Source organism: Carassius auratus, unplaced genomic scaffold (genome assembly GCF_003368295.1).
Source record: "Carassius auratus strain Wakin unplaced genomic scaffold, ASM336829v1 scaf_tig00216729, whole genome shotgun sequence".
In the NCBI taxonomy this organism is placed as follows: Eukaryota; Metazoa; Chordata; class Actinopteri; order Cypriniformes; family Cyprinidae; genus Carassius; species Carassius auratus.
Window position 1 is genome coordinate 136,227 of NW_020528711.1, and position 63,767 is coordinate 199,993.

Genomic DNA, 63,767 nt, shown 5'->3' on the forward strand with positions numbered 1-63,767 from the left:
TTATTCATTCATTTAACAGATGCTTTTATCCAAAGCGACTTACAGATGAAGACAGTGGACGCAATCAAAAACAACAAAAAGAGCAATGATATATAAGTGCTATAACAAGTCTCAGTTAGGTTAACACAGTACACATAGCATGGGATTTTAAATAATATAATAAATACAAAGAAAACAGATAGAATAAAAAAAAAGAATAGAGCAAGCTAGTTAGAGTTCTTTACACATACACATATATATATATATAATTGCATAATAAATGAAAAGAAAAATAGAATACAAAAATATTAGAAAGGTAGTTAGATTTTTTAAGAATAGAATTAGAATATTGAGTCATAAAGTTAGAGGGTCAAATAAAGATGGAAGAGTGTTTCCGATTCTATGAGAAAACATTATTTTTTTACTTTTATTTATGAGAAACTTTCTTGTAATAATGATTTAATCCACAAAAAAAAAAAAAAAAGACTTGGCACATGGACAACACAAGAGTTATGGCACGCTAGCGAAATCTGTTAGTCAAAGCCATGCAAGAACACCCACAAACATTGCTTTTACTGTAATTTAAAAAGAGAAATGGAATTCTCTGAATGAGCCTCATCTTTTATTTTTCCAGGGGCATCCACTTCACCTTGGTTCGCCTCTGGGGCATGGGAGAGGACGAGCAAGGGGAAAGAGCACCAATTAAGCAAGAGAGAGACACATGTAGTGATATATAACCGTAGTCCTCTATGAGATCACCATATGAGTACCTGCATGTATAATTTAGTTTAGACAGTTATCAAGAATGTTTAGTGTCTGTGGTATGAAAATAATAATGTGAGACACTGGTGGAGTAACGAGTCTTTAGGGCCCGAGCAGTGCCCTCAAGAGTGAGAAGTTGCAATTTAGGGTCAGTGATATCTTTATCTTATTTGCTAAATATTTGTTTATTTGTTTAAATAGCAATATCTGGCAACACAGCATCGCCGGCACTTAAACTCACAGTCAGTGTTAATTTCGTTGACGAAGACTATGACGAAAAATATTCGTCAACTAACCTTTTTCACGGACGAAAACTAAATAAAAACTAAATAAAAAGTCAGATATGATGACGAAAAACGTGACGAAATATAACTGACACTTTAGTCAACTAATAAAAATGAGACGAAAATATATGGGAGGGACGAATGGAGAAGAGATCCAATCAGAGCGAATCTTTGAGGGTAGGTTGATCTATGCAGAAGCAGCCGAGCCATTTTAAAAAGCCGCGGCAAATGCAAGCGCAACAGCTAAACAAAGCAGCAGTTACACAGAAAAGAGAACAAAGATGAGTTTGCAGAAATTCGCACAGTTTCGAGGACGTTTTCATAACAGTTAAGTTGTTTACACAGGGAACTACACTGCAACCTTTTGAAATGCCATTGCGACCCAAATTTTTATGGGGCCGTAAATGTATCACTGATTATTTTTGTACCTACTTATGTGTAATGCTATGTTTTAATATGAGCATTTATTAAAACAGAAATGTGTATTTTAAGAATACGTTTTATAACGTGCTCCAAGCATTCAACACATCAAGTTGGCTTCAGCCCCGCGATGCGGGAAAGTTGAACTGAGCAGAGCAGCTGGTTACTCGCGTAACACTGAACCGAGCTCTCTTTCAGGACGTTTGCGTCCTCCTGCACCCTGAACGAACAAATACAAGTCGAATTTTAAATAAACATAAGAAAAAGAGCGAAAAGTGAAAGAGCTCAATTCAGCAGCGTGGTGTTCTGGTGTTCAGGGAGCAAGCAGAGACGCGTCTCAAAGTCTTCTTGCTTTTGTACCGACAACAAATACATACTAAATATGTCGAAATACCCGTCTTGGAAAGTGTGTTCGACAAAGTCGGTAGTTATGTCTTCAGTGAAAGTAAAGCGTTGGAAAGAAATCGCATGCGTATCTTTATAATGGATGCATTTGTCTCTTAAAGTGACCGCGCCTAATTTACTAGCTCTGCTGTCAGTGTCTTTAATGTATGAAAATGAAAGTAAATCACTCACTGCTCTTGATTGAATTACTTTGTAGTTTTAACAAGAATTTATCCAAAGTCAATCCGAAAATCAGATAGAATAGATTATATTGTTTTACTAGTGACAAAAAAAAAAAAAAAAAAAATTATTAGGGACCTGAGCATGTTTTGCTTAAGTGTTAATTTCTTTATTTTCTAATGCAACCTTTTCACACCACAGACTGAACCAAATTTAGCATTGCATCAGACATTATCAAGATGAATTTGTTGTTCTGACACAGTTTAACCCTGAGTTATTGTCATATTTTATTACCAATTTCTAAACTACAGCAAATAAACTGTGATATTGTAAGAAACGTTGAAGGTGTCTGAATACATTTTGGTTTGATTGTGTATTTTATTTTACAGTGAAGACTATGCAGTGCTATTTTAAATGAACAAAAACAAACTTAAAAAAATGTAAACTTTGTGTAAATAGCACAAATAAAGAAATAGAATGAACATACAATACAAATATAATATAGGTGGTTGTCTATTTCAATAATACTGTACTTCATCTTGAAAGAATGTCATATGCATTGCATATCATTCAGGACGAATGCATATCTTTTTCAGAGAGCATGTATATTTTTCATTGAGAGCAGGCCTTATGTTTATTTTATAAATACCATTTCATAACAGACTGATGGAAACATTTAGTCAAGTCAACGAAGTTGACTTTGTTCTACTAAAAAAAAACTAGACTAAGACTAAAAGACTTCATTGCGACCCAAATGAACACCATATTCAGAAATGAGCTCTTTCTGATACACACGTGTTGCAAACCTCACGTTGGTAATACAAACACAATGATGGTCGGGACTGTGTCCTGGCTGCTACATGATTATATATGGCATTTTGTGTACAACTGTACTAAGCAAATCTAGGGGCAAAAAAAAAAAAAAGCCTTTGTAAATAACATTAATTTTTTACTCTTTCTAGGTTTGCATTTGCAAGGATTTTAAAGGTCGTTTTAGTTTAGGATGTAATGCGTTTATCATAATCGCTGCAATGACTCATCTTTAGATAGAAAACTGCAGGTGTATTTGTATTTATTTAAACAACATTGTTACTACGACTAGTTACCTTCCAGTTAACTATAGTCATGACCAAAAAAAATTAAAAAGATTTAAAGTTTACAACAAATGTATAGAAATAAAACCTTTATTTTACATTATTCTGTTTTCACATACTGTAGTAGGGCTTTTGAGTGCATTGGTCGCCTGTAGTTTACAGTTATAATGTAAAACACAACGTAGAATCATCAAGCATAAAGGTTAAGAATCAGGTGAAGGCAGGTGACTTAAAAGGTTGGGTTCTTCAGCCAGAAGAATGGAGATGAATTTTTTTTTTACAGTGTCACTACCTTTACGCACTACGCTACAGATCTTCCTCATGCTGGCTTCACTGGTTGATGTCGGAAGTGTGATTTCAGTATATAATTCTTCATGAATTATTTGTTTCTGACGCAGTTTGTCTGCAATTGCATTCACATTCTTAATGTTTTTAATAAAGTCACACCAATTTTCATTAAAAAACTGGACTTTATCAAAGTTGACAGCTACTTGTGGTGACTTATGCTTTTGTCCAGTTTGAAACAAAGCTTTGCAAATTTTTGCAGTCCAGACTGATTTCTGATCATCCACTCGGCTAAGAGTCATATTGATGTCATCGGCCACAGAAAGTATGACCTCAAAAAAGTTTGGCTTGATGTCTCCTTTTATCTTGATCTCTTTGGGCTGGACAAAAGCACCAGGAACCTCAAGACTGTGTTGTTTATTCATCTGTAATGGGGTTTCAGGTCTTGAAAGACTGATTTGATTACTCGTTTTTTTCTCTCTTTTAATTTTTTTTTCAAAAACTGAATCTATTGGGAAAAAATACAGATGAAGGATGATGGGGTCTTTGTTTGTCATGAATATCAGTAGATCACAGTGCACTTTCACTGCTATCCCTAGTTTCATTAACACTGTTTTGGGAGAAAAATATGGTTGGAGTATTTTAGCATGGAAACGAGTCAACTCCACTGATTCTAAGGATATTCCATCTTCTTCAACACTGAGGACCTTTATATCATCTTTAAGAGAGGGATCTGACTCTGCTAAACAGATGTAATGAGGCAGATGGGCCTCCTCCAGTTTCCCTGAGATCACGGTCACATCAATCACAGGTCCAATTCTCTCACACTGAAGCCTCTCCAGCTCTGCACTGAGGAAATGTCCATCCACTGCATGGTACCGGAGAGTGACATCACCAGCACAGACCCATCGCATTCTGGTTCTCCTGCACTCAAATCGGCCCGCTGGAGTGCTGATCCAGAACTTTGAGCCTCCTTCATCTGTACAGACTGATGGCTCCACCTGAACCCACTGATCAGAATCACCAATGTGAACACAAGACTGACAGACTGGGAGTGGGTGAAGATTCAGTTCAGACGGTTCAGAGATGTCCAGCCTAGAGAACAGAGATGATAAATGAATAAAAGATAAACATACACAGCGATAAGATGATCTCACTTTTTCAGCTACACATTAAACTTTATATTTTATATACTTGCATCTGTAAATTTCAATAACAATAACCAAAGATTAGGTTTAGATTAAGGATTGTTTTGTTATATTTTGTTCTTTTCTTTGGCGCCACTTTTGTTTTTTTTTGTGTTTTTTTTTCCCCATTTATTGTTTGTTTGTTTATAATATCACATTGTACCAAGCGCACATTATTGTTGTTTAGTCTGGGTCCAGTGGCATTTTGGCTTGTTGTGAATAAAGGCCAGTTTATTTTTCCCTTTGAAAGAGTCTGTCATGTGCTCTTCAACCAAATCCCCACCTTCAGCAGTACCTTAACATATAAATTTTGCGGTACATGCCGTAGACCCTTTTAAGTTCGTAACATCAAATGGGGGCTCGTCCGGGATATTTAAATTCTATATATATATTTTCCTGAGATATTAATTACTGCTGGTGTGGATGGTGGAATATCCATGTTCAGTTTTTCATTTGAAGAGTTAGTGTTGTGCGAGGCAGTAACTAGTGTGTGGGGTCTAAAACGTTAGCTTCAGGAGTAAGTATTGCTGATTTTGATTTAGACACCTTTGTCAGTGCACCTATGGTTGAGCAGTTAAATAAATGTAGAAAAGATGAGTTGCTGCGTATCGCTGCTCATTATTAGATTGCTGTTTCAAGGCAGCGGCTAAAAAGAGAGATTAAGTCTACTGTGTCCCAAAGGTTGGTGGAAATAGGCCTGTGGAACTGAGTCTAGAGGAGGTGTTGTGCGGCTTAAAGTCTGCTTAGAGCGAGTCCAAATGGAGACGCGTGAACTGGAAGAAGACCGTCGGGCTGATATGGAGTTTCGACTTGAAGTCCGCTGACTCGAAATCGAGGTGGAGAAGCAGGTTAAACTGCGTGAACTTGAATTGAGTGCAACTAAGGTGACACCTGTTCCAATTGTGCAATCTTTACAGCCTGCTGTTGCTTCGGCGGGGGCTGGCTCGGTGGGGACCAACTTTGAGGTCAGTAGACATTTTCTCTTGGGCCGCAGTTTCGGGAAACAGAAGTTGACTCCTATTTTAGTGTGTTTGTACGGATTGCATCCACACTTCATTGGCCTAAAGTGGTTTGGTCTTTGCTGCTAAAGTGCAAGTTAACCGGTCAGGCTCAAGATGTTTGCGGTACGTTGTCCATAGAGGATAACGTGAAATTATGAGGTAGTGAAAGCTGCAATTTTGCGTGCATATGAATTGGTGCCAGAAGCATATAGGCAACGGTTTAGAAGCCATAAGAAAAATTCCAGACAGACATTTGTTGAATTTGCGCGGGAGAAAGGCATTTTATTTGACAAGTGGTGTACTTCGAGTAAGGCAGATGATTTAAGAACCATGCGAGAATTAATTATTTTAGAAGAATTTAAAAACTGTATACCTGAGTGGGTTGTCGTTTATTTAAATGAGCAGAAAGTAAATTCTTTGTCTCAAGCTTCTGTCCTGGCAGATGAATTCACATTGACACATAAAAATGGTTCATTCCTGCACGTTCTGAGAAAGCTGTGTCTCTTCAAGTGAATTTGAGTAGTTTGTCATGACTGAAATCAGTTAACTTAAAGTCAAAGGAAGATCGAGAATGTTTTTATTGCAACAAACCTGGGGCATTTAATTGCTGATTGTTTTCTGTTGAAATGAAAACAGCTGAGTTATGTACCTACCACAGAAGTGCTGGATTTGTGAAACTGGTGGATTCTGTTAAAGTCAAACATAGTGATAAGCCTGATTCTAGCTATGCACCTCTTCTGATGGAAGGGTTAATTTTAGTTACTGGGAATTCTTCGGAACAGATAAGAGTTAAAATGCTGCGTGATACTGGGGCAAAGCAGCCTTTTATTAGTGCAGAAGTACTGCCATTTTCTAAACATACTTTCTGTGACAGTAATGTACTAGTACAGGGCATAGAGATGGGTCTCATTAAAGTTCCGTTTCATCAGATTCACCTAGAATCAGAGCTGTGTACAGGCTTTGTGAAAGTAGCCGTTCGTGAACGATTGCCTGTGAATGGGGTAGAATTCATCCTTGGCAATGATTTAGCCGGTGGGAAAACATGCCTTTGTTGGAAGTTTTTGATAATCTAGTTGCATCAAATCAGCCTGATGAACTGTTGAGGTTTTATCCTGAGACTTTTCCAGTTTGTGTGGTTACGCGGGCTCAGGCTTCTAAGAAAAATACCGTGGATGATTTGGCTACATCCTTTATGGCACCTGTTTTTATCAGTGAACAGCTGATGAGAGTAAAACTGTAGAAAAATCACTTGTTCAGAGTTCCTTGATTATAAATCTGTGTTTGACGTGCAAGATAATTATTTCTTCCCAAAAGGAGGATAAAAGCCTTCAAAAGTGTTTTGTTGCTGCTGTTTCTTCAAAGACTGCTCAAGAGATAAAAGCTATATATTATGTGGAGAACGACTTAAATGGTGCCGTGATATTGCAGATTATTTTGAATGGGGTAGTGTGTATCAGATTTTGATTCCTTCCTGTTACCAACAGCAAGTTCTATCTTTAGCTCATGATCACAATTTGGCGGGGGTATCTAGGAATTAAGAAAACTTATCAGCGAATTTTGAGACATTTCTTTTGGAGATTAAAAACTGATGTCACACAATTTTGTCGCACTTGCCGCACCTGTCAGATCACGGGCAAACCGAATCAAAACCGGCCCTTTGCCTAAGTCTAAGACCGGTAACCAGTTTTTATTGACTGTAATGTGTACTGTGACCAGATTCCCGGAGGTAATTCCATTGAGGAAGATTACAGCGCCTGTTGTAACTAGAGCACTGGTGAAGTTTTTTTCTAGGTTTGGTTTATCAAAAATTGTGCAGACAGATCAAGGCACTAGTTTTCCTTCAAAGATCTTTTCTCAAGTGTTGTCCAGTTAAAATATTTCCCACACGGTCGCAAGTGCCTATCATGCTGATAGCCAGGGGGCGCTTGAGCGTTCCACCAAATGCTGAAGGCAATGCTCAGAAAGTACTTTATGGATACGGGTAAGGAATGGGACTAGGGTGTAGCATTAATTTTGTTTGCGATTAGAGAAGCAGTTCAGGAAAGACTTGTATTCAGTCCTGCTGAATTAGTATTCCGACACACTGTCAGAGGACCCTTGAAAATGCTCAAGGAGAATCCTTTGTCTGTTTTTGAGCGTCTTGAGAAAGCGTTGCTTAACTTAAATCTAGCTAAATGTGAATTTGGGCAGGCCACTATCACATATCTTGGGAGGGAAGTCGTTCAAGTTCAAGTGCGCCAATTAGAAGCCAAAGTTACCGCTATAGTAGAGTTCCCTGCTCCCACCACCCGATGTGAACTACGTCGATTTTTAGGGATGGCTGGCTATTATCGTGGTTTCTGTAAAAACTTTTAGACGATTGCGCACCAGCTGACTTCACTTCTTAGTCCATCATGAACGTTTTTATGGTCTGATGAATGTCGGCATGCTTTCAACTCGATCAAAGGTCTTCTGTGTAATGCACCTGTTTTAGCCACACCAGACTGTGATTCTGCTTTTAGACTCGATTTGGACGCGAGTGCCATTGGTGCTGGAGCGGTGTTAATTCAGGAAGGTAAAGATGGTATTGTTCATCATATCTGTTATTTCTCACGGAAGTTCAACAGACATCAGTGAATTTTTCGACGATTGAGAAGGAGGCACTTGCACTTTTAATGGCCCTCCAATATGTATAATCTGAATCAACGATTGATGCGCTGGTCCCTGATTGTACAGGGTTATAATCTGGTAATCAAACATAAGAAAGGCATCGAAAATGTGAAAGATGATGCACTATTAAGAGTTGCTTATTGCGGGATTTGATAACTGTTTGAACAACTATATGTTTGATCTATTCCATATAGTTGGTTCTTAAGGGGGGATTTATTACGCTCCATGTGTATTTTGTTTTCATTGATCTGTGCACGTTGGTGTATTGAGCACGTGTCGTTTGTTGTGCTTCATTATATCGAGCATCACGTTAGTTCAGTCAGGTCATGTTAGTCATGCTTGCATCAGCTGACAGTTAGCTGTTCCTGACGTGTACCAATCCAGTCTCGACACCTATCACCTGCGGTCTATTTAAATTCCCATTATTCAGTGTCTCTCCATCGCATTGCTGCTTGCAATTACCTCCCTCCTTCAACCCCAACTCCCCCAGCTGAACCTGTAATCTGATCTAACTTGTTCTTTCTTTACAGTGTCTTCATTGGAAGCATTCTCGATCACTTTTTTTTACAACTCATGTAATTGTGAATTGTAATTATGTATGCTTATAATGGTTCTGACTCACTTTCCTCAGAGAACAACTCACTTTCCTCAATCAGCGAACGACTCACATTCCTCAGCGAACGATTCACTTTCCTCACGCAGCGAACGACTCGCTTTCCTTAGCGAACGACTCACGCAGCCGGCGACTCACTTTGCGCAGCCGGACACACACTTTGCGCAGCAGGAGACTCACTTTCCGCAGCCGGAGACTCAATTTCCTCTCGCAGCGAACGACTCACTTTCCTCACGCAGCGAACGACTCACTTTCCTCACGAGTCACGCAGCGAGCGACTCACTTTCCTCAGCGAACGATTCACTTTCCTCACCCAGCGAAGTTGAGCGAATGATTCCCTTTCCTCACGCAGCCGGCGACTCACTTTGCGCAGCTGAAGAGTCACTTTCCTCTCTCAGTGGACCACTGACTCTCTCTTCATGTAGGGACCGAATATTATAATTAAAGTGACTTCTATATTGCATCCAAAATAATATTTAGATATATTTAAAATATTCAAAAAGGTGTAAAAAAATTTTTTTTACTTTCATTAAAATATTTCAATAAAATGAAATAATTGCCTATTGCAAATTTATGAATCCATGGTTAACTTTTTTTCTGCAGTCACAGTCTGGGCTATATGTATTGAGACATTTTTACATTTATATTTTGTAAAAAAAATAATAAAAAATAAACCTGAATTGTAATCTAAACATCTGTATTTCCAGACAATTTCATAAATAAGTAGGCTATAATATGTCACACCACAGGCATACTCATGTGATTGGCTTATAAGTAAACAACCACGTGGAGTGCGTTCTTGTGATTGGCTAAAAGAAGGGAGACATCTGATTGGTTGCAGATCATTCCCTGTTTAAAAAAAGGCATTTGTGTGTAGAGCCAAGTCAGAGGAGTCTCAAAATTCACACACAAATGCAGTGAAGTTCACAGACCGCAAGCAGTTTGTAAATCAAGACGTATGTGTGTGTGCATCAGAAATACATTTCTGAATCTTGTTCTGTGCATTTGTAAATGTTGTTTGCATTTCTGAATTGTGTGTGTATTTCTGAATTTTGTGTGCATTTCTGAATTTTGTATGCATCTGTGAATCTTCTGAGAGTTTTTGTCTATATTTTTGTCTATTTTTGTCAGAGTTTTTGTCTATATTTCTGCCTGCAAATTGATTTGTGTGCTATGTGCTTTGTTTCTTTGTACTTCTAAATATTTGTTGCGCTCTAACATGGGCAAGATTAGTTTGATGTGACATGAAAACAAAAATAAAAATGTTAAAAACACATTCTTTAAATGTATTAAAAAAAAGTTGATGTAGGATATTAGTTTAGATACATAATGAAACAAAAGCCACAAGTCTACAAATACTTCATTTTGAAATTTCAGCATATAATCTCACAAACTGTGAATTTTAACATTTTCTAAGACCATGTCTTGTGTGTTTTTACAGAAGGCTCATACAAGGCTAATAAAATTGATTTATGACCTCTGTAAGCTCTTCTTTGTGCTATTATCCCCTAACCCTAACCTGCATTAGAGCTAGGGTTAGCATCAAGCTACATAAGGCTATTTCTGACATTTTTTGTACACTTTTACTCAAAACTCAATTTAAACCCTGATCGAGTGTCTGTAATTACGTACTTTAGTGATCAGATGTGGAATAGTGTTGTTTACTGGTGTAAAAAAGTGGGGGAAGTCTTGGCCTAATGGTTAGAATGTTGGACTCCCAATCGAAGGGTTGTGGGTTCTAGTCTCGGGCCGGATGGAATTGTGGGTGGGGGGAGTGGATGTACAGTTCTCTCTCCAACTTCAATACCACGACTTAGGTGCCCTTGAGCAAGGCATCGAACCCCCAACTGCTCCCCGGGCGCCGCAGCATAAATGGCTGCCCACTGCTCCGGGTGTGTGCTCACAGTGTGTGTTCACTGCTCTGTGTGTGTGCATTTCGGATGGGTTAAATGCAGAGCACAAATTCTGAGTATGGGTCACCATACTTGGCTGAATGTCACTTCACTAAAAATATGCAATTTTTATGGCCGCACAAGTTTGCATTTCAGATGTACATTTTCAATATTGTTATACACATGCCCCAAATCACAAGAAAATCCCATACCAACCATTTACTAATGTAATCGTGTGTTTATTATTTGGATAATTCGTGGATGCAGAGGTTTCTCTGTGTTGTTGTTGTCAGATATCAACAAAGAAGTGTACAGGAAATGCATCACGGGTAGGACGGGGTGGGATATGATGCACAGTTATGATGGACAAGACATGGACGAATCAGGTCTCTGTCAGTGGCAGACGCACACGCGGTTCACTAAACACACAGAGACAGGACTGGGAGCGGATCATTATCATCACATCGCGTAATTCAGTGTAAAAATGAATAGAAATTATAATTCTGTCTGAATAAATATGAAGTAAACATCAGTAAACATATCCATATATCTCCGTGTATATGCAACTTTTGACTATAAACCTGTGTTGATATCTGACCTATTTGACGCTGTTTGTAAGATCAGTTCTGCTTAAAAAGATGCAATCTAACCCTGTTCACATTAAATAAGCCGCTCCCGAGCAGGTTTGAGCTCATGGACCTCTGATTTCAACTGTGGGGAACATTAGGTTAATTTTTTAACTTTTTTGAAAAGGTTCTAATTGAAGCCTTCACATAAAGGTGCAATAATGATCCTCATCAGTTCCTCTTTGAACCTTTTTCTAGATAGCAGTAACATTATTATTGTTGTAGTTGTTATTTTTATTATTTTTATTATTATTATTATACATTACTAATATAATTTCATGATATAGACAGCATGATATAGACAGAACACCATTATTGTCCATAAGCTGTTTAATACCTAAATATGTATTACTGTACAAACAAACTAGCACAAATAAATTCCTTTATTATTATTATTATTAATATTAATATTAATATTAATATTAATATTAATATTAATAATAATAATAATAATAATAATAATAATAATAATAACTGGCCATTGTGGGTGGCATATTGGTTTTTGGTACATTAAAAATTTTTCAATGTATGTTAGATTGTCTCTCAACTTTGAAGCATATTCAAAGTGTAGAGCTGTGTTCACATCATCTTAATAATAATAATTATTATTATTATTAAGAATTGATAATAATAGTGCTCTGTTGTCATCCAGGTTCAGTTCTTCAGGAATGCAATAACGTGAATGGCATATGACCAAGCAATCAATGAAGCTTGCAGCGCCCTCTGTTGGGGCAAATATTCAAAACACGAGTGCTCTTGAAACCAGCAGACTAAACTTCATAAAAAAATATCTTAAAATAAAACATCGTGAGGTGTAGTAACCATGGTATACGCGGAACTCTGGACCAGTAAACAGACTTAATATTGTGGCCACATTCATATTGTGTGTGCTTAAATTTTTTACTATTCTGTGGCCCGTCATTCATTATGTAACTGTGACGAGTGGGGCGGGGCCGAGAGATATGAGAACAGGAGCGAGGCCGGTGTGACTGGAAATGAGCGACACCTGCTCGACCCACTGGTCTTAAGTCCCACGGAAGAGATGGAGTGATATAAAACTGGAGTGACGACAGTTCCTTCATAATATAAAAATGTGCCCAGCCGGTCTAAAAGGTGTTTTGACAACCAGATTCATTATAAAATAATTAGCTTTTGTCAGTTGTCATGTCCTGAGCTGAAATATTATAATAGATGTGAAAGCTGAATGTGGTATGGGGAAAATTTAAAGGATGTACAGCTGTAATATGAAGATAGCCTAGTGAACAAAGTCTATTTGTAGGGGTAATAATTTAAACCCTCTCAGTTTAACAAAGAATAACTTAAACTAAACTATACTAGCTAAAACCTATCTTAGATTTTTGTGATGTTTAATTTGTGTTCTAAAAATTGACAATAATATAGTGTCCTTAAAGGTGAGGTGGTCATGAGTACAGATGAAACACATTGTATCAACTCAAGGCCAACATTTTCAGTTATTTTGGTTAAACTGATGGAGGCCACAACTACACCTGACATCACAATTAGTAACTGAATAAGAGTAAATACATTAATGTGGAGTATGTGAATGAATAATTTACCAATGTAACAAGCAAATATTGTTCTAACTGTGCTCAGTTTAGCCGTTACAGTACATCTTAGAAAAGGTTAATGAAAGTAATGAAAGAAAGAAATAAATATGCTAGGTTCTAATATAAACATTTGACCACAACAAAGGTTCTAAGAAGAACTGCCAAATAACCAGTGGATCATTATAGAACCTTTAAATTCAACTTGATAGCTAAAAGTTCGTATTTGCACTTTAAAGTTATTTTTTAACTCTAAAGGTTTAATGTCATCTAAGAGTGTAGCTTTTCTGTTTTGTCTGATATGCCATTATAATTTGTTGTTTTGTTTTTGTATTTGTAATTTTTTATTTTCATTTATTTTGCACTTCACATACAGTATACTTTACAGTGTCTCATATATCTTACCTCTGTTTCTCCAGTTTACAGTGTGGATTATGTAGAACATCAGAGAGTAGATTCACTGATGCTCCTAGTTTATTTCTAGTCAGATACAGTTGTCTCAGGTGTGAGGGGTTTGATCTCAGAGCTGAAGCCAGCGCAGCATAACCTTCATCTTTGACTTCACAATCACTCAACCTGTAGAGAACAATGACACTCTTCAGTCACTCAGCTTAGGAAACACTGATAAAAAAAAAATGATATATGATATATATGAATACCTCCTTTTACTGCTTTGGAAAGAATGTACATGCTAAAGTGCTAAATGTGATCATATTTTATCAGTGTAGTGACTGTTGTCAGAGTAACTTACTGAACTGATCTGGATTCTTTAATCACAGGCAGCAGCTTCTGAAGTACTTCGTCTGCTGGATTTTGGGCTCCAATAAACTGTTTCAGATTAAACGTATCCATCTTCTGCTCTGATTTCAGCAGTACATAAACCAGAGCTGACCACTGTGAAGAGGAGAGTTTGGTTTCTTCTATTTTTTCAGATCTTAGATAACCCTGGATCTCCTGCATCAGTGAATCATCTCCCAGTTCAATCAGACAGTGGAACAGATTTATGGATCTCTCTGAAGAGTGATTCGCCCTGATCTTCTGTTTGATGAACTCAACTGTTTCCTCTTTGCTGAAGGAAAAGCTTCCTGTCTGTTTCAGTAGTACTGGTAAGAGAGTCTGATTGGACTCCAATGAAAGACCCAGAAGAAAATGCAGGAAAAGGTCCAGATGTCCATTTTTACTCAGTAAAGCTTCATCCACAGCTCTCTGATGCAAATGAGATATGGAATTATATTTCTTCGTATTTAAAACTTTGGTGAAGAGGCTTTGTTCAGTTTGGTCAAACACATTTATGTAGTTTTTTGTAAAGGAGACATGTGCATATAGAGCAGCTAGATGTTCCTGGATGCTAAGATGAACAAAACAGAAGACTTTCCCATGATACAAGCCTGACTCTTCTCTGAAGATCTGAGTGCACAATCCTGAGTACACTGCTGCTTCTGTCTCATCAATGCCACACTCTCTAAGGTCCTCCTCATAGAAGATTATGTTACCTTTCACAAGGTGTTTAAAAGCCAGTTTTCCCAGTTTGACAATCATATCTTCATATTTGACTGTCTTGTCATAGTCCTTCTGATGTTTGAAGTTGGTCTGAAGGATCAGGAAGTGTGTGTACATTTGAGTGAGAGTTTTGGGAATCTCTCCACTCTCTGCTTGACTCAAAATCTTCTCCAGAACAGCGGCTGAGATCCAGCAGAACACTGGGATGTTGCACATGATGTAGAGGCTCCTTGATGACTTCAGGTGCGAGATGATTGTATTGGCCAGACTCTGATCACAGATTCTCTTTCTGAAGTATTTCTCCTTCTCTGGATCATTGAAGCCTCGTACTTCTGTCACTCGATGGACACACTCAGAGGGGATAAGATCAGCTGCAGCTGGTCTGGAGGTGATCCAGATGAGAGCAGAAGGAAGCAGATTCCCCACAATGAGGTTCATCAGCAGCACGTCCACTGAGACTGATTCAGATATATTACACAGTTTCACTTTACTCTTAAAGTCCAAAGTCAGACGGCACTCATCCAGACCATCAAAGATGAACAGCACTTTAGATTCATCACAGGATATTTCAATTTCTTTTGTTTCAGGGAAAAAGACATGAAGCAGATCTGAAAGACTGAGTGTTTTGTCTTTCATTAGGTTGATTTCTCTGAAAGGAAGTGGAAATATGAGCTGGACGTCCTGATTTTCTTTCCCTTCAGCCCAGTCCATGATCAACTTCTGCACAGAGACTGTTTTTCCAATGCCAGCGACTCCTTTTGTCAGCACAGTTCTGATGGCTTTGTCTTGTCCAGGTAAAGGTCTAAAGATGTCATTGCATTTGATGGCTGTGTCCTCTGTTGCTGTTCTCCTGGATTGTGTCTCAATCTGTCTCACCTCATGCTCACTACTGATCTCTCCACTCTCACTCTCTGTGATGTAGAGCTCTGTGTAGATCTCATTCAGGAGAGTTGGGTTTCCCTGTATCGCTGTTTTTTCATACAGACACTGATTCTTCTTCCTCAGTTTTGATTTAAGCATTTTTTGGATCAGTTGAAAGTTATGACTGAAATATTAAAAAACAAAGTACAACATAAATAAAGAGGGAAAATGGTAATAAAATAAATGAACACATGTTTATCAAATAATTAAGCAATATCATCTGACCAAGAGTACTGTTCAAATATCATCATGGCAGTGATTTGTCTGTAGCACAAGGCTGCTGGTGATCAAAGTTGTGCTGATATGCAGATCAACAGCCTGATTGTGAGTCTGATTCAATAGTTCAATAACACATTTTAGAGGCAACATTGCCAATTACTTTCTTTCTTTTTACTTTGCTAATGAAAACAGCATCGGGCCACAACAAAAATTATAATTTGAGCATCTCAGAGCAAAACACAGATGTTTCATTATGGAACAAATTTGCATTTTTTTATATATCGATCTATCTGAACAAAACTGTTGTACCTCAGAGCAGCTGATGTGTGCCCATTTAAATATTCAGACAAATATTCTATAATTTATTTTTATGAGATCTTTAAAATCCTCAAATTTTTATGAACACATTTGAAAAATTTTCATCTTTTCCAATATATATATATATATTAATTAAAAATGTCATAAGTTAAATTATGTAAGACACTTTGGAAAGAAACTAATGAAAACAAAAGCAACATTCCCATAACACCCGATGTACTTGCTACATCATTAGAAGAATGGCATCTACGCTAATATTAGTCTGTTTCTCTCTTATTCCGAGGTCACCATAGCAACCAGATCCAGTCTGTTTCCAGATCAGAGGGTCACTGCAGTCACCCGGATCCCTGTACGTATCTTGACCGGATGGTGGATCAGCACCTAGAAAGGACCTCTACATCCCTGAAAGACAGCGGAGACCAGGACAACTAGAGCCCCAGATACAGATCCCCTGTAAAGACCTTGTCTCAGACCACCACCAAGACAAGCCTGGAATTGAACTGCTGGTTTCGTCTGGTCATAGGAGAACTGGCCCCCCAACTGAGCCTGGTTTCTCCCAAGCTTTTTCTCCATTCTGTCACCGATGTAGTTTTGGTTCCTTGCCGCTGTCGCCTTTCGCTTGCTTAGGTGGGGTCACTTCATTTACAGCGATAAACTTGATTGTAAATGAATGCACAGACACTATTTAAACTGAACAGAGATGACATCACTGAATTCAATGATGAACTGCGTTTAACAGTCATTTTGCATTATTGACACACTGTTTTCCTAATGAATGTTGCTCAGTTGCTTTGACGCAATGTATTTTGTTTAAAGCGCTATATAAATAAAGGTGTGAAGTTGACCCCCACCCAACGCAAAACTTAGGCCAAATAGTCTCCATCATTTGTGCTGTAAAAAAATAGTTTCTGCTGCTTGGGTTTTTAAGATATTAAAATCATTTTTAATGGTAATTTTCTGAGGTCACTCAGGCCCCCCAAGTGGTCCGAATTCACCCCAAATTATGTTTATTAACAAGGTTTGGGAGAAGTGTGTCAGATACTTAACCTAATCTACACCGGTGGAGCACATTCAAGTTATTAATCAGCAGGGGCAGACTGGCCATCTGGACGTTCTGGAGAAGGAGAAACCGAAACTGCCATATACAGCCCACATTGTCTTTTAATATGGCCTGCTGGATCATTTTAGACTCGGATGATCAATTTAAAAATATGTGAAATGTAAGTTAAAGATTGCTTTCAGTTTATAATGTTAATACTATCTCCAACCAGGAGAGGTCGCTATAGTTCCCAGCCGCTCCCCATATTAATTTCAACGCAGTAAACATTTGCTAACATTAGCAAATAACTGGAAAAACTGAAGCTGAAAAACTGAAAAAAAAAAGGAAACCATGAAAACAGCATTTTCCATTTTTATATATTTTTTTTTACGAGTTCAAGGGTATACTTATATGTTTGAGGTGTTTGGAAATCTGTTATTTAAAGCTGCGGTAGGTAACTTTTGACGCTCTAGCGGTTAATAAACAGAACTGCTTGCGTCTTGCGGAAGAACATTGTAGCCGGAACTACTTCTCTCTGTTTATGTCTATGAGGAATCACAAAGGTACTGGGTTACTCCGCCGCGGTACCCCCGAAGCAATCTGAAATATAAACACTTATTATAGGTGCACCCTAGTGATTCAGGACAAGCCAAAAACACGGTTTGGAAAATGGATTCATAGTGTACTCGCTTATTATATACATTTTTCTACATTTTGAACATAAACAAAGTTACGGACCGCAGCTCTGATTGGTTATTTTTTACCGGGAGCGATGGAGTTTCTGCAAATGGCAATAGGACCACTGGGAGGAGCCAGAGGAGCTTGATTTTTTCACAGATTATCTGCCTCATATTCTACTGTCAGGACATAATGACAGATTTAACAAATATGTAAAAAATATATTTTTACAAAAGTTACCTACTGCAGCTTTAAATCGTCATTACACCATTTCGCACAGACAGAAACGGGGACACCAGAGTTGCACTTGCCTCAAATTTAAAAGTTAAAATGCAATGTCAACAAAAGCTTTTTGCGAAATGCATGACAGAAATTTTTGAACTGAACTATGTTTTTAAGGTTTCCGCGGGTCCTTAAAAATGGTACAGAAAGTTTTAATTTTAAGAGGTCTTAAATTTGGGGACAGAAAGACAACAATTGCAATATGTAGATTAAACTTTAAAAGGCTATGACTTCACTGAATAAACTTGAGAACTGCGTTTCACATGCAGTCAAGCACACTGTTTTGTTCTGTTGTTACCAGGGCAATTGTCTGCTAGATCCAAAAGTGAAACCTTCTGCAGAGAACGAATTTGCTTTTTCAATAAACCTGTCTATATTTTTGCTACATTTAAACATTTTAAAATATAAACCAGTGGATCGACAAAAAGCTTATACATTATAAAGATATAAACAATTAAGACATTAAGATATACAGTATTTATGTAATTTTATATAATAATTGATTAATAATAATTGTTTGAATTAACATAATAATTGATACTTTTGACTCTTCCCTTTTCTTAAAAAATTGCTTAAAGGCTGAAATGTGATGTGCGGTCTTTATAGCTCTCAAATTTAATTAAAAAAATCTGCAGTTACCTGTTTATTTTATGGTACCGTTTGGAATAATTATTTACTTATTTATTTATTTATTTATTTTTAATAAGCCCTTTTTAACTGTCCTCTTATGTTGCTTTGAGAATGTTCTGTAGGCCTCTAATAAAAAATAGGATCTCTGTACATTTGTTTGTTGCAAATTTATAGACAATGCAATTGAGATGTTTATTTGTTGTGGTGATATTGCTGTCAACTGACAACAAAGTTTTAATTCTGAATAAGTTTAACTGCACAAGTTTGATAGTTAATAAAATGTAAAAAAAAAAAAAAAAAAAAAAAAATCTGTTATGCTTAATTTCTGTCAATAAAAAGTAAATTGAGTGAGACGATGTACTGTAAAAGGTGTGTGAACATGGATTAGTAATCTGGCCCCTTGGTATAAAGGGAAAAAATGCTGGACCTCATCTCTATAGCATCCCTGCTATAGAGCACATAGCCTATGAGCACTATATTAAAATCCCACCCCTAGTCCGAAGTTCACTGTTATTTATTACTTTGCATTGTCTGACATGGATAATACAGAGAAAGCAGCGATTCTACAATGGGTTACATTTGAGAGATATTGAGTTAGAAAATAGAGAAAATTAAATTGCCTATAAGGTGATAAGGTCTGATTAACGTGACACACACACACACACACACACACACATAAACAGAGAGAGAGAGATGTGAATACTCAAATTGAAGAATTATTTTGTTTCAGGTTTGTACTGTAGATTCCAGGTTTATACTTATGATTGTCATATTATACATTTTGTGTTCTGCTCATTTTCTATAGGTTAAGTATTTTAGTTCGTACAATAATACATTTATTTCAACCCCCTACTGGAAAAAAAGAGAAACCATCACATAATTTGTAATGGTTTTACTGTTTATAATTGTATTGGTTTTAATGGAAACTGTAATGGTGCCTTTTGGTCTCTACTGTTAATTGGTCGCCTTCTGTTGGTGACTTTTGTTAAAATCACTAAATCCTAATGTAATATGTCCTAAAACACACTACACGATAACATTATTTGGTTAAAAGTTGATGGTTTGTAGTTGTATTTGTTGTGGAAATCATTCAAATTTCTGTGATGGTTTCTATTGTTTTTGTCAGCAGGGTCACCATGGGTTTTGTGATCTTATTTGCCATAAATGTGACAGGAATGCTCTAACATTGTGAGATAGAAGCGACTGTTTGTAGTTGTGGTGGGTTTTTTGGGGGGCCCAGGGCCGTTTTTCACTCCCAGTCCTTCCCTGGACATGACCATTGGACAATGAAATTCTCACTGAGTCAGCGGGGTCAGAAAAAAACAGTTGGAGAAGAAAAGACGCATTAACAGCAAAATAATTAAGAATTAATGTGAAGAATTAGATGTGAAACTATCAGGAAACATTTAGTCTCCAGCGCCCGCATTTTCCAGAACTGCAGCCATCCTGGAGACTTCAGAATTACAAGCTGTCAGGTACTCAGAGACTTTGCTTGAGGCAAAAATACAAAAAAAATGACCCTCACTTAATAAGAATCACATGCTGAAGTGTTTTGAAATACATGAAGACTATTTTTTATAGGCTTTATGGACAGATAAGTTGAGTGTGACTTTGAAGGACCAGCATCACATTCTTTTATACCACTGTTTGAATATGTTTATATATATATATATATATATATATATATATATATATATATATATATATATATATATATATATATATATATATATATATATATATATATGAAACCTAAGAATAAGAAACTAAATTAACCTTTAAATTAAAAGTCAACCATTTTTAATCATCACTACTCACTTAAGCTTCTCCAGTTTACAATGTGGATCCTCCTTCAGATCAGAGAGCAGATTCACATTTGAGTCTCTTAGTTTATTTCCAGACAGATCCAGTTCTCTCAGGTGTGAGGGGTTTGATCTCAGAGCTGAAGTCAGAGCAGAACAACCTTCATCTGTGACTCCACAATCACTCAACCTGTAGAGAACAATGACACTCTTCAGTCTCTCAGTTCAGGATCTACAGCTCAGATCAGCAGCAACTTCACAATCAGAAAGAGAAACTGATTAACAGATCCAGTTCAGACAGAGTTCATTTCAATACCCTAAATAAAGTGTTGTGTTTTTCTTTACATGATAACCCTACAATTTACAACACTTCTGTATGATGTGAAAACATACTGAAACATGGAAACATATTTTCTACAGCTGAGTGTGAGCCTTTATCATTTCTGTTCAGTGTTCAAGTATAGGGCCACAGACGAGCATATCCCTTTTCTTGTGAATATGAGCCTTCTCCTGTCCTCATATAATGTTAGAAAAATGTATTTTTATGTATATTAAAGGAAAAAAGATTAAGGGTGTAACTATTAAGGTTCAATTCACAATTTTTGAAATCACTATTCGACTCTCTCATATTACTACAAATAAGTCATTTCAGATGTTGACAAATTCCACATTTGAAAATAAAAGTATTAAGTACATTAAATTAGTATAATTAAGCTAATGATTATTATTCAATCAGGACCATTTCCATCAAATATATTTATGACAATTATATTGCATAACGTTAGTGTTGGCGGTATGGTTATGTTCTGGGCAACACTCTATATGCCTGTCCGATCGAGGAGAGCAGCAAGAACAGAACTATTATATGCATACATAATTACAATTAACAATTACATGAGTTGTAAATGAAACGTTAAAGAGAATGCTTCCAATTAAGTGACTGTAAAGAAAGAAACAAAAGTTAGATCGGATTACAGGTTCAGTTGGTGAAGTTAGAGTTGGAAGAGGGAGTTAATTGCAAGCAGCGATGCGATGGAAGAGATGCTGAAGAATGGGAACTGGTACACACTGGATTGGTACATGTCAGGCTGTCAGCTGATGCAAGCTTGACTAACGTGGTCTGTCTGAACTAGCGTGATGCTGAATATTAATAATTTAAAACAGTATGTAGCCTTCAAATATTTTTCACTTAAGTAACATTGTTTTAAAAAGATCAAATGAAACCTCATATAGAACAAATTATAAGTCTATTAATCAGCATTTACACTCCAAGATCTATTGACATCAGATTTTATTATTATCATTATCATTATCATTATCATTATTATTATTATTATTATTATTTGTCCCATCCATTGCTATGGTTATCACTGTGGCAATCCAAATTTCTGATTTAGATTTAAAGTATAAATATGATTTAAATATGGTTGTCACTCCAGAAAATTTGCAATGTGTAATAAGTAGCAATAAAAACAATAAGAACCAAAAGGGTAACACTTTATAATAACGTTCAGTTGTCAACTAAGCGTCATTTATAAGTGATTTATAAGTATTTCAACACTGTGAGATAATAGTATAGTGTTGACATTTCAATGATTTATAATTGGTTAATAATATATTAACTAGTAACTTATTAAAAGTGCTGTAGGGAACTTCTGTAAAAAAATATTTTTTACATATTTATTAAACCTGTCATTATGTCCTGACAGTAGAATATGAGACATATAATCTGTAAAAAAAAATCAAGCTCCTCTGGCTCCTCCCAGTGGTCCTATTGCCATTTGCAGAAACTCCATCGTTCCCGGTAAAACATAACCAATCAGAGCTGCGGTCCGTAACTTTGTTTGTGTTCAAAATGTAGAAAAATGTATATGATATGCGAGTACACCATGAATCCATTTTCCAAACCGTGTTTTTGGCTTGTCCTAAATCACTAGGGTGCACTTATAATAAGTGTTTATATTCGGACTATTTTAGATTGCTTCGGGGGTACCACGGCGGAGTAACCCAGTACCTTTGTGATTCTTCATAGACATAAACAGAGAGAAATAGTTCCGGCTACAATGTTCTTCCGCAAGACGTAAGCAGTTCTGTTTATTAACCGCTAGAGCGTCGAAAGTTCCCTACCGCAGCTTTAACCATTTACCAAGTATATGTTTGATTATTTCATAATATGCTATTTTTTAAGATAAGATGACAGATTGGTAAATTGTTAGCACATTACTTAATCATTTGTGAATTTTAGTCATTTTTGTAAATGATTAGTTAATCATCATCTAATCACTTGTAAATTATTTATTACTCAATCTACAAAACAAAGATAAACATTAACAAATCACTTATTAATCATTTATGAACACTTAGTTATGTTTTGTAAATGAGTAGTTCAACATTAACTAATCACTTTTACAGTTGAAACCAGATATTTAGATACACTTACGAAAAAAAACACAACAACTTTTATTTCTTTACTGTCATACATTAAATCAGAGTAAACTTTTTCTGTTTTAGATCAATAAATATTAACATATTTTTTGCATTTGTTAAATGTCAGAATTGAGCGAGGGAGTACTTTTATGTATTTTTTTATCACTTTCATCAAAATCAGAGATCTAAATAGGGGTATTAATCAAGACACGACAGGTGTTACAGATAGGACAATCAAGACACGACTAGGTTAACAAGGGGGGCGGGGCAAGGGAACGAGACAACACAAGCACATGGCCCAAAGACAAGGCCATGCGCTTGTACACAAAACATGGGTCTGTCATGATCCTGCCTCAAGACTAGGAAAATATCAAGGACACGAGGGCAGAATCATGACAGAACCCCTCCCTTAAGGAGCGGCTTCCAGACGCTCCTCAAGGGAACATCAAACACGGGACACGACTGACATGACAGACTGGGACACAGACACAAACCAACAGGACATGACAAATAACAACAAAGGCAAACATGAGTACACAACGGCAGGGTTGGGGTGACAAATCAAAAAAAACAAACAGGGAAGGGGAGGGGGCGGGACCACAAAGTTCATGGGGGACAGACCAGGGCGGGTGGGAGGGGTAGGAATCCTAGGAGGACAGGACGAAGGCTGACGACGGGGGGTACGGGCAGGTCTGGGTGGTGAGGGACGGGGAGGGGTCTCGGGACAACTGACAGGGGACATGACAGGACAAGACAAGGGACGCGGGACAACACTTACGGGACGCGGGGAGACGACATCTACTGGACACGGGGGGACCACAGGACACGGGGCCACATCAACAGGACACGGGGAGACAACGGCTGGACACGGGGAGACAACGGCTGGACACGGGGAGACAACATCTACGGGACACGGGGCAACATCTACTGGACACGGGGCAACATCTACTGGACACGGGGGGACAACATCTACTGGACACGGGGGGACATTAACGGGACACGGGGCCACATCAACAGGACACGGGGCCACATCAACAGGACACGGGGAGACAACGGCTGGACATTTGGGACTTCTGGGGACAGGGTCAGGGGACAAGACAGGACTGACGGGGATTTCTAAAATTTGGACAAGACGGGACAAATAATCAGAAAATGCTTTAGCAGCTAGGACAATTGGCATCTCCTTATGAGATGAAACCGACTGTACAAGAGTCTTTGCTGCAGAGTCGGCCGCGGCTCTCTCCTCCGCTCTCACGACTGCCGACTTGCATACAGCTTTCTTTCCCGGCTCGGGCACGCTAGCGCTCACCGCTGCTGACTCGGACACGCTCACTGCTGCTGGCTTGGGCACGCTCACTGCTGCTGGCTCGGGCACGCTCACTGCTGCTGGCTCGGGCACGCTCACTGCTGCTGGCTCGGGCACGCCAGCGCTCTCCGCTGCTGGCTCGGGCACGCCAGCGCTCTCCGCTGCTGGCTCGGGCACGCCAGCGCTCTCCGCTGCTGGCTCGGGCACGCCAGCGCTCTCCGCTGCTGGCTCGGGCAAGCTCACCGCTGCTGGGTCGGGCACGCCAGCGTTCACCGCTGCTGGCACGGGCACGCCAGTGCTCTCCGCTGCTGGCACGGGCACGCCAGCGCTCTCCGCTGCTGGCACGGGAGGAAACGGGGTCACAGGACCGGCAGGCCCCCTCTTCCTCCTCTTCCTCCTTGGGCGCGGTGCAGAGACCACAGCTGGGTCAGAGGCGGGTTGGGGGAGTTCGGTCTCTGGCAGGGCTGACTCCGACGATTCCGAGGCAGACTCCCACGATAACCGTCTCCCTCGCTTCCCAGGGAGACCGACGGGTGTGGGAGGCACCTCAGGACTCGGTGAGGGATGTGCCTGATCCCCCAGAGTGGCCACGGCCAGGATACGACCCTCTGGAACCGTTGGCAGCTGGGTAGGTGGGGACCTCTGGGGCTCCTCCTCTCGCCCGCTCGCTCCGGAACGACCTCCCCTGGTCCCCCGGAACACCACAAGGCGAGAGCCCTCAAAACAATCTCGCTTGCTGGCTGACAACATCCAGTATTGCCTCCTGTCTGCTGAGTTCCCTTTTGGTCGGTTCATTCTGTCAGGTATTGGTAAGGGAGGAACTCAGGTGCAGGCAGGGATTCTCAAACAAAGGGTTTATTACAAAAAGGGGAAACAAAAACCCACGAGGGGGAAAACCAGGGCTAGGGTAAGGACTAAATAACCAAACAAGACAGGGCTGACCAGATAAAGACACTAAACACTAACTATAAACAAACACTCACGGTATACAGGATACAATCACAGTCACCAGTGTGGAACACATCTGAGAAGCACATAAGTAACACAATGAACCGACGCAAGACAGAGCACACTAGGAGATCTAAATAGGGGTATTAATCAAGACACGACAGGTGTTACAGATAGGACAATCAAGACACGACTAGGTTAACAAGGGGGGCGGGGCAAGGGAACGAGACAACACAAGCACATGGCCCAAAGACAAGGCCATGCGCTTGTACACAAAACATGGGTCTGTCATGATCCTGCCTCAAGACTAGGAAAATATCAAGGACACGAGGGCAGAATCATGACAGTGGGGATGCTTTGCTGCAGAAGGGACTGGTGCACTTCACAAAATAGATGGCATCATGAGAAAATAAATTTTTGTGGATATATCGAAGCAACATCTGAAGACATCAGCCAGGAAGTTAAAGCTTGGGTGCAAATGGGTCTTCCAAATGGACAATGACCCCAAGCATAGCCATCCAAGTGGCTCAAGGACAACAAAGTCAAGGTATTGAAATGGCCATCACAAAGCCCTGATCTCAATCCCATAGAAAATTTGTGGGCGGCACTGAAAAGGCAAGTGCGAGCAAGAAGGCCTACTAACCTGACCCAGTTGCACCAGTTCTGTCAAGAGGAGTGGGCCAAAATTCCAGCAAACTATTGGAAGGAAGCTTGTGGAAGGATACCCAAAACGTTTGGCCCAAGTCAAACAGTTTCAGGGCAATTCTACCAAATACTAAGTAAGTGTATGTATATTTCTGACTTTGATGAAAGTGATAAAAAAAATACATACAAATTATCCCTCGCTCGATTCTGACATTTAACAAATGCAAAAAAATATGTTAATATGTATTGATCAAAAACAGAATAAGTTTACTCTGATTTAATGTATGACAGTAAAGACATAAAAGTTTTTGTGTTTTGTTCTGAAGTGTATGTAAATATCTGGTTTCAACTGTAAATGCCTTATAACTGAATGTTATTATAAAGTGTTACGATCTTTATTATGAACTAATGATAACAAAGCCATAAATGGCTGGCCACTGCTCCGGGTGTGTGTTCACTGCTGTATGTGTGCACTTTGGATGCAGAGCACAAATTCTGGGTATGGGTCACCATACTTGGCTGTATGTCCCGTCAGATTTTTTTTATGATGTTTTCAGGTATTTACTAATCAAAACTTATAAATCAAAACATTAACAAACATATGCTTAAGTTGTATCTCTGTTCACACTTCGTGTTAATTTTCTGACGTGGATAAAACTCTACAGATGATTCTACATAAGAACTACAATGTAAACTATTTGTAAATATGTATTTGTGAGTACCAGAGTGTGTGTGTTTGATCCAGAGAGATAATTTACCAGAGTATCTTCAGTTTACAGCGAGGATCCTTCAGTAGATCAGAGAGCAGGTTCACTCCTGATGCTCCTAGTTTATTTCTAGATAGATCCAGATATCTCAGGTGTGAGGGGTTTGATCTCAGAGCTGAAGCCAAAGCAGCACAACCTTCATCTGTGACTCCACAATCCTTCAACCTGTAGAGAACAATGACACTCTTCAGTCTCTCAGTTCAGAATCTACAGCTCAGATCAGCAGCAACTTCACAATCAGAAAGAGACCACAACATGTTTAACATATCCAGTCTAAAACCTTGTCTTTATATTAACTTTAAATTAAAGGGGTGGTTGAAATAATAATACAAAAATGTATAGGTTAGATTTTGTTTATGTGGTGCAGTCTAACATGTGTTCATGCTTTGTTAAAAAAAATGTACAGATGTAAATTCTTCCTACTACTTGTCCACTTGATCCGATCACCACTCACCTCCTTCAAGCGTTTTCTTCTTAAGTCATACCTTCACTTACTCACATTATCAACTCTTCTCTTCACTCTGGAACATTTGCCTCATCATTTAAGCAGGCTCGGGTAAGCCCACTGCTTAAGAAATTATCTCTAAATCCAGCACTTCTAGAAAACTACAGACTGGTATCCCTTCTTCCAATGATTGCAAAGACACTTGAGCGAGCTGTGTTCAACCAGCTCTCTATGTTTTTTGTACAGAACAACCTCCTGGACAGCAATCTGGCTTCAAAAGAGCCCACTCAACTGAGACTGCCCTGCTCTCAGTTAATTAAGCCCTGGGACTGGCAAAAGCAGCTTCAAAAGCCTCAGTACTCATCTTGCTGGATCTGTCTGCTGCTTTTGACACCATTAATCACAAGATTCTCCTGTCCACCCTCAGAAAGATGGGCATCTCTGGAACTGCTTTCCTGTGGTTTAAGTCCTACCTCTCCGATAAATCCTTCAGGGTGTCTTGGAGGGGTGAAGTTTCTAAGTCACAACAACTTGCTACTGGGGTTCCTCAAGGCTCAGTACCACTTCTCTTTTCCATCTACATGACGTCATTAGGATCTGTCATTCAGAAGCATGGCTTTGCCTATCACTGCTATGCTGATGACACTCAACTCTACTTCTCATTCCAACCAGTTGGCCAGATGGTAGTTGCTCACATTTCAGCCTGTCTGAGTGACATTCCTAGCTGTATGAATGACTATCACCTTCAGCTCAACCTTACTAAGACAGAACTGCTGGTTGTTCCAGCTAACCCATTGTTTCATCAGAACTTCTCTATACAGCTGGGTTCGCCAACCATTACTCCTTTCAGGACAGCCAGAAACCTAGGAGTTGTGATGGATCATAAACTAACAGACCATGCTGCTACAATGACCTGGTCCTGCAGATTTGCCTTATACAACATTATGATATTAGACCCTTCACATCAAATTCAAGGTACTGATGCTTGCCTACAAGACGACCACTGTATAATATCGTAATTGATTTAACGGTTTGCGATTTTATATTATCGATTATACTGTATAGCAAAAAGCAAACACAAAACACACCTACAGAGTGCACGGATACATTGGGTGAAGAAGTCTAGCAGGTTAGACTAGTGCTCTGTTTCGTTCTTGAATTAATCAATCGTTTAAATGATTTGGTTCAGTCGTAATGATTCCTTTAATAGTGACTTTCTGCCAACTGCTGGTGGTTTTAATTTCACAATAAAAAAAAAAGAAACACATGATTTTCAACATACTGTACATTACTGTTTCTCCTCTATTCCCCGCCTTCTGAAACACATTGATTTTCACAAGGCTCATCACTCTGAAAAGCGAGGTGTGCTCTGATGGGCAAGCTATCCTGTGCGTTGTGATTGGCCGAATACCTCAGCCGTGTGAGGGATATGTTATGCCCCTTAAAGGGTTAGTTAATCCAAAAATGAAAATTATGTCATTAATGACATAAGGGTCAGTTAGAATTTGTTGAAGCATCAAAAATACATTTTGGTCCAAAAATGATGACTTTAGCATTGTATTCTCTTCCGGGTCTGTTGTGAGTGCGTCCACAATGCTGCTGATGTATGACGCTGCTGATATGTTTTCTGGTGCGCCCAGTAACAAAGATAACACGTCAGCAGCGTCATACGTCAACAGCGCCACTGCAGTGTTGTGAACGCGCTCACAACAGACATGGAAGAGAAGACAAGTCAAGTTACTTTTATTTATATAGCGCTTTAAACAAAATACATTGCATCGAAGCAACTGAACAACATTCATTAGGAAAAAAGTGTGTCAATAATAGAAAAATGACAGTTAAAGGCAGTTCATCATTGAAGTCAGTGATGTCATCTCAGTTCAGTTTGAATAGTGTCTGTGAAATAATTTGCAATCAAGTCAATGATAACGTGTAAATGAAGTGAACCCAACTAAGCAAGCCAGAGGCGACAGTGGCAAGGAACCAAAATTCCATCTTTGACGGAATGGAGAAAAATGCTGAACAAAGTCGTAATTTTTGGACCAAAATGTATTTTCAGTGCTTTAACCCTTGTGCATTGTTCAAATTCACTACCCTTTCGTTATGTTCGTGGATGAAAACATCCACTCAATCAAACTGCTGTAAAAATTTGTCAGATTCATATATATATATATTTATATATATATATATATGACTCACACAAAATGACTTATTTTCAATATAAAAGTAATTGTGGCTGGAATTTTTTTTTTTTTTTTTTTTTTTTACTTTTTATAACAGTCTTGGGCATGTCAAAGATTAGTAACATAACAAGATTGGCTTTGATGCATTTTTAGTTTTTGTGCACCATTAGGTTTACATTTTTTCTCCCTAATTTGTTGTTGGTGGCTGTTTTTGCCCCATTGACTTCCATTATAACGAAATTTTTTAATTGCAAAGCCATGACACCATGTAATCATGCATTCTTGATTGTTTGTGGTTTTGGAAAGTTTGGGAAGAGGTAAAATTTGTTATTTTTACAGTTGATCACTAGGTGTGGCCATTAACCCTTTAGATAGGCTTGTGCAAAAAAAGCTTACTTTCTGACTTGTATATGAAGCTATATGGAGTATAACAGCATATTATATTGTGTGTGTATGTGTGTGTAAGAAAGAGAGAGAGAGAGAGTGTGTGAGAGAGACCTTTTGTGCACTTACCTTGACGTATTTGAGAAAATCAAAATGTACACCTCAGCTCTCAGAACTACATGGAGTAAACAGAAGTGTATTTATGCACCTGCTGCCTTTTGATGGTGGTGATAAGTATAGACTAAACAAAAGCAAAGTATGTGGATTTAAAAACTTGCATGCCATCGTGCTGGTCATTTAATGGTGAGAAGAGCAGCAAGCAACACGAGAAAGGGCTTGACTTGTACTGAAGTTTTAAAAATGATTATGCAGCTTGACCCCTCCAGGGAGCTGCAGCTTATAAGTTGGTATTGCATTTTGGTTCATAATACAGTATGTTCATAAATTTGATGCAAAGTAAAAAAAATTTACAGGATTTTAAGGTTTTAAACTGGCTTTACCATCAAGAAAAGGCGAGCATTTCACACATAGACCATCCGTACTTTTCACAGTCAAAAGGCAGCAGGTGCATAAACATACTTCATTTTTTATTGTTTACTCTTGAGAGCTGAGGTGCATATTTGGATTTTTTTAAGATACATCAAGGTAAGTGCACAAAGGTCTCTCTCACACCCTCTCTTTCTCTCTCTCTCTCACACACACAAACACTATAATTTGCTGTTATACTCCATATACAAGCCAGAAACTAAGCCTTTTTTTTGCACAGGCCTATCTAAAGGATTAATGGTCTCACCAAGTGATCAACTGTAAAAATAAAATAATAAATTTTACCACTTCCCAAAAGGAAAAAAACCCCATAAACAATCAAGAATGCATGATCATATGGTGTCATGGCTTTGCAAACAAAAAATGTCATTATAATGGAAGTCAATGGGGCAAAAACAGCCAACAACAACACATTAGGGAGAAAAAATTAAAATCTAATGCTGCACAAAAACTAACAATGCATCAAAGCCAATATTGTTACTAATATTTGACATGCCCAAGACTGTAATAAAAGGTAAAAAATATCCAGTCCACAATCACTTTTTAAATTGAAAATATGTAAATTCTTGGATTTTTAAAAAACATTTGGTTGTTTTGATCGGGACTGAGGTTGATTAATAGATTTATGCAAAAAAAAATATATATATATTTATCTGATACATTTTTACTAGGGATGCACTGAATCCAGATTTTTGGGGTTCGGCCGAATACCGAATCCACTGTTTAAGATTCGGCCAAATCCGAAACCGAATACCGAATCCTACTCGCATCCTCATTCCATTAACACAGTAAAACACATTAATGAAGTAAACAATGTCCACAGCAATGTATTTTTCATTTTATTTTATTTTAACTGTAAAAAAAGAAAAAGAATAGGCAAGATTATGCCATGATGACAAGTGAGAAAAATTTTTTGTTTAATAAAAAAAAAAAAAAAAACATGACGCTCTGCATTAACAGGTAACAGCCGGTTGCAAGTGTGGGAATGGATGTCCCCAGCAGTACTGAAAAGTCTTTCACTGGGCACAGAGGCAGATTTTTGCCATTTTTGCCAGCATTGGAAATCATTGCTGGTTTGTCTTCCACCACTGAAGAGTATCCTCTCTAAGATGAATCAAAGGCTCACTGAAAAAAAACGCTTTTCTCCACGTCAGCACCCGATGTGACTGGCTGGTTCTGTATTTCTGTGTCTTCATGGAGAGAGCAGGTCATGGTTGCTTAGCAAAGGCAGACGCCTCAGGGGCGCAACTGCCCGAGCGCTTTGGAAAGGAGGAGAAAGCGGCGCGCCTAACGTTTTCCACGCGTTTTTAGGCGCAATATGTGAACGGCCCCTAAATCGTCCCAGTCGCTTAAGATTCCTGAACAGTTTAGTTTAGAGTGAACTGTTGGGCCTTGTTCCTCCTCATATAAACACCAACACGCAATCAACGGCCGCATGACATCGACCAGCATAGCCCAAGCCTAGGGTTCGGTTCGGTGAAAAAAAAAACCTAAGGTTCGGCCGAAACCGAACCCCGTCAAAAAGCCCAGTATTCGGCCGAATCCGAATCCGAATCCTGGATTCGGTGCATCCCTAATTTTTACAGCAGTTTCATTTAGTGGATGTTTTCATCCACGAACATAACTAAAGGGTAGTGAATTTGCCCAGAGTGTACTGTTGAGTTTTTTTTTTTATTTCAAAGCATTTTCCCAAAATATGGATCAAAATAAGATGTGTCACCAAAAATCATTCCATTAGCTCAAACACAGAGAAAGTTGTGGCCAAAATAAGACTCAACTTTACCCCCTAGTGGATGAAAACGTCCCCAACAACGCATAAGGGTTAACAAATTCTAACTGACCATCTGATGTCACATGGACTAATTTGATAATGTTTTTATTATATTTTTTGGATGAACTAACCCTTTGACAAACTGTGATGTCTTGTCCGGCCAGAGCAACAAAACATAAAACCCATTATAAACATGATATAAGCATGATTTCTAGTAGTGTCCTATTTTGGAAGGCCAGACAAAGTAGTTTTGCTTTGTCAAATAAACAGTCAAACACTGCAGCCTTGAATGGGTGGAGGCCAGAGGCATACAGTGAGCCGTGGCCAGCTTGATTGAGCAGTGGTGGGTGGCTTGAGAACGGGTTGGCCAGCGGATTCTATGAAGTAGTTTGGATTTTGATCCGTGAAAGCCGATCCGGCAATCCACAGTGCAAAGTTTATTTATTTCATCAGCGACCAGCACGGATCAGCTCAAGGCATGATGAAGCGGATATCGTCCTCTTTTTGTAAAAACTTGCACTACTAGACATTGCTCTACCCCGCTCATATGGTATTTAATTTAATTTGTACTTAAAGTCTTAAATCCTGCAGAAACCCTTTTAAATTTACCAATAAATTTGTTTGGCAACAAAACTTTGGTCAAATGTATTTATTTAATGTAATGGAGAAATCTAATAAACTGACAGCTACTCAATGACTGCTCATACAGACACAGGAAAATCTATCAGTTCAAATAATCAACACATATCTGTATGATATAAAGCAGCTGTTTTTAGATCATCAACTCAACTTATAATATAGTAAAATTATTTTAAATTTGTGTCAAAAAATTGGAATGTACTGTAATGAAGATTAAAACAGCATCGTTTTCAATTAACTGACAGGAAACCTTTACGCCACAGTTTAATTTTGTTAATAATCAACAAAGGAGCAAAATTAGGAGGGTGCTGACAGATTTATATAATCTTACCCCAGTGTTTCCAGTGGACAGTGAGGGTCCTTCAGTCCATCAGAGAGCAGTTTCACTCCTGATGCTCCTAGTTTATTTCCAGACAGACTCAGTTCTCTCAGATGTGAGGGGTTTGATCTCAGTCAAAAGGCAGCAGGTGCATAAACATACTTCATTTTTTATTGTTTACTCTTGAGAGCTGAGGTGCATATTTGGATTTTTTTAAGATACATCAAGGTAAGTGCACAAAGGTCTCTCTCACACCCTCTCTTTCTCTCTCTCTCACACACACACAAACACTATAATTTGCTGTTATACTCCATATACAAGCCAGAAACTAAGCCTTTTTTTGCACAGGCCTATCTAAAGGATTAATGGTCTCACCAAGTGATCAACTGTAAAAATAAAATAATAAATTTTACCACTTCCCAAAAGGAAAAAAAACCCATAAACAATCAAGAATGCATGATCATATGGTGTCATGGCTTTGCAAACAAAAAATGTCATTATAATGGAAGTCAATGGGGCAAAAACAGCCAACAACAACACATTAGGGAGAAAAAATTAAAATCTAATGCTGCACAAAAACTAACAATGCATCAAAGCCAATATTGTTACTAATATTTGACATGCCCAAGACTGTAATAAAAGGTAAAAAATATCCAGTCCACAATCACTTTTTAAATTGAAAATATGTAAATTCTTGGATTTTTAAAAAACATTTGGTTGTTTTGATCGGGACTGAGGTTGATTAATAGATTTATGCAAAAAAAAAAAAATATATATTTATCTGATACATTTTTACTAGGGATGCACTGAATCCAGATTTTTGGGGTTCGGCCGAATACCGAATCCACTGTTTAAGATTCGGCCAAATCCGAAACCGAATACCGAATCCTACTCGCATCCTCATTCCATTAACACAGTAAAACACATTAATGAAGTAAACAATGTCCACAGCAATGTATTTTTCATTTTATTTTATTTTAACTGTAAAAAAAGAAAAAGAATAGGCAAGATTATGCCATGATGACAAGTGAGAAAAATTTTTTGTTTAATAAAAAAAAAAAAAAAACATGACGCTCTGCATTAACAGGTAACAGCCGGTTGCAAGTGTGGGAATGGATGTCCCCAGCAGTACTGAAAAGTCTTTCACTGGGCACAGAGGCAGATTTTTGCCATTTTTGCCAGCATTGGAAATCATTGCTGGTTTGTCTTCCACCACTGAAGAGTATCCTCTCTAAGATGAATCAAAGGCTCACTGAAAAAAAACGCTTTTCTCCACGTCAGCACCCGATGTGACTGGCTGGTTCTGTATTTCTGTGTCTTCATGGAGAGAGCAGGTCATGGTTGCTTAGCAAAGGCAGACGCCTCAGGGGCGCAACTGCCCGAGCGCTTTGGAAAGGAGGAGAAAGCGGCGCGCCTAACGTTTTCCACGCGTTTTTAGGCGCAATATGTGAACGGCCCCTAAATCGTCCCAGTCGCTTAAGATTCCTGAACAGTTTAGTTTAGAGTGAACTGTTGGGCCTTGTTCCTCCTCATATAAACACCAACACGCAATCAACGGCCGCATGACATCGACCAGCATAGCCCAAGCCTAGGGTTCGGTTCGGTGAAAAAAAAAACCTAAGGTTCGGCCGAAACCGAACCCCGTCAAAAAGCCCAGTATTCGGCCGAATCCGAATCCGAATCCTGGATTCGGTGCATCCCTAATTTTTACAGCAGTTTCATTTAGTGGATGTTTTCATCCACGAACATAACTAAAGGGTAGTGAATTTGCCCAGAGTGTACTGTTGAGTTTTTTTTTTAATTTCAAAGCATTTTCCCAAAATATGGATCAAAATAAGATGTGTCACCAAAAATCATTCCATTAGCTCAAACACAGAGAAAGTTGTGGCCAAAATAAGACTCAACTTTACCCCCTAGTGGATGAAAACGTCCCCAACAACGCATAAGGGTTAACAAATTCTAACTGACCATCTGATGTCACATGGACTAATTTGATAATGTTTTTATTATATTTTTTGGATGAACTAACCCTTTGACAAACTGTGATGTCTTGTCCGGCCAGAGCAACAAAACATAAAACCCATTATAAACATGATATAAGCATGATTTCTAGTAGTGTCCTATTTTGGAAGGCCAGACAAAGTAGTTTTGCTTTGTCAAATAAACAGTCAAACACTGCAGCCTTGAATGGGTGGAGGCCAGAGGCATACAGTGAGCCGTGGCCAGCTTGATTGAGCAGTGGTGGGTGGCTTGAGAACGGGTTGGCCAGCGGATTCTATGAAGTAGTTTGGATTTTGATCCGTGAAAGCCGATCCGGCAATCCACAGTGCAAAGTTTATTTATTTCATCAGCGACCAGCACGGATCAGCTCAAGGCATGATGAAGCGGATATCGTCCTCTTTTTGTAAAAACTTGCACTACTAGACATTGCTCTACCCCGCTCATATGGTATTTAATTTAATTTGTACTTAAAGTCTTAAATCCTGCAGAAACCCTTTTAAATTTACCAATAAATTTGTTTGGCAACAAAACTTTGGTCAAATGTATTTATTTAATGTAATGGAGAAATCTAATAAACTGACAGCTACTCAATGACTGCTCATACAGACACAGGAAAATCTATCAGTTCAAATAATCAACACATATCTGTATGATATAAAGCAGCTGTTTTTAGATCATCAACTCAACTTATAATATAGTAAAATTATTTTAAATTTGTGTCAAAAAATTGGAATGTACTGTAATGAAGATTAAAACAGCATCGTTTTCAATTAACTGACAGGAAACCTTTACGCCACAGTTTAATTTTGTTAATAATCAACAAAGGAGCAAAATTAGGAGGGTGCTGACAGATTTATATAATCTTACCCCAGTGTTTCCAGTGGACAGTGAGGGTCCTTCAGTCCATCAGAGAGCAGTTTCACTCCTGATGCTCCTAGTTTATTTCCAGACAGACTCAGTTCTCTCAGATGTGAGGGGTTTGATCTCAGTCAAAAGGCAGCAGGTGCATAAACATACTTCATTTTTTATTGTTTACTCTTGAGAGCTGAGGTGCATATTTGGATTTTTTTAAGATACATCAAGGTAAGTGCACAAAGGTCTCTCTCACACCCTCTCTTTCTCTCTCTCTCACACACACACAAACACTATAATTTGCTGTTATACTCCATATACAAGCCAGAAACTAAGCCTTTTTTTTTGCACAGGCCTATCTAAAGGATTAATGGTCTCACCAAGTGATCAACTGTAAAAATAAAATAATAAATTTTACCACTTCCCAAAAGGAAAAAAACCCCATAAACAATCAAGAATGCATGATCATATGGTGTCATGGCTTTGCAAACAAAAAATGTCATTATAATGGAAGTCAATGGGGCAAAAACAGCCAACAACAACACATTAGGGAGAAAAAATTAAAATCTAATGCTGCACAAAAACTAACAATGCATCAAAGCCAATATTGTTACTAATATTTGACATGCCCAAGACTGTAATAAAAGGTAAAAAATATCCAGTCCACAATCACTTTTTAAATTGAAAATATGTAAATTCTTGGATTTTTAAAAAACATTTGGTTGTTTTGATCGGGACTGAGGTTGATTAATAGATTTATGCAAAAAAAAAAATATATATATATTTATCTGATACATTTTTACTAGGGATGCACTGAATCCAGATTTTTGGGGTTCGGCCGAATACCGAATCCACTGTTTAAGATTCGGCCAAATCCGAAACCGAATACCGAATCCTACTCGCATCCTCATTCCATTAACACAGAAAAACACATTAATGAAGTAAACAATGTCCACAGCAATGTATTTTTCATTTTATTTTATTTTAACTGTAAAAAAAGAAAAAGAATAGGCAAGATTATGCCATGATGACAAGTGAGAAAAACTTTTTTGTTTAATAAAAAAAAAAAAAAACAACATGACGCTCTGCATTAACAGGTAACAGCCGGTTGCAAGTGTGGGAATGGATGTCCCCAGCAGTACTGAAAAGTCTTTCACTGGGCACAGAGGCAGATTTTTGCCATTTTTGCCAGCATTGGAAATCATTGCTGGTTTGTCTTCCACCACTGAAGAGTATCCTCTCTAAGATGAATCAAAGGCTCACTGAAAAAAAACGCTTTTCTCCACGTCAGCACCCGATGTGACTGGCTGGTTCTGTATTTCTGTGTCTTCATGGAGAGAGCAGGTCATGGTTGCTTAGCAAAGGCAGACGCCTCAGGGGCGCAACTGCCCGAGCGCTTTGGAAAGGAGGAGAAAGCGGTGCGCCTAGCGTTTTCCACGCGTTTTTAGGCGCAATATGTGAACGGCCCCTAAATCGTCCCAGTCGCTTAAGATTCCTGAACAGTTTAGTTTAGAGTGAACTGTTGGGCCTTGTTCCTCCTCATATAAACACCAACACGCAATCAACGGCCGCATGACATCGACCAGCATAGCCCAAGCCTAGGGTTCGGTTCGGTGAAAAAAAAAACCTAAGGTTCGGCCGAAACCGAACCCCGTCAAAAAGCCCAGTATTCGGCCGAATCCGAATCCTGGATTCGGTGCATCCCTAATTTTTACAGCAGTTTCATTTAGTGGATGTTTTCATCCACGAACATAACTAAAGGGTAGTGAATTTGCCCAGAGTGTACTGTTGAGTTTTTTTTTAATTTCAAAGCATTTTCCCAAAATATGGATCAAAATAAGATGTGTCACCAAAAATCATTCCATTAGCTCAAACACAGAGAAAGTTGTGGCCAAAATAAGACTCAACTTTACCCCCTAGTGGATGAAAACGTCCCCAACAACGCATAAGGGTTAACAAATTCTAACTGACCATCTGATGTCACATGGACTAATTTGATAATGTTTTTATTATATTTTTGGATGAACTAACCCTTTGACAAACTGTGATGTCTTGTCCGGCCAGAGCAACAAAACATAAAACCCATTATAAACATGATATAAGCATGATTTCTAGTAGTGTCCTATTTTGGAAGGCCAGACAAAGTAGTTTTGCTTTGTCAAATAAACAGTCACACACTGCAGCCTTGAATGAGCGGAGGCCAGAGGCATACAGTGAGCCGTGGCCAGCTTGATTGAGCAGTGGTGGGTGGCTTGAGAACGGGTTGGCCAGCGGATTCTATGAAGTAGTTTGGATTTTGATCCGTGAAAGCCGATCCGGCAATCCACAGTGCAAAGTTTATTTATTTCATCAGCGACCAGCACGGATCAGCTCAAGGCATGATGAAGCGGATATCGTCCTCTTTTTGTAAAAACTTGCACTACTAGACATTGCTCTACCCCGCTCATATGGTATTTAATTTAATTTGTACTTAAAGTCTTAAATCCTGCAGAAACCCTTTTAAATTTACCAATAAATTTGTTTGGCAACAAAACTTTGGTCAAATGTATTTATTTAATGTAATGGAGAAATCTAATAAACTGACAGCTACTCAATGACTGCTCATACAAACACAGGAAAATCTATCAGTTCAAATAATCAACACATATCTGTATGATATAAAGCAGCTGTTTTTAGATCATCAACTCAACTTATAATATAGTAAAATTATTTTAAATTTTTGTCAAAAAATTGGAATGTAATGTAATGGAGATTAAAACAGCATCGTTTTCAATTAACTGACAGGAAACCTTTACGCCACAGTTTAATTTTGTTAATAATCAACAAAGGAGCAAAATTAGGAGGGTGCTGACAGATTTATATAATCTTACCCCAGTGTTTCCAGTGGACAGTGAGGGTCCTTCAGTCCATCAGAGAGCAGTTTCACTCCTGATGCTCCTAGTTTATTTCCAGACAGACTCAGTTCTCTCAGATGTGAGGGGTTTGATCTCAGTCAAAAGGCAGCAGGTGCATAAACATACTTCATTTTTTATTGTTTACTCTTGAGAGCTGAGGTGCATATTTGGATTTTTTTAAGATACATCAAGGTAAGTGCACAAAGGTCTCTCTCACACCCTCTCTTTCTCTCTCTCTCACACACACACAAACACTATAATTTGCTGTTATACTCCATATACAAGCCAGAAACTAAGCCTTTTTTTTTGCACAGGCCTATCTAAAGGATTAATGGTCTCACCAAGTGATCAACTGTAAAAATAAAATAATAAATTTTACCACTTCCCAAAAGGAAAAAAAACCCATAAACAATCAAGAATGCATGATCATATGGTGTCATGGCTTTGCAAACAAAAAATGTCATTATAATGGAAGTCAATGGGGCAAAAACAGCCAACAACAACACATTAGGGAGAAAAAATTAAAATCTAATGCTGCACAAAAACTAACAATGCATCAAAGCCAATATTGTTACTAATATTTGACATGCCCAAGACTGTAATAAAAGGTAAAAAATATCCAGTCCACAATCACTTTTTAAATTGAAAATATGTAAATTCTTGGATTTTTAAAAAACATTTGGTTGTTTTGATCGGGACTGAGGTTGATTAATAGATTTATGCAAAAAAAAAAAATATATATTTATCTGATACATTTTTACTAGGGATGCACTGAATCCAGATTTTTGGGGTTCGGCCGAATACCGAATCCACTGTTTAAGATTCGGCCAAATCCGAAACGAATACCGAATCCTACTCGCATCCTCATTCCATTAACACAGTAAAACACATTAATGAAGTAAACAATGTCCACAGCAATGTATTTTTCATTTTATTTTATTTTAACTGTAAAAAAAGAAAAAGAATAGGCAAGATTATGCCATGATGACAAGTGAGAAAAACTTTTTTGTTTAATAAAAAAAAAAAAAAAAACATGACGCTCTGCATTAACAGGTAACAGCCGGTTGCAAGTGTGGGAATGGATGTCCCCAGCAGTACTGAAAAGTCTTTCACTGGGCACAGAGGCAGATTTTTGCCATTTTTGCCAGCATTGGAAATCATTGCTGGTTTGTCTTCCACCACTGAAGAGTATCCTCTCTAAGATGAATCAAAGGCTCACTGAAAAAAAACGCTTTTCTCCACGTCAGCACCCGATGTGACTGGCTGGTTCTGTATTTCTGTGTCTTCATGGAGAGAGCAGGTCATGGTTGCTTAGCAAAGGCAGACGCCTCAGGGGCGCAACTGCCCGAGCGCTTTGGAAAGGAGGAGAAAGCGGCGCGCCTAGCGTTTTCCACGCGTTTTTAGGCGCAATATGTGAACGGCCCCTAAATCGTCCCAGTCGCTTAAGATTCCTGAACAGTTTAGTTTAGAGTGAACTGTTGGGCCTTGTTCCTCCTCATATAAACACCAACACGCAATCAACGGCCGCATGACATCGACCAGCATAGCCCAAGCCTAGGGTTCGGTTCGGTGAAAAAAAAAACCTAAGGTTCGGCCGAAACCGAACCCCGTCAAAAAGCCCAGTATTCGGCCGAATCCGAATCCGAATCCTGGATTCGGTGCATCCCTAATTTTTACAGCAGTTTCATTTAGTGGATGTTTTCATCCACGAACATAACTAAAGGGTAGTGAATTTGCCCAGAGTGTACTGTTGAGTTTTTTTTTAATTTCAAAGCATTTTCCCAAAATATGGATCAAAATAAGATGTGTCACCAAAAATCATTCCATTAGCTCAAACACAGAGAAAGTTGTGGCCAAAATAAGACTCAACTTTACCCCCTAGTGGATGAAAACGTCCCCAACAACGCATAAGGGTTAACAAATTCTAACTGACCATCTGATGTCACATGGACTAATTTGATAATGTTTTTATTATATTTTTTGGATGAACAAACCCTTTGACAAACTGTGATGTCTTGTCCGGCCAGAGCAACAAAACATAAAACCCATTATAAACATGATATAAGCATGATTTCTAGTAGTGTCCTATTTTGGAAGGCCAGACAAAGTAGTTTTGCTTTGTCAAATAAACAGTCACACACTGCAGCCTTGAATGAGCGGAGGCCAGAGGCATACAGTGAGCCGTGGCCAGCTTGATTGAGCAGTGGTGGGTGGCTTGAGAACGGGTTGGCCAGCGGATTCTATGAAGTAGTTTGGATTTTGATCCGTGAAAGCCGATCCGGCAATCCACAGTGCAAAGTTTATTTATTTCATCAGCGACCAGCACGGATCAGCTCAAGGCATGATGAAGCGGATATCGTCCTCTTTTTGTAAAAACTTGCACTACTAGACATTGCTCTACCCCGCTCATATGGTATTTAATTTAATTTGTACTTAAAGTCTTAAATCCTGCAGAAACCCTTTTAAATTTACCAATAAATTTGTTTGGCAACAAAAATTTGGTCAAATGTATTTATTTAATGTAATGGAGAAATCTAATAAACTGACAGCTACTCAATGAATGCTCATACAAACACAGGAAAATCTATCAGTTCAAATAATCAACACATATCTGTATGATATAAAGCAGCTGTTTTTAGATCATCAACTCAACTTATAATATAGTAAAATTATTTTAAATTTGTGTCAAAAAATTGGAATGTAATGTAATGAAGATTAAAACAGCATCGTTTTCAATTAACTGACAGGAAACCTTTACGCCACAGTTTAATTTTGTTAATAATCAACAAAGGAGCAAAATTAGGAGGGTGCTGACAGATTTATATAATCTTACCCCAGTGTTTCCAGTGGACAGTGAGGGTCCTTCAGTCCATCAGAGAGCAGTTTCACTCCTGATGCTCCTAGTTTATTTCCAGACAGACTCAGTTCTCTCAGATGTGAGGGGTTTGATCTCAGAGCTGAAGCCAGAGCAGCACAACCTTCATCTGTGACTCCACAATACCTCAACCTGTAGAGAACAATGACACACATATTATATAAAAAACAAACTATGCATAATATATAGTACTGTTGATCATTTTACTGGGAAAAACCCCATATGCACAAGCAAAATGGTCTCTTTGTAAAGCATAATAAGTGAGTATAAACCAGGATTTAGGTACAATATTATTGTTTTTCAGAAGCACAAAATTTGATTGTGTGCTCGTGTTTACACTTCACATTTAAATGCATTCAAACTTTATTATGTTATCCAAAACACACAGACTATGAATGATATCTTATCCATTCACTTCCTTTCCTGCTCACTCATGAGTAGACTTATTTATTCAATCATATTGGGCATCACACTCGCGCTCCTGCTAGAGTGATGTAGAGAAATGAAATAACAGAACTGGGTCTATATGAAATCAGAACACAAGGGTCACAGAAGATCTGTGTATGTAAAGATGGGAACTAATTGGTCATACAGTGAGAATAATAAAGGAACAGCGTTCCTCAGTAAATCTGGTTTGTCCACATGGATCTCCATTGGAAGGTCTATCTATTGTTTGTAACTCATGAAAACAGCTTTTTTTAGATCATCCACGTAACCAATAACATCACAAGTATTTTAAAATTGTGTCAAAAACTTTGGAAAGAATATAATGATGATTAAAAAAGCATACCTTTCAATTAACTAACAGAACATTTTCTTTATTTCAAAGTTATGGTTTTCATTTTGTCCATAATCAACTGGAGAGAAACATTTAGGAGGATGCTGATAGATTTATATAATCTTACCACAGTGTTTCCAGTTTACAGCGAGGATCCTTCAGTAGATCAGAGAGTAGATTCACTCCTGACGCTCTTAATTTATTTCCAGTCAGATACAGTTCTCTCAGGTGTGAGGGGTTTGATCTCAGAGCTGAAGCCAGAGCACCACAACCTTCATCTGTGACTCCACACTTCATCAACCTGTAGAGAACAATGACACTCTCTCAGTCTCTCAGTTCAGGATCTACAGCTCAGATCAACAGCAACTTCATAATCAAAAAGAGTAACTGATAAACAGATCCAGTCTGAAGCCTTGGCAACTTTAAGGAAGTTGTGGCCTAGTGGTTAGAGAGTATGACTCCTAATCCTAGGATTGTGGGTTCGAATCTTGGGCTGGCAATACCATGACTTAGGTGCCCCTCAGCAAGGCACCGAAGACCCATTTGCTCCCCGGGCACCACAGCATAAATGACTGCCCACTTCTGTGGGGTTGTGTTCACTGCTGTGGTTTGTGTTTGTTCACTGTTGTGTGTGTGCACTTTGGATGTGTTAAATGCAGAGCACGAATTCTGAGTATGGGTCACTATACTTGGAAGACTGTCACTTTCATGTATTTGTTTATATTAAAGACAAAAAATAAATGAAAATAAAGATACTACGTGTAAATGCAAAAATAGTTAATCATATATTATATAAACAACAAACTATAAAACACCATATGCACACTAAAATTTTATCTTTGTAAAGCGTTATAAGTGAGTAGAAACTAGCATTTAGGTGAAAGATGATAGTCTCAGTTATTGTTAATCAGATGCACTGAATTGTGATTGTGTCTCAAATGAAACAACAATCAACTGAAACAACTTTCTCCTGCACAGCACTGTTGTGACATGCTGACTGCATCTAAATAGTCTTACTATTTTACTATCCTCTGAAATGACATTTAGTCATAGTTTGGTGAATCATATAGTCAAAATTGAGGATTTTTAATTAAACAAGGAATTTTAATTAATGATTAAGTAAAAGACGACTCAGTTACAACTCAAGACAATGATTACAGTAAGGAGTATGCAGCTCTTATTACTTGTGTATGACGTACCTGAAAGTTATACTCAAGTAAATTTACAGATATCTTGACAAAATGACGAAAATGACTTTGGTAGACGTTGGAGTCACCGTTTAGAATAATACTTGAGTAAAGGTCTTAAAATATGTGATATTTATTGTACATAAGTACAAAAAGTATTTAATAAATCTTAAAGTACTTAAAGGGTTAGTCTACCCAAAAATGAAAAATTATTCATTGATCACTTACCCCCATGTTGTTCCAAACCTGTAATAGCTTTGTTCATCTTTCAAACACAATTTAAGATATTTTGGATGAAAAAAAGCAAAAATAATGACAACTTTATTCAACAATTCCTCTCATCTGTGTCTCTCGAAATCTGCGTAGTGCCAAAGCGTAAATAGCTGTAAAAAACGTATCCATTTGCTGAAGCTGATACAGAAGAGCATACGCCATCTGCGTACAGCTAAGATTTGGCAAAATGGGGCTATGCTTGTGTTTGTGTTCATACTCAGCAAGTATGAACAAGTAGCAAGATTGTGTTCAGTTTTAACTATTTCTTCAATTTTGTATTATTCGGTAAGATTAAGAAGCACTTTCTTCTTGTACCTAGTGTCTTTCATTCGGACATAAGAAAACATTTCTAGAATCTGCATCTGAAATACCATGTATTTACACAGTTTTTCTATCTCAGAGGGGTCATGTATGCATTTAAACTGCAGATACGTGTATAAATAGGCCTATTTTTTTGTTTTTGTTGTTTTTTTACATAAAACTTTGATTTTTTAAATATTTTAAAACATAAAAAATAGTTGAAATGTTAAATTAAACCGCCCGTAGGTGACCGCAAGTGAATGTTAATGAGTGATTAATTGAGATTCAATCTATTCATTCAAACGGCTGATTTGTTCAGAAACAAAGCATTTGGCTTTGTTAATGAGTGAATCACTGAATCATTTATTCAACTGATTAATTCAAAAAGCTGATTCAATCAGTAAGTGAACACCGTCCATTACTCAGAGATGCAAAACAGTGCTGTGATCTGTTTGGTTGAACTATTTTCATTGGCAAAATTTAGCAAATACAAGCAATATTTTGTCTAAAATGTAAGTAATTTATTGCTTTACTGAACTTGTATAAGTTATTATTTAATGTCACGATCTGTGTATCTGTCACAATACACTCGGGAAGAAGTGAGGACACGCAGGAGAATTCTTCAAGATATAGCATTTAATCATCAATGGGCATACACAGGAACTGAAAGACATCTAAGACATTTAACATGTAAAACATTCAAGACCTTCAACAGCAGACCGAGAACTCAAAACAGGGAACACTATTTAAACACATGACACAATAGGACACATCTAGGAACAAACTAAGTTCAGACAGGAACCACTTTGGCAAGTTCACTTGAGTTTATTGAACACAATTTATCTTTGGCGGTATGGTTCCTTATGGGGGTTCTTGCTCCCAGAATAATTGAACATACAAGAGCTTTAACATTAACCCCCTGGAACCATGAATTTAGAAATACATAACAATTAAGACTTTTAATAAGTCTTTAAAGCAAACAGTGATAATCATGTGGATGTGGCAGTGGTACGTCTATCCTGTAGCCTGTTTATGAAGATTGGTGTCTCTCAGCAGTGAGGTCCGTACCAGCTAAGATTTTGGAAGCCTTAGTGATCAGAAACAAAGACGACGACAGCCAGAAGGTGCGCAGTAATGTGCTCATGCTTATATTGGGGAGGGAGGGAGGGTTGCGAGCCGTTGAGCATTACTTACCGAGCAGTAGTGCCACGCATATATATATATATATATATATATATATATATATATATATATGTCCCGTGTCTAATAGGAGAGTGGTAGTGATTGAAGCGATTTGACAGCTGACCGCATCAGCTGCTCACAGCCTTGCCTCTGTGGCCTGACTGAACTAACGCTGAGCTCGATTAATTAATGATACATACCTGGAACCAAATTCACATACCAAGGACAGGAACAGAGAGAACAAAATAAGGAAAATATGAATAGGAAATAGTAAAATATGAATATAGGAATATAGAAAATAGGAAAATAAAATATGTGACAGATCGCGCCCCTCCTGGATCGTGCATCCTGCACTGTAACAATACCATCTGGGAGGGGGGCGGGACTGGGACAGGGTGGAGACAAGGAGAGCTCCCTGGGCAGATCTCGGACTCGGGAGGCCATGATGGATTATGATATTTGGGTGACTGGAGATCTGGAGCCCCTTGTGTGCTTAACAGGGGATTGGGAGCTCTTCCTGTTAATTAATAAATAATTAAAATGTCTCCCTTTTCACAATTATTCTACTTCTGCACGTGTCTTGGGGCAAACTTAAAGCATGTGCTTGAGCGTGGAAAATATTAAGGCTCATTATGGATTATAAATGTACATTTTATATAAACCTGTGATTAGTTGAATAATGACAAATTAACAACTATTAACCTAACTAGAAAAAATGTATGTGGGGGCAGAACTATTAATTACTCTCTAGACATCTCTGTTAAAAAAAAAAATTATGCATTTTATAGGCGTTTGCTTAAATTCTGCTTTCAGAATGGTCTGTAATGGAGAGATACCTTAACACAGATTTTTCCTCTGAAACACAAAACTAAAATTGAAAAAAAAGAAGATATTTTATGTTTTGAGAATGGCCAACCCTTCAACCCTTGTTGCTTCTGGGTTGTGCATTGTAAATCACAGAAAGTCTACAAAATATATTGTCTCCCAAAACTCTGGTGTTTTTGTTACGTCTGTAACACAGGTGTATTTCCCAAATCTAAAATAGCCTATAAAACATGTTCATAGACAGATAATTTACTGACGTCTGGACTCTGTTTGGGATTTAGAAAAACACAAAGAGATGGTTCAATATATTGGAAATGAATAGGCTACATTCTGTGAGAATTTATATTTCACACTTTATATTTCAAAATATATTGTATGGACGCAACTAAATAAAATTAACGCAACAGTTTTTATCTTTTTTTTTTTTTTTTGAGTTAAGGCAACTTCCTCTGAAATTAGGTTACAATAAATAATAAACTGTATTGCACTATACAGTAGTCAACATTTGAAGTGGATCAAAACCTTTCTTCAAATTGTCCTAAAACCAAAAGGACGAGGCATTTGTCCTATCTAAACCTGCTCTGCAAGTTTGAAACCCTCATAAGACACTGTCCATATAAAAGAGCAAGAAAATTGACACCTATATTTCGACCACCACAAGCTATACAGAACAACCCCCCAAAACCCCAAACCCCTTCAGCTGAACTGAATTCTGTCTGTTTTTTGGCTGTGAGAAATGGTGTTTTGTCGTGCTACTGAGTTGAAATATGCTGTCTGTGCTCTTTTTATTCATTATTTTCTTGCAGCCCATATTATTATTTTCACCAGACCATAATAATAACAAATTCTCAATTTTTGAAAGGAAAAAAATGTAATGTATAAGTTGCATTTTATTACATTAAGAAATAACAATGGCAGGCCTTATAATTTTATAGGCTAATGTACCAAAAGGGTATTTTAGTTCCCTTTTAGTTCCACTTTACAACAAATGATTTACATTTAACAAATTTGTCAGAACAGAACAATAATTAAAAATTTATAATTTTAATTGATAAATATAATTGCAGTATACAATAATATAGGCTTAGCTATAAAAAAAAATACAATAATAATAAAAATAATAATTTAAAGCGAAACATAAGGTAATGTTGGGCTCTCTCATTTGGTAGAAATCCAAACGTTTCCATATTTATGATGTTGCCCATTTGAAGCTTAACTATTATTAATTTGGTAAAATAGGCTTTGTAGTTCACACGTGTTTCAGTATCAACACAAAAAAAAATCATAATGAGCAAAAATATGCCAAAGTGGCCCGGCTGTGCCATTTCTATTGAATATGTGCGCATGAGGCACAGCTAGAGTAAACAGGTTAAACAGAAAATACTAAATTTTTGGTCACACAGTAAAGTCATAATTTGAAAATGCAAACTGTTAGCAGTTATAAAAATCAAGAATAATAACAATAATAAAAATAACAGTTTATAAGAATTATTTGTAAATGCTGGACCATTATCATTTCACTCTGCATATGGAACCTGATGATTTTTTTATTTATTGTTTTACCAAGAATGAACCGAAATATATATATATATATATATATATATATATATATATATATATATATATATATATATATATATATAAAATGTAATGACTGTATATTAACAATAGCATGCATAAGAGCCTTTGTGTAAAGGTCTTTCTTTTCATTTTTGATGCTGTGACGCATGTCCCGAGCTCTCATCAGCGTCACCCTGGAAACAGAGCAGGCACACCTGCACATCGAGCATCGCGTTAGTTCAGTCAGGTCATGTTAGTCATGCCTGCATCAGCTGACAGTCAGCTGTTCCTTACGTGTACCAATCCAGTCTTGACACCTATCACCTGCGGTCTATTTAAATTCCCATTATTCAGTGTCTCTCCATCGCATTGCTGCTTGCAATTAACTGATCGCATAGCTGCTTGCAAATCAAACTGTTGCAGTTCGTTTCAGAACATCTGAAATCTGCATCTAAGATAAGTGAATGCTTTTTAATCCATATGGCTGTGTATGTTGCCTGGTGGTTAACATGGTTTTGCATCGGTTGCAGGAACGAATATTAAGCATATTTGCAGCAGCATTTATACATCTGTGTTCATGGCTGTGGGAAGTAGGGGTGCTGCATGTGCGGCAGCACCCCCGTTGGAAAATGCAGACATTACAGCACCCTCTGACAGATGCAAAAAAATAAATACATAAACGTATTAAAACATTTTTTAAATCCTCCTGTTTTTTATTAACCTAAGAAGTTTATGCACGAGGAGGTTTTGAGCACAACTAAATAATTATTGACCCCTTCGCACGTACGTACGATCACACCGGTGTGATCAGTCTAGGCTGGTCCCAGTGCATGACGTGATCAACTGCTAAGTTCAAATGTGCTTTCACATGTTGGCTGGCGCTGAGCCAGAGAGAGGCGCGTTCAGAGCATAGGTTCAGAGCTGTCATATATCACAACTTTTCAGTGTTTTCAACCACATAATGTTTATTTTAGGTTTCAGACATATAAGTACTAAAAACAACAATACATTTAGAGTTTGTAAAATACACACTGATGTCAAAGGAAGAGGCAATAATAATCCTTCCCATTATAATTAGACACGTTGTTTTATTCATATCAGATACACATTGTGTAAGTAACTTTAAAGTTTACTCTATTCTTCTCCCAGTTCACCAGCCACTTACTTTTATGTATTTCGGGAGAAGTGGATGAATTCACATGTTGTAAATCCAACAGATCTGATTCTCTGAACTGCGTCTGCGGCACAAAATAAGATGCCGTCGCGCATACAGTTCAACTAACGCGATCGTTATAAAGGTGTTTTAAAACACTTCCACTTGCATGTATTTGACAATTGGAATATCAGATATTTCAAATTTGTGAATATTTTGAATAAAAAGGAAAAATGACATAAAAGCAGATCATCATTCATTCAGTTCTGTTGTTGTTGCGGTGTGTCACGTGACAAGCAATGATGCGTCACCATGGAAACCATAAAGTGACATTCTAAATAACGGTCGCCTTAAAAATCATAGTTTTCAGATGAAGCCATAGTGTTGTTTCTAAGCTGAAAAGCAGTTAATTGTGCTTCACTTATTACATCAGCTTTCTGCTCTGGTGATGGGATTCCATTCTATTGTGTGTTATTATATAACTGGAGTTTTATTATCTTTGTCCACGATTTCTCAGTTTCTACTAATCACTGAATGCACAGCGTTGCCGACATCACTTTCCCATTCTGATGACCGACTATTGATGCGATTACATGGGTACAAGTAATCAGTTTAACATGTTTACATGGCAGGATTTAATTTAGTTCGGTTATAGAAGGTTATTCGACCTCTCAACAGATTACCATTTCAGTTTAGGCATTTTTATTCTGACGGAGGTGTTTCTATGGAGCATTTTCTTTCATACTGGACGCCATTCTAAGTTTCCGAAGGGTGCATGCTTCCCCTGCTGGACTACCACCCTCCATATGCAATCTACAGCATTAATGCATATTATGTTTTCCTCATGCCGCAGCAAGGGGTCATATGTATCACACGTTTGCTTAAAGGGGGGCTACAATGCGGTTTCATGGATTCAGAGTTGTACAGTGTTAAAGAGATGGATTTTCATGCTCAACATGGCCAATTCGGATGAGTGGAGAAATTTTATTTCTGGTGGTACAAGTTTCTGTAGTTTTTCGATGATGGATCTGTGATGTAGACGATGGTGGAACTCCTTATGAGCATTTCTCTTAGGAAAGCACGCCCATGCACATCTCGACCAGAGGAGAGCGAGACCTCACCCGTAAACATGCTTCATCAGGAAATCGTTGGCAGCGCTGCATAGGATTGTTTGGAGAATGTCTCCAAATAAGTGTGTTTTGGATGTGAGGGGAAAGTTTACCACGTTCAGCTTCTCAAAAAAACTAGCGTTACATGGACCGTGGATGCAGTTGCTTTTCTTGGGCAGCAATGGAGTGTAGCAAGTGTTTTCGTCATTTCAGTGATGAATGTTTTATAAACAAGACCAGGTTGACGCTGGATTTGCACATCGTTTGCTATTAAAACATGGTGGAAGACCCCAGTCAGGTAAGTACAACTGCATCAGATTCTGTCTTTTGTTGGAAATCAGCACATAAGTGAATATATGTTATGGAAACAACACAAATCAGTATTATAGCTCCGTCCACAACATGCCTACAGGAGCTTGGTTTTTCCAGAGAGAATCGGAAGCTGTATTTTTGTTTTGCAGATATGACCAGGCTGGGGACTTTTGGAGATGGGGATTCATACTTGTGGGATTAAAAATTTATAAAATGTTAAAACTAGGTTCCAATGTAATAGCATATGAACTGAAAACGTTTTGATATACATTTTGAGGTAAATCAGGAAAATCAGGTGTCTGAGATAATGTCCTTTTGTCTTTGTGCTCTTCCTTGCCAGTTGGTTTTTTTAAGCTCAAGACACAGCTGTGCCTTTTGTCTCTGATACTGTCAGGCACCTCTGTATTTAAATGACACTGTTATGCTGATAAGATCAAGGCTGGGAAGTTGCCAGTGTCTGGAATCTTCCTGATTGCATTTGCATGCTTTGTTAAAATGGTCTCCACCTCTACTGTATGGATCCCTCCCACTTGAATGTATAAAATCTACAATGTCTTAAGGACAAGTTAGACCTCTTGATGACTGCAGCGCCACGCAGAGCGTTCTCAATAAAGAATCCTGCTGAAGATTACCCAAGAGTCTCCTGGTCTTCGTTTCTGAGTTCCCAACAGTTTTTGGTGCCGTGACCCAGATAGAGCTTCTCACCTGAATCCAGATTGAAACTGCAACCTCAACAAAGATCAGACTTCATTCCAGACTGAATCTTTCTTTACAACCAATGGTTGGTGAGTGTACCTCTATCCAAAAGAACCTTTTAAGACCAGAACAAATGTGTTAGCCTCTGCGCCGTCAGAGAAGAGTTAACAGACAGCTGTAGGGTTTGGTTAACTAAGTGACCCTCTAAAAAGGATACTTTAGAGATGAAAATAATCCTCTGTTTAGCCAGGGTAGATTAGCATCACATGCTAATATTTTGCTACCCTCTGTGTCTCGACAGGGATGTTTAGCGTAAAGTGCTAGAAGTTTGTGTTAAGTTACCCTCTAAAAAGGATATTTTAGAGATGAAAATAATCCTCTGTTAGGCAGGAAAGTTTAGCATCACATGCTAATATTGTGCTACCCACTGTGTCTGACAGGGAAGTTTAGCATTAAGTGCTAATAGTTTGTGTTAGAAGTGTCCTTTTGTGTCAGAAAGACATTACAAAATGTTGAGAAGAAATCCTAATCTGATTCCAACAACTAAGAAAGGTGGACTAGCTACTCCTTCATGGACAGACAATGAGTTCAAATCATTGTTAGGACAGCACATGGACTCAATAGTGACAGAGTCAGTCAGATTGGAGTTGATAAAGAAATTTGGTATTGATCCAGAAAAAGTATGGTCAATTGAAGAATGTAAAAAGGTACTAGGATCATGTATTCGCAAAAACAATGCGAAAGGCATTATCTGCTGCCACAGAGAATTTGGTTTAGCACTAGCTACGCAACACTCTCAGCGTACCTCAGAACTAGAGGAACAGATCAAAGAGCTCAGAGCCAGAGTATCCTCTTTGACTAAGAAACTGAATCGCAACAAAGCTGCAGCAAAAACTGATGTGGAAGAAGTTAGTCAGACTGATAACAATCATCCTGATTTACAAGCTTTCTTTGAAACAGATGTAGCCATCCAGTCAGTAACTGATGTAACTGTAGATTCAGTAAAGGTATGTGGTGCGAGGAGAAGATCTCAGATGATTGAAGGAACTGAAAGTGTTCCTGCCAACTCTTCTGTTGTCCAAGTACAAACTGTTGCAAAAGGGCTAAGACCTAAAGATATAGAGATACTATCCCAGAGCTTACCCTCTGTACACACAAACTTTACTGAATTCAGAAGAGCATTGATCAGCAAAATGCGTCTCTATGACATGTCGTTAGAAGAAGTCACACAGCTGATGTCACAAATTCTAACTGAATCTGAATTCAACAGCTTTGAGTCTGCTGTTACTTCTGAACTACAACATGCACGTAAAGATGAATTGAGAGAGGGAGTTCTGAGAGAGTTAAAGAATATTGTTGGACCAAAAGTGGATTGGTCAAAGGTCACTAGTTGTGTACAGAAGGAGACTGAAACTGTGAGTGAATACACTGAAAGATTTTGTCAGTCAGCAGTAACTTACAGTGGAATAATTGATGATTCTGAAAGTGTGTTAGAGGACAAGGGACCATTAGTTAGCATCTGGTCAGATGGCCTTGTAGCTGAGTACAGAAAAGCTTTGCCATTCTTAGATCTAACTTGGTCTAACAAAACTCTCCGAAGTAATCTAGACAGTTTAGCTACTTGGGAAAGAAACTCTGATGTCAAAGCCAGAGTAAAGATTGCAGCAGCATCTTTTCAGGTCAAAACAGAGAACCGACCGAAACATAGAAGTCCTAAGAAGGAGGGTAGTTGTCATTTTTGTGGTAAAACTGGACACTGGATGAAAGAGTGTAGAAAAGCAAGAAGACATTAAGAGAAATGAACAGCTTTACTCAGCTCCTACTCAGTCTACTTACCACTCTGAATCTGCCCCTCCCCACATCACCTAACTGTGTTGGAGCAGCTTGCTCAGGTGTTAACTGTAAGGGCTGTGAGTGCTTAACTTCCCCAGTAATGTGCAACAAAGATGAAACATCCTTTGTAAGTATGTTTACCTTAACTTCCTTTCATTGAAAGAACGTTAAGTACACTCACAGCCTTCAAAGCTATACTAAAGCACACTCCAGTCACTCCTATTGTTTTTTGGGTTATGATGTCTTGTTATGACTGATATTTCATTAGAGGATGGAGATGTCACCCAGTTAAGTTCACACAACAGCTACAGGGACAGACTAGGACACACACAGACCAGTGAGGAGCCCAGGGAAGAACCGAAGTGCAACAGGCCACGGGGGCCAACCCTGTGGTGAAGACTTCCTCATAGGTTTCCCCTATCCATAGTTTTATCCCCACCTCACTGGTCCATAGGTGTCAAATTACTTAAAACTAGTTTGAGAAAAACACTATACAATCACCAGACTTAAAACCACTATACGATCAACAGAAGTCTAAAAATGTCTATGGATGAATACTGCTGGTCTGCTGTTTCTTTGTTTTCTTGTGTTGCAGGTATGTGTGCATGAGAAGTCATTTCCATATGTGACACCCTGGTGTAAAGCATCACTTCAGACATCCATGAACAAGCTTCATGAGGACAAAGAGTCATCTCAGTGAATCTACATGCGAAATGGACTACAGAAAACAGACTTCACAGCTATTCGGACGCCATGGACTTCAAGACTTCCAGATTTATGCTACATGATTTTTTTCTGTGTTATCATGTAGTTTGTACAACGTGTTACCATCCATGCCATATGTGTCAACAGTTATGGTTCTAAAAATACACCTAAGTAAATCTAGTATAAGACTCAGAATAAGTTAAACGTGCCTGTAACCTTTTCAAGTTACATGACCGAAGATGGGATTTATGTTAACAAACATAGGCCATAGAATGGACTTATGAAAGTTTAAATTTGTATTATGTGAGAGTTATTAGAACTCTCAACGGGAGGACTGTGGGATTAAAAATTTATAAAATGTTAAAACTAGGTTCCAATGTAATAGCATATGAACTGAAAACGTTTTGATATACATTTTGAGGTAAATCAGGAAAATCAGGTGTCTGAGATAATGTCCTTTTGTCTTTGTGCTCTTCCTTGCCAGTTGTTTTTTTTAAGCTCAAGACACAGCTGTGCCTTTTGTCTCTGATACTGTCAGGCACCTCTGTATTTAAATTGGCATGAGATTTAAGCATTTTTAAGAAACATGTTTGTTGCACATCCTCCGTTGCTTAACTTGGGGTGACGCTTCCCCCTTTGTGATTTTTACAGCATGCTAGATGCATAAAATTGGATAATAGTGCCATCATATCAGACTGCTGCTGCCAGGGGCGTAAATGACTGCTTCACCCTTTACAATCACAGTTGCTTAAGCATTTTAAGAACATACTTGTTGTTGCACATCCTCTATTGCTTAACTTTGGGTGACACTCCCACCCCCCACCTTAATGTGATTTTTCAGCATGTTAGACTAAATTGAATGATATATAAACTTCCATCGTATTAGGCTTCTGCTGCTGCTAGGGGTGTATGCCCCCCCCCCCCCTCCATACTATTCACTCAAATATTTTGCATAAGCAGCTAAGCAACATGCTTGTTGTATGCTTCTCTCCGAGTTTGGGTGATGCTTCCCCCATAAATATAGTATCAAGCAACATTTCTCATTGCTGGCCATTCAAATTGCATCAGTTGTGTTGGAGTTTTGGCATATGGTTGTTTTGGGGGTTTGTCTTGCTGCTTTCTCCACTCTGTCCAAGCATGGCTGCATGGACAGGCATGTGGAGTGTTGCCCAGAACACAACTATACATCCAACACTAACTGTATGCAATTATAATTGTCATTAAATATACTTGACGGAAGTGGTCCTGATTGAAATCGAGCATCGCGTTTGTTCAGTCAGGTCATGTTGGTCATGCTTGCATCAGCTGACAGTCAGCTGTTCCTGACGTGTACCAATCCAGTCTTGACACCTATCACCTGCGGTCTATTTAAATTCCCATTATTCAGTGTCTCTCCATCGCATTGCTGCTTGCAATTAACTCCCTCCTCCAACCCCAACTCCACCAACTGAACCTGTAATCTGATCTAACTTGTTCTTTCTTTACAGTGTCTTCATTGAAAGCAGTCTCTGTGGCATTTTGTTTACAACTCATGTAATTGTGAATTGTAATTATGTATGCTTATAATGGTTCTGTTCTGTACCCCAGGGGGGTTCGTCTTGCTGCTCTCCTCGCTCTGTCCAAGCATGGCTGCATGGACAGGCGTGTGGAGTGTTGCCCAGAACATAACCATACCACCAACACTAACTGTATGCAATTAGAATTGTCATTATATATACTTGACAGAAGTGGTCCTGATTGAACTGCTTATTGCGGGCTGAGCGGTCACACCTGCAGCCCATCAATGACGGGCTTTATAAGCTGCGCCGACGAATACAGAGGTGAGAGATGTCTCCAAAAGACTCTGCTTATTTATCTCTATGTTTCCCTCCAGACAGCAGCGTGTGACCGCCAGCCCTCACCAGACACGGACTTCACGGACCCACACAGCACTGCGCACAGAGAGAGAGAGAAAGAGAGAAGAAGGCCAGGCACTGAGCACCGGAAACCCCTCACGTTGGCTATTTCCCCTTCACGGTTGTCAATAAAACCCACCCTTCGGGGAACTCACCTTGATCCTTGTGTCGTGTACTTCTTCACCCTGTCACAATGCGAAGACTGAAGCCTGAGACTATCCCACATTTTTTACATTTGAAGCAGCATGCGCCTGGTTTCCCATTAGATATTGTCACGGATGAAAAGAGTTACAAAGAGAGATTACATTAGGGAATATTATGAGAAAGAGGGGATCTCAATCGACATGAAAAGATCAGTCACAACCCAGCCCAGAGGTTGATAACCAAATTAATTTTAATTTGTTATGGGGGAGATTTTCTATGAGATCAAATTTACCACAAACCCAGCTCGTCACACACCCCAAAGATTTTACCCAAATAAATTTCTGTAAAACTGACATTTTGAAATATTTACCATTTATCTTGGATGATGTTGCACTCATTCAGACGTGTCGTCCTGAAGGGAACGATTGCAAGGCTCAAGACATAAATGTGTTTATTGGAGCATTTACAACCACTCATGCACGGCTTGAGTTGTACGACCTGATGGATAACAACACCGACTATGTTATATTTGTGTTTAGGGACGGTGACTGGATACCACCTCTGGGACATCATTTGGGTAAGCTAATGGATGAAATCGGGGATAAGAATTTTATTGTAGAATATGCATCTTCTGGACCCAAATCGTATGGGTACCAGACTGCCAAAGGATAAATGTGCATGAAGGCTAAGGGTATAAATTTGAATGCTAAAAATTCCCAAGCTATCTGCTTAGAAACCCTGATTGATCTGGTTTACAGCTATGTGATGTATCACATCGACACACAATACATCCTAGCTCCTTCTGATAACATCCTAAGGGATAAAAATAATTTCACGTTGCACAAGTCAGTTGACAAAAGGTTCAAGGTGGTATATAATAAACGTAGGCTTTTACCCAATTTCACCACTCTTCCTTATGGCTACTGATACGAATGCATAGAGGGGTTCGGGACACTTCTAATTGTGACTTTAGACTCATTAATCCATTCTCATGTGTGATCATTGGACCCTGCAACAGCCAAAAAACCTATTTTGTAAAGCAATTGCTGGAGAATGGTTTAAATATGATTTCTGAAATAATTAAAAATGTTGTGAAAACATACAGCATGTTGTAGAGAATGATCTGGATACGGCCACAATAAATATTTTACTCAGGAATAATTTGGACCTTTGTAAAAACTCTACTCAAACATCCCAACCAGGTTTTTAATAATTGTTAAACAAGGCGATCACAAGAGTGGCATTTTAAGTGGCTATCATTACCACACCCTGACACCGATCTTAAAGACAAATGTGGCATAGATACATCCAGATATGATGGAAGTTCAGAAAATGTAGCCGATGTTCTGAAAACTGTGCTATTGAGAAGTGTGAAAAATACAAAATATATAAAGCTAAAGGACTGCAAATTTGTGTTTAAGGGAAAAGCTGTACTGCGTTCGCACATGCTCGATTGGTAAAAAAAAATGTCACGGCACCAGGTCCGGGATGATCGAAGACCTCTAGGATGGTCAGAGTTTTTACATGCGTTTGATGAATTAAACATACCATTCACCAAGGTGCCTAATCAACATGTTAGACGTACAATCAGCTCTTTAAAAACAACCCAGAGTGCACACTCCTGTGACTGACTGACCTTCTAAAAAGACAACAAAAAAAGAGAGTTTCCTGTACAATACCCGATGAACCCATGTTCAAATCACAGACGCTCGATCGAAAGCAGTGGCTAGAATTTTAACGTTGTATTTTCATATTTTTTAAATGTATGTCTCTGTGAAATGATATGCATGCCTTATGTTCTTTAAATGTACAAATTTTGTTTGAATATTTTTAAATAAAAGACTGTCAAATGGATGACTGATTTAAGCTTTTTTATTTACGATCATGCAACCACCACATGTCTGCACACACTGAATACAAGAAAAGATTTTTATATTAAAAGCATTAGGTCTTAGTATTTTCACAAAGAGTGACACCGTTTGTGTCCGATGTAAAATCCTGGACACGTTTGGTAGAATACACCACAATGGAGGCGTTGTGTTAAAAAGTTTTTGATGGAGGTTGAAAAAAAGGTCGCTATCAGGCGGTGTAACCTTTATATGTTTGGTTGACTGTACTTTATTTTAATTATGAATAGACTGCGATGTAAGTTTGAAATTAGAATGCACTTTAGATGTCCTGTGTCATTTATACCACAAATGTTACTCGTTGCTAGTGTGTTTGCAGCACTACTTATTTATTTTTTATATATATCATTGTTTATATTTTTCAGTTTAATTGATCACCCCCCATTTTTTAAATAGGCATTAAAGTGCACTGTCCAAGCTTAAATTGCTGTAATTTATGAACACTTTTGAATATAAAAATAACGTTGGTCTCTTTTTTTTTAAGAGATTTGAGATTTTGGCAAAAGTGGAATTTTTTCAAAAAATTAATGTGTCAAAAAGTTATAAATAATATGCACTATATTAATTTTATTTTATTTATTATAAATATTTTACATAACAGGTATTACTCTAAAATTGGTATAAAATTAAAGCCTTGTGTTTAAATAAGTTATGTTACAGATTTGAAGTTGAATTTTTAAGATAAGGGGGAGGTGACTGCCATTAGATTTTAAAGTACCATTTCCATAGTAAAGCAATGTCCGATTTCAAAATGTTTTTCACAGGATGAATCTTGGGCTTCTAAGCTTTCAAATTATATATGATTTATGATGATTACTAAAAAAATGTATAGAGAAAAATAGTGCCAAGCGTCCCATAGGTGGGACAGTGACAGTTATGGGGTTGTATTTATTTAATTTAAATGTATATTTAACTTTACATTTATGTTCCAACAAACTTGAAAAATTCTGCTTGATAAATGTTCTAAAACAGTGGTTCCCAACCTTTTTCAACTCGCGGCCCACACAAACAAAAACTTATGTTTGCGCGGCACACTGCAAAAAAATTTACCGACCCCGCTATTGTTGGGTTAATAACTTAACACTCAGAAGCTAGATTGTTAACTATATTTACTGAATGAACTGGGGCTGTGCGATATGAAAAAAAAAAAATCCTATTGTGATTTAATTGATCAGTTTTGCGATTTTAATTTTAATCACAATTTTCACACACACAGATATGCTTTACAGTCATAAATGCATTCAGGATGAATTTGAAACTTATTTTAAAAATAAAATAATAATAATTGAGCTTTATCAAAAAGTTGTAACGTCTCTAGAACAGACAAAAGTCAAAATAATCACTATAGTAAAGGTGTAACAAGGGTGTAACAAAAGACTTATGGCAAAAAATATAAATACATAAATCTGTGTCCAGGGTCTTTTTTTTCCCATGCATTGTTCATAGAGCTCATTAATTGTAACAGTGCCTCAGGTGTTGAAATATATTTGTTATACATTATACTAGGGATGCACCGAAATGAAAATTCTTGGCCGAAACCGAAAACCGAAAAAGAGAAAAAATTAAGACATTGCAATTGCATAAATTAATATTAAAGTTTCAAAGATAATTACAATTACATAACTTATTTTAAAAAAAACATAAAAAAACTTAATTACAAATGATGCAAATATTTATTAAGCACATTGCAACAATGCACAGTATACAATAAAATTCAAACAAAAAATGTATCCCACTCATGTGTATATTTAATAATAATGTACAGGCCTACTGGCCTGCAGAAAGGTTTTAAAATGAACAGTTCTCTCATAAAAACAAAGTGCATTTAGGTGAAGTGCATTTGAAATTTTTCTATGTAGGACTAGAAAGTGCATTACTTCTCCAGTTGGCAAGACTGTTATCACTTCTGGGGATGGGGACTTCAGACAGATAACCATCTAGCTGTTGAGCAGTTGAGCTTGTCATCTGCCTGACATTTGAGACATATTTGAGAGAGTGTATTTAAATAGGGCCAGGGCATAAATAAACATTTTTATCAAATTAAAGCAGAAATCTAGCAGAAAATCTAGCATAAATATGGCTACAATCTGATCCCTTGTCAAAAAATCCTATTGGAATTTCACTTTGTCCTATTGGATCCTACTGGATTCTTAAAATCCTATTGGACATTCTGATTGATTTTAATGGAATTTCACTTTGTCCTATTGGATCCTACTGGATTCTTAAAATCCTTTTGGACATTCTGATTCATTTTAATGGAATTTCACTTTGTCCTGTAGGATTTTATTTGATGTTTAGAATCTTATTGGATATTGGGTTTAATTTAATGGGATTAAATTTTTTCATGTGATCTTTTATTGATTTGTATTGGACATTGTGATTTTCAAATGGAAATTCACTTTGTCCTGTAGGATCTTATTTGATTCTGTTAATTACTTTTTAAGAGTAACTTAACTTTTTTAGAGTAGCACTGTGTATGTGTGTGTGTGTATTTGTAACCATAAAAATGCAGCCTACATATACACAAATATATATATATATATATATATATATATATATATATATATATATATATATATATATATATATATATATATATATATATAAAAAATCAAAATACAGTAAGGAAAATATTTTAATTGATATAATATCCGAATAAGTTAAAATGTATTACATGTGACTAAGAATTCATAAAAAACACAAACATCTATAATGGTATTGTCGTGACGCTTCCCCTTTAAGAAATCCGAACGTAGTAGTGCGCGTGACACTGTAGCGTGCATAATTTGAACAGTAACGGTCAGGTGAGGAAGCTGAGAAATCGAGTGATTAACGTTGTTAAACTTGTTAAAAATGTATTGAAAGAAGGAATAAATAATGATACTTATCTGAGCTGCATCCCAAACTAACCATTTTGGGTGAAGTAATTATATCTGTTGCTGAGTTGTTGATCTAGTTACTGTATCTGCTGTTTACCATTAACTTTAGATAGCAAAAAGCTAATTTAACAACTGATATTAATGAAATAATAATGTATGCCATTTATAATAAAATGTAATTGTATAAAACACTGAAGTAGCGAGTACAAAATGCCTGTTCTGCCAACATTTTGAGCGTTTTGAATTTAATTCAGTTTATTTGCCAGACTCATGTCCAAAAGCCACGCAAGACAGGACAGGTAAAAACAAACAAAACAAACAAACAACAGTCAGTAAGAAAAAAAAAAAAAATAGCAAATACAATAATTAAAATACATACAGACATTTCAGCCAATGCACTCTCAGTCTGGATGTGTACCTGTAGCAACTCACTAAGGGATTTGAGAGTGCCACCATGATACTGTTAGTAGACTCATCCAGACGTTGCATAAATTTAAACATCAAATGTCTTAAAAGTGCTTTCAGTGTGGTTACTCCTACAGATACAAACATCTGACTAGCACTCCCTCCTCTGGGAACTTTGAGTAAAATTCTCATTGCATCATTGTAGGCAACTTGTAACTTCTGCATGGTAGATTTTTTGTAGGAAGACCACAGATGGGCTGTATAGAGAGGTGTACAGTAAGCTTTGAACAGAGTCACTTTAACCCGAGTAGAACAGTAACCAAACTTACGTGCTATGGTGTTTGCCTGTGCATATAACTTATAACACTGTCTGTATATGTCATCATCATCATTCATATCATCTGCAATACAATGACCAAGGTATTTAATCTTTTTGCAGACCTCAAGACAATTATTGGCTAGCATGAACACAGGAAAATTAAGCAATTTATCCTGTTTCGTTCTGCATATTAACACAGCACTTTTGCTGGAATTGTATTTTATATCAAATTCCACACCATAATCAGAGCATATATTAAGAAGCTCCTGCTGCCCAGCACTACTCGGACTAAAAGTAACAAGGTCATCTGCATACATAAGATGATTCACCAGCATGCCACCAATCATACAGCCAGTGTTGCAACCATTAAGTCTCCTTGACAGTTCATCCATATATAAATTAAATAAGACAGGGGACAAGATTCCTCCCTGCCTAACACCATTGGACACTCTAAAGGGGGTGGATATGCTACCCCCCCATTTGATATGCATCTGCTGGTGGGCATACCAATAGGCAAGAACCCTCACAATATACCCAGGGACTCCCCTTTGCTTTAGCTTAATAAAAAGCTGTTTGTGATTCACGCGATCAAATGCTTTGGAGGCATCAATAAAACACATGAGAATAGTGGAATTTTTAGACTTATACAAATTCACTATTTCCTTAAGAGCATAAATACACATGTCTGTGCCATGGTTTGGCTTAAATCCAAACTGATTATCCAGGGAAGAGATATACCCACTCACTCTATCAAGGAGGACTCTTTCCATTACCTTGGATAAAATACTGGCCAATGCTATAGGTCTATAACTATCCAGGCAGCCAACTTTTCCAGCTTTGTCCTTAATAACTGGGACAAGCAGAATAGATAACATTGAATCTGGAAGTATGCCATGGATCAACAAACCAGTAAAGTTGATTGCTAAGAGGGAAGCAAGCCTAAGACTGGCATTTTTCAGATGCTCTGCAGTTATTGAATCCATACCACATGCTTTATTGTTAGGTAAATTCCATATGGCACCAAATACCTCATGTGTCAGAATACTTATTGATTCATTACTGATAGCAGAGTCCTCCACGTGTGGATCATGTTTTAAACAATTAAAGAGGAAACTATAGTGCTGTCTCCATATTTCAACAACATTATCTTCTCCGGAGACTCCTTCAACAGTACAAGGAAGGGAAGATTTACAGTTATTGAGGGATCTCACCTCCTTCCAAAAGTCAGTAATATTGTTAGTCATCATTTTGCTGGCCATAGAGTCAGCCCTCATGGCTTGCTCATTTCTAGATATAAAACGAACAGCATACTTATATCTGGCATTGGCAAGCTTTTTATTCTCAAGCTCAGGGCCCTGCCTAGGTCTCCCAGCCAGGGCCCAAAGCTTGTAAGCTTCCCGAGCTTCAGTGTGATATGGTGCTACATGCTCATTCCATCCTGGTCTAATATTATAGGCCCTGTTTCTCCTGTGTTTTTGAAGAGGTTTACCACCCTCCAACAGAGCAGCCACAACATCATCATACATGACACATAGATTACTCTTGTGCTCCTCAATCTGACAGTTGACATCCTTACACATAATAGCTTCTCTGGGCAGATAAACATTACTTAGATAATGGTCTGTATTAGAATAATAAGCCAAAAGATCCTCTTCAGAAAGAGTTGACCAGTCTAATTTAGTACTCACATTACCACTAATAGCATTGTTGTTGCTGACTGTAGATGGTAATTCTTCAATGTTAATTGTGAGGGCCAAAGGTATATGATCCGTTATTGTGACCCCATACTTAATACCCATATTCTCTATGGCTGCATGCCCATCAGCTGTACTAAAACAATGGTCAAGCCATGATGTTGAGTGCCAGGCTTCACTTATGTATGTATAACTGTCTGCAGGTAACAGTACTCTATCCACCAGTACTCTATCCATCTATAACAGTAAGTTATTATCTTCACTGAAGCAGATCAGATGCTTAGCAAATAATGAGTTACTGTCATTGATATCAGCATTCATATCCCCAACACCATATACACTGCAGATGCTATTGTCTTGAATAAAAGCATTTATAAAAGCCAGTCTATTTAAATATTCAACCTCATTCTCACTAGAATCATATGGAGTATAAACATTTAAAATAACAAAATTGTTACATTTATAAGTATATTGTATGCCAATACACCAGTCAACATCAAGCCTGATCGGTTTTATCACAGCATCGAGCTTTTTATCCCAGAGCACAGCCACCCCACCTGGGATTCTGCCTCTGACTATAGCCTTACTAAGATCAGTCGTTGACTCCCCCACTCCAAGAAAGTTTTCATTAAGAGTGTTCAGTTTCTCTAAATCTTGTTTAGCAATAAAAGTCTCTTGCAAACATAAGATGTCACATTCGGCAAGCAAATTGTCCACCACAGAACGTTGAGCTTTATCCCCTGCACTCTGTCCCAGGCGCAGGCCACGGCAGTTGTAAGACAGTACCCGAATTGACATTTTCATGCCGACGGGTCAACACCAGAGTGCCCATTTACCTCCCTTTCGGACGGCACACGACAATATTGTGCTTTACGGTTTTGTGTACCGCTTTATTTGTATTGATGGATTAATATGTTCTGTAGTGCAGGTTAGGTTTTATGTTCCAGTTAAAAAGTTTAACTTGATACAGTTGTAAGGGAAACAGGTCAATTTAGCTCAAAGGGAATCATTTAAGATTTTAAAGGGAATTTGAACAGAATCACTGTTTCACGGCTGGTCACGGAGACGCCCTGCGATTCAGTGAACTAGCCGTTTAACATCAAATCTGCGCTGGATACTAATATCCAAACTATAGTGAAACCACTATCAATTAGCACAGTAACAAGATCGGTAGTTTAAGACATTAACTTGTAAACACAAAACACAAGATACTTCTCTTTTCAATATGAATAAGGCTTTATTAGATAAATCTAAGACATATAAACTAATCTAACACATAAACGCACGCACACACACATT

General features: G+C 37.9%; 2 protein-coding genes across 3 annotated transcripts; both read right to left on the reverse strand.

Annotated features, from left to right (window-relative positions):
• Positions 1 to 2,718: 2,718 nt before the first annotated feature.
• LOC113098892 (NLR family CARD domain-containing protein 3-like) lies at positions 2,719 to 32,865 on the reverse strand. Of its 2 annotated transcripts, XM_026263944.1 has the most exons (6): positions 32,703 to 32,865; positions 26,395 to 26,568; positions 20,327 to 20,500; positions 13,673 to 15,466; positions 13,327 to 13,497; positions 2,719 to 4,483 (listed from the first exon to the last, which is right to left on the reverse strand). In XM_026263944.1, the coding sequence occupies exons 4-6, from the start codon at positions 15,439 to 15,441 to the stop codon at positions 3,307 to 3,309; spliced, it is 3,117 nt and encodes a 1,038-aa protein (XP_026119729.1). In that variant the 5' UTR covers positions 15,442 to 15,466; positions 20,327 to 20,500; positions 26,395 to 26,568; positions 32,703 to 32,865; the 3' UTR covers positions 2,719 to 3,306. The 2 variants fall into 2 exon arrangements, with proteins under 2 accessions (XP_026119729.1, XP_026119730.1); XM_026263945.1 differs by lacking the exon at positions 32,703 to 32,865 and having other exon boundaries at positions 26,395 to 26,615.
• Positions 32,866 to 41,171: 8,306 nt separating this feature from the next.
• LOC113098895 (ribonuclease inhibitor-like) lies at positions 41,172 to 42,501 on the reverse strand. Its single transcript, XM_026263951.1, has 2 exons — positions 42,218 to 42,501; positions 41,172 to 41,444 (listed from the first exon to the last, which is right to left on the reverse strand). Exons 1-2 carry the CDS (start codon positions 42,385 to 42,387, stop codon positions 41,267 to 41,269), a joined length of 348 nt encoding a protein of 115 aa, XP_026119736.1. The 5' UTR covers positions 42,388 to 42,501; the 3' UTR covers positions 41,172 to 41,266.
• Between the last annotated feature and the right edge of the window lie 21,266 nt (positions 42,502 to 63,767).

Coding starts and splice junctions, on each gene's coding strand:
- LOC113098892 (XM_026263944.1), bottom strand. CDS start 15,441: ATGCTTAAATCAAAACTGAGGAAGAAGAATCAGTGTCTGTATGAAAAA. Junction 13,498..13,672: donor AAAGAATCCAGATCAGTTCA/GTAAGTTACTCT, acceptor TGTTCTCTACAG/GTTGAGTGATTGTGAAGTCA. Junction 4,484..13,326: donor TGTAAACTGGAGAAACAGAG/GTAAGATATATG, acceptor TCTGTTCTCTAG/GCTGGACATCTCTGAACCGT.
- LOC113098895 (XM_026263951.1), bottom strand. CDS start 42,387: ATGAAGTGTGGAGTCACAGATGAAGGTTGTGGTGCTCTGGCTTCAGCT. Junction 41,445..42,217: donor TGTAAACTGGAAACACTGTG/GTAAGATTATAT, acceptor TGTTCTCTACAG/GTTGAGGTATTGTGGAGTCA.